The 72,089-nt window shown below is 39.6% G+C and overlaps 1 protein-coding gene across 1 annotated transcript; it reads left to right on the forward strand.

Moving 5' to 3' along the window:
* The first annotated feature begins 32,014 nt into the window (after nt 1-32,014).
* LOC145410941 (uncharacterized) lies at nt 32,015-57,699 on the forward strand. The gene is made up of 5 exons (XM_080280995.1): nt 32,015-32,088; nt 35,175-35,345; nt 43,807-44,453; nt 54,939-55,084; nt 57,553-57,699. Exons 1-5 carry the CDS (start codon nt 32,070-32,072, stop codon nt 57,671-57,673), a joined length of 1,104 nt encoding a protein of 367 aa, XP_080137121.1. The 5' UTR covers nt 32,015-32,069; the 3' UTR covers nt 57,674-57,699.
* Nucleotides 57,700-72,089: the final 14,390 nt, after the last annotated feature.

The following is a 72,089-nucleotide window of genomic DNA, read 5'->3' on the forward strand; positions in this document are numbered from 1 at the left end:
AAGAACGGTTCTGTATCTAATTCCTCTTTTGGGGTTAGTCTAGTGGTTTCTAACTAGGATGCTTACGCCCTCTGGAGGTGAAACGTATCATTTCTGGGGATGCGAAACATGCCACTCTGAAAAAAAAAAAAAAATGTTAGTTTAAAATTTTTAGTTATCGGCTGTATATAAAAAAGCTATTAACTTACTCTGCATTACTGGGCTATTGTGCTGCTGTCTTGGTTGCTGTTGTATGAATTTCTTATTAAAATAGAATTCACGAAGTATCTAAAAACTGATTTCTGACAAGGGGTGGGAGAGCACATTCTGAGAAACGATGCAAACATTAAAGATGGCTAAGTGTGCCGGCGGGCTAGTCTCATATAAGTGCTAGGTGGGGGCCAACACACTGACACACACACACACAAGCAAGCAAACAAACAAACATACACAACTATCCATCTATCCATCTATCTGTATCTACATATCAGTCAATCAATCAGTCAGTCACTCAGTCAGTCACTCAGTCAGTCACTCTCTCTCTCTCTCTCTCTCTCTCTCTCTCTCTCTCTCTCTCTCTATATATATATATATATATATATATATATATATATATATATATATATATATATATATATATATATATATATATTTATTATATCATCGTTGTTTTGGTGTCGAACATTTTTTTTACCTCCTACCTTTAGCTTTGCATAATGAGAAATAGCTATGTAAGAAGAGGTGTCATAGTGTGCTCTCTCTCAAGACGCTTACATTATTAAACCGAGGAACTGAATGGGTTAGGAAGGCTATATATGATACTGATGCAAAATAGAGAACCAAATAAATAACATACAAGTGAATGTTACGGTGCAAAATAAATCGCCAAGGAAGAGTTGTTATGAAGCCTCCAATGTCACATAGAATACGACCTAGAGTATTTTATTTATCGGTGAAAGATTAGATTGTAAGGGCATGGTCTATCTCCCGAGGTAATAAGAGAGAGACCATTTTATTTTAACTGCCACCAAATGACTTAATTCAGCTGATCATTAATGGCAGGAGTTAATAAGTGGATAAGTTTATTTTTTACCCATTCAGACCGTTGACGCCTTCTCTTCGGTCCGATGTTCTTTTTTCTTTTTTTCTTTCTTTTTTCTTTTTTTTCTTTCTTTTTTTTTTTTTTTTTTTTTTGCTGCATTTAGACGATTTTATTTAGATATGGAGCGAAATAAGGTCTTGAAGGGGTTAATGGTGTGTTGCTAAGTCAGTAACTATAAATGGTTTCGCCAAAGTCAACAAAATAAGAGAGAGAGAGAGAGAGACGTCATCGGACACAGATGTTTCACTTCTTGCTGCCACCAAACACTGTTATTACTTTTTTATTTTCCTTCCTTTATTTATTTATTTACTGAGGCTTTGGAGAGATTTTTGAGTGACTAGAGGAGTTAGATAAGCCCTTCATTAACCCTCCTCACAACAAGAAGTCTCCCTTGAGTGAAATTAAAGAGTGTGGAGGCAGCAAGACTAAAGCGAAGTAAACGTCCTTATCTACTAAATGCAGAGGGCGTATTTTCACTTAAGCTAAGGTCTATATGATCCCCCATCAATCTATACTCTTTTTACTCTAACTTGAGCTAGATTTTTACCATTTTGTGGCTTATTTCATGTAGCTCAGTGGCAAAAAAAAAAACAATACTACGACTCCACCTTTCCACGGCACCTCCTCTTGACTAATACCATATTTCTGTTTTACAACCCAGGATTCAAGATGAAGAATGGGAATTTTAAGCCAGGTTAGAGGAAAAGGAATCTAGTAAATCTGTAGATTCTTTCTTTTTTTTTTCATCCTGCCAGTATACAGTATGTCGTTCAAGGTGGAGATTTCGACTTATTGCAACTATTTCCCGAAGCTCAGTAACAGAATGAGATGATACTACGGTTCCGCATCCTTTCCATAGCACTTCTTCTTGACTAGCATCATATTCTATAGTGATAATCTACAGCTAGGGCTCGGAAATAAAAATGGAGGAATGGAAAACTTTCGAATATTGAAAGTGAACAAAGTATAGACAATGTTCTTCAGGTCAGGGGAGAACTTTGGTAGAGAAGGGGTTAGGAACAGTCTCCGTTACTACCTTAATGTCTTGTGTGTGTGTGTGTGTGTGTGTGTGTGTGTGTGTGTGTGTGTGTGTTATTCAGCCTGGGAGAGATCTATGGGAGAGAAGAGGTTTGAAACAGTTACTACGAAATCCATTTGGTATGATGACTTCATTCTTATTTACTCTTCCTGCAGGTGCTGAAGGGGGACGCCTTCATGTGGTGGCACTGATGTAACCGGTCGCCTCAACTGCATGGTAATACAAACGTCTTCCATCTGCTTCCCTATCGCTCAAAAGGAGGAGTATGGACTACAGGAGGTGCGACAACATAGGTCAGCAGTCCACTGGGTTCAGAAAGTAGATGAACCTGGAGCTATAGCAATAACAACTACAACAACAGCTCCTGGTACTACTACTACTACTACTATTACTACTACTACTACTACTACTGCTGCTGCTGCTGCTGCTGCTGCTGCCATTACTCCTCTTCCTGCAACCGTTCAACTTTATTCAGGTAAAGAGTGATGTAATTTAGAACCAAGACACCCGCCTCCTGCCCCTTCTTCCCACAAGTCCCCCCCTCACCCCAACACCCACAACTGCAGGTGTTGATGTGGCCTCTCTTCACGTGTGTGTGTGTGTGTGTGTGTGTGTGTGTGTGTGTGTGTGTGTGTGTGTGTGTGTGTGTGTGTGTGTGTGTGTGTGTGTGTGTGTGTGTGTATGAGACCAAGTCACTGTGCGAAGTCTGGTGATGGGAAGAATAATATTAAAAGAACCAGTTAATGTTAAACGCCATATTGTATATATATATATATATATATATATATATATATATATATATATATATATATATATATATATATATATATATATATATATATATATATATATTATGCAGAGAGACAGACAGACAGACAGACATACAGACAGCCAGGTAACGGACTATCATTCTCTTCATCTAGTTGCTGAGTACCTATAAAGCTGACGTCATAAGGGAAGTATAGAAGTCACCAGGGATTAATGTTACAGCCGGATATTGTTGGTCGTTGCTCAACTGCTTCATTTCATTTACCTAGCAATACGAGAAGTCGTGACGTCATACCCGGAACCTCTGAGGATTTACTAATATTTGTTTATTTTGAGGAACGAAAAAGCATGCCGTGAATTCATAAGTGGCTAAAAAATGTATAAGAGAAATGGACAGTCTTGATCCCGGGCAGTATGGCGTGTTTATGTAGTGACGTCATGACCAGAGAGGTGGGCCCACTCCCTGCGTACCACCATCATCACCACCACCACCACTCCCTCAACCTTCACCACGAGAGACCAGAAGCTGAATAAAACCTTCCGCTGGTAGAATGAGTATAGAAGGCTGGGTGAAGTGAAGCAGTTTGTGGAGACTACTTCTAACGGAGATCATGTCTACTGGAGATTGTTTCGAAGAGAGGTCTTCCCTGTACTAAATAAAAATCGCTTGGTGACAGCATGAATATGAAAGAAAAGACGACATCATCCACACACACACACACACACACACACACACACACACACACACACACACACACACACACACACTATCAAGACATCACTTTAAATACAGTTCTAGGAAGCTCACTAAGACAGCGTAGGTGACACTACTGTTGGGACGTTTTCGCTGGGGACTTTGATGATTGTTCATTTACTATTGTGTTGTTATACTGATGTGTCTGGACCCTACTCTATCTTTTTATGATAGTATGATGGTGATGGTGATGATAATGATGATGATGAGGGGAGGAGGAGGAGGAGGAGGAAGAGGAGGAGAAGTAGGAGTAGGAGCAGGAGGAGGAGGAGGAGGAGGAGGGGCATGATGATGGTGATATAATGATACATGCAGTGACTAGAGATCAAGCCCATTTTCGCTTTGACACCCTTTTGATTTTCCTACATTGTGATTTCCCTTTCCTTGTTTCGGGGAGGAGAAGAAGGAGGAAGAGGAGAAGGGTGAGGGGGAGAAGAAGAAGAGAAAGAAAAGAGAGAGAAAGAGAGCGGGAAAATAAGGAAAAGGAGCAGGTGATAATCACGAAAATGAAGGCGAAAGTGAAGACGGTGACTGACAATGCTGCTGCTGATGATGATTATGATAATAAAGGCGATGAATAAAATAAAGATGATGAAAATGATAATGATGTCGACAATGAATGACGAAGATAATGAAGATAAAGATGACGCTGAAGATAGTGCTGATGAAACCTGCAGCCACTCTTCCTGTGATAGCCTCTTGTGACTCAGTGATGAAGAATGCTTGTCAATAAGTAGGTCATGATACAAAATAAGTATGTCACACCCACACCCACACACACACCCACAGCTTACCCACACACATACTCACGGTTACATCCCCTCCCACATATTCACGTATACACCTCATCTACACCAGTACACATACATTCACACATTCATACCTAATATTACCACGCATACACCCACGACAATATCTTTACATTCACACTTACATACACAAACACATTCATACACCCATACCTACATCCACGCCCATACATTCACACTCACACACTCACCCCGATGTCACTACCACCTAGGCACTACCCACATGTAAACTCCCGACTTAAACTCTTTCATCATACACCCACAACACTCTACACTAGCTCACACTCTAGTTTAGTCACTCCCATACCCACACTGACACTGCATACCTACACCTACACCACACAGCAATACTCAAACCCAAACTACTCCCATACCTACACCCCCACAACACCATACAAACCCACACTACCCCCTCACCTACACCACACAGCAACACTCAGACCCAAACTACACCCATACCTACACCCTCACAACACCAAACAAACCCACACTACACCCACACCTACACCACACAGCAACACTCAGATCCAAACTACACCCATACCTACATCCCCACAACACCAAACAAACCCACACTACACCCACACCTACACCACACAGATTCACACCAACACTTCCTCTGTACCACACCAACCTTCCCCCACACCGACACCGCACCACACAAACCAGAACCTACTCCCACACTACACCTCACAAGGCCAAATTTACACTCACACTACACCATACAATCCCAAACATGCAGCCACACTACATCACACAGACCTACATACACCCACACTATACCACATATATGCTAACGACCAATACCAAACCTGACTGACCCACTCTTTTGCTAAGTCAGTATCATACCCACAAAGACACTGCATAATCTGTATCCCCCACACTACACCATATTAACCCCAAAACCCACATTACAACACCCTAGGCCCACTCTACACCATACTACTCTCACACCAAACACACAGATCCACACTTCACCCCCCCCCACACACACAAACTTTTGATGCACAGTCTGGTTCAGTCTCATACCCACACAGGCTCTACGCACCCACGCCTACACCCACACTTAAACTCACACCTACGCCCTCCAGAATCCATCTGAGTGGAGAGCGGACTGGGCAGAGGTAGAAAATGTATGGTCGCAGTTTCGATCTCGACTGTTACAGAGAAAGGTTGATGGATATTAATTCGATTTCACTGTTTTCACTGTTCTTCCATATGGCATGCCGACACTAACTTTGAATGTTATAATCTAATCCCAAACGTATCATAATACAATGGAGATGCTGCGTATCGGTGCCTAATTGCCAGGTAAAGTGTCATGGCTGCAGAGGACCAGCTTGATGTTGGTGTGTCGTAAGTGGGCTACTGGCCTTCAGGAATGAGTTATCTAGCTTACTTATCTCCAGAGTCAGACGTATGAAAAGCAAAAACGCCCACATACACACACATTATGCCACACTCTTACACTACATTCACACCTACACCCACACTAACCTACACTGCGCCCACACCCACCCACACCACATTGCACTACACTAACTCACTCTTTGGTTCACAGTCAATCTCACAGCCACATAAACACTGCATACCCCACCGTTAGTCACACATATACCCACGCTCTCAACCCGTTCAGACCGAGAAAACACACACACACACACACACACACACACACACACACACACACACACACACACACACACACACACACACACACACACACACTCATTCCTACAATCCACCCTCTTATATCTAAATCTTCCTAACACAGACGATTATTCTTAGTGAAGGAGAGTGCCATAGTAGCAGAAAGGTTAATGGAGGTTAATATTCATTCCCTCCAGTTACACGAGTTTCTCCCAAGATGAATAAAATCGTCTGGAAATAGGTAAAACAACTAAATAATAGGTCATCGGATTCAAAATGTTAATTACCATAGCTACACCCACACCTACACCCACAGCAACTAGCGTTAACCCTCATATACCCACAAAGCCTTTCCCACACCCTCATTGTCCTTTTACACCCTCCAGCACCCACACATAGCCTCCCACGTCCATGCATACCCTCGTATACCTTCTGATAACTACACATATGTCTACTTTCCACACCGATATAGGCTTCCATACACCATCCCACATTATCAACCTTCCTACACTCAGACACAACCCCTCCAATATCTACACACATACACACACACACACACCTTTCCGCACCCACACACACCTCCTACACCCACACATACAAACCCCTCCCACACCCATAAACACACACACACGCCACACCCATAAACACACCCACACACCCCACACTCAAACCCACATCCCCACACCCACACACCCCACACCCACACCCACACCCACCCACACACACACGCACGCACGCACGCACACGCACACACACACACACACACACACACACACACACACACACACACCTACACACCTACACACACACACACACACACACACACACACACACACATATACACCCACACAAACCCCTCCCACAAACTACACCAACTCTCTCACAGACCACACCTTCATAAGCCCCACACACCCTACACTCACACTCTCCAACAACCCCCCACATACACACACTCTCTTCCACACACTCCCACAACCCGCTCTTTCCCACACACATTGATGCATACCCTTCCACACTCTCCCACAAGCAGCTCTTTCCCACACACATTGATGCATACCATTCCACACACTCCCACAATTCATAAACACACACACACACACACACACACACACACACACACACACACACACACACCTCCACCCACACCCACACCATACACATCCTTCCTCTAGTTCTGTACACACTTTCCTTCCAATGTTGAATAAACGGAAACTTCTTTCAGAGGGATTTTCTACTTATAGATCATTAATGGTGTGTGTGTGTGTGTGTGTGTGTGTGTGTGTGTGTGTGTGTGTGTGTGTGTGTGTGTGTGTGTGTGTGTGTGTGTGTGTGTGTGTGTGTGTGTGTGTGTGTGTGTGTGTGTGTGTGTGTGTTTTAGTACCCATACAATCATCAAATCAACACAGGTCCACACTTGTTGAATTAGAAGCCTCCTTAGCACCTCCTCCTGAGCGATTCATTTCCTCATAAAATGTCCGTCAGTTACTTTCCTAGCCCATGGAAGGAAGGTGATGGCCTTTAGGAGAAGGGCTACAGTATCAGCAACAACAAAAACCACAACTACAACTACAACTAGAACTACTGCTACAACAACAACTTATAGCGTGATTTTACCTACCTAATGAAGATTCCTAGCCCCATTCATCTTTAGTTGTTAGCCAGGAATTCTCAGAGTGGAGAGTAAATTTGACTAGTGGTCCTTTCCTTATTGAGGCAACTTTTGTATTTTTTCCAGTTTCATCTTAACTTGGCTCAGATTTTCGTCTTGTGATTTACTGTTAATAGCGCAGCTCAAAGGCAAAAAGAGAAAAAAATCTGTGCCGACATCGTTCTTACAGCTCTTCTTCGTGACCAGCATCATATCTATATCATAATTATTCGATTTCTGTAAGTTTGTTGGTTTGTTACCGTAACACAGCAAAAACGGTGCATGTAGAGCAAATTTTTGTTAGAGCATGGTACCGTTAGAATGCTCTAACTTGAAGAATAACACAGTTTCCCGGCCAACCGGGCCACCGGTTCCCAAGTTATGACTTATTTCTGGCCTTCTGTTTAGAGTGGAGGGGATGGACTCATCCTTGGTCCGGCGTTGAATTTACCAGCATGACAAAAGAGAGATGAGTGACGTGTTTCTTATTACTCTCGAGCCTCTCCTTCCTCCTTCCATATACTTCTAAATTTGTATAGTATAATGGTGTAGAATAATCTATATTATTATGATCTGATTTCTGTATGTTTGTTGTTTTGTTGCTTGACATCGAGCGGAGGCCGCCGAAGGCGGCCTACTAGCGAGTCCTAGAAACAGTGTAATTAGCATTGACGATGTAGACGTATCCACTTTTTGATCAAATTATTATTTTTTTAAAGTATGAATAAGGCGCAAAATGGAGGTGCTGGGAAGCCTCCTACGACCAAGGGGCGTATGTAGTCTGATGCAACAAAGGAAACGTTCCACTGCTGACGTCAATAGCAAGCTTCAGTGCTATTTTGTTTGGCTAGTGAATCAAACGAAATGCTCGGAGCAGGAGTCTAATAGTAGTAGTAGTAGTAATACTAACTGTAATAATAATAATAATAATAATAATAATAATAATAATAATAACAATAATAATAATACGTTCCGATGCTGACGGACGTAAAATATAAAGAAACGGTTCCCACATTATCCTAATCCTACCTGAATTTCTTATTTTCACTTTATTTTCCTATTCCCAGTTGAATTCCTACCACCAATTAATTTTCCTGTCTTATCTTGATTTTCCTATCCTCACTTGGTTCTCCTATACCCACTTGATTTTCCTATCATGTGATTTTGTCATCATATGATTTTCCTATCTCCTCATGAATTTTCTATCCCCATTTGATTTCCTATATCCACTTAAGATTCTAGCCCCACTTAATTTTTCTATCCCCCACTTCAACTTCATACAGCGAAGTAAAAAGAGGCTTTCAAAACTTTCCACCATGATGACTATTAATGGGTATGACAAGGTTAGAAACGGCATCCACTCAACCCTGTCAGTGTTGTAAGCCAAACCCGCTAGTGTTGGCGAGAGAGAGAGAGAGAGAGAGAGAGAGAGAGAGAGAGAGAGAACACAAAAGGGGTTATAGGCTGGTAGCAACCCTTATTCTACGAATTCTTTCCTACACTATATACAATCGTCTAGTTTTAATCCATCCAGTTCTGTCTCGCAGTTTTTAATCTCATTCTTTGTACCTCCAGACGATTAAACTCAGCCCTGGGGAGACCTCTTGAACTAAGAAGACAAAGGAATGCTCTCTCTAACCTCACCAGTTTGAAAAGTCTCGCCAAAAACTAAAGAATAATCGTCTGGAGTCAGCAAGAGTAAACAGCGAAATAAGTTACCAGATTTAACAGCGTCAGATAAAGAGGGTGTGATTAAGACTAAGATTAAGAGGGTGTGAGTTGGGGGAAAGGCAGCGTAATGGCAGGGAACAGAGCTACATGGAGGCTATTGTTTGTGGTCACCCCTTACGGGACTAAGGCGCCTGGCGTCTGGGATAAACAGAGTGATAGATAGATGAATACGTCAACATACAGAATGGGTTAACCCTAGTCGTTTTCATGGGGATAAAATGAAGACAAGTGCTAAAAATATATCGTCATATTGAGTGATCCTTCTTCAAAACAGCGGGGTGAGATTATGCAGGGGAAATTGCATCACACGGCGCCATGACAGGACACACGAACCCCACGTCACAAGAGCGTGTGGTATTGGAGCCTTCGTAGCACTTCTTCCTTAGCGATTTATTTTGCATATTAGGTCTCATCACTATCTTTTTCCTTATACCACACTGATGCCTGTATTCTAGGTGGCAAGGGTGGGTTCGTACCATTTCTTCCTTTGTGATTTATTTTGCATATTATAATTATTGTACATTCTCTAGCGTGTTATTTATATAGTTTTAATACCGACATATTTTGCGCCAGTGAGACACAAGAGGATACCCGGTACCAAAATCTAATGAAGAATAAATCGCTAAGGAAGAGGTGTTACGAAATCTCTAAAAACCCTTATGAAATCCTTGTAACATAATTGAGAAACTGCGACAAAAGTAACCCTTTCAACACGATGGCGTAATTTTCCACTTTATTCCTGCATCTTCAGACGATTTTACTCAGCTTATGTGAAATTGATCGAAATGGAGTTGTGTATAGCCTTTCCTGGCCTAACTCTTGAAGTGTTAGAGGTGTGTGTGTGTGTGTGTGTGTGTGTGTGTGTGTGTGTGTGTGTGTGTGTGTGTGTGCGCTTAAAAGAGGAATAAAAGTAATAAAATACCGAGTCATCATCGTACAGAATGGGTTAACTGTAATCATTTAAGCCGAACACTCCGATTTCGCATTTAACTGATACCGAGGTGAAACATTATGGAAAAACTTCATCTTACGGCGCCATTACTCAAAAAAACACAAGAGGAGCTGCCCGTGTGGAACTATCTCATACCGACACTTCATCTTATCTCGGCCCACTCACCCCTCTCTCGGCACGCGGTTAGGCCCTGTATTCATAAAAGAGCTTAACTATTTTTTTTCAATAAACAAGTCTTCGTGGCTGTGTGTTGTAAGAAATAGTGTGTGTGTGTGTGTGTGTGTGTGTGTGTGTGTGTGTGTGTGTGTGTGTGTGTGTGTGTGTGTGTGTGTTTTACATTTTCTTACTTAAATATTAGCTCTAGTTTGGTTGTGACGTGACGATAAAAGGTTAATCAAGCAGTTCTATACACAGTTCAAGCTCAAGATTGTTCATGAATATAGCTCAAGTAATCCGTATTTTCGTAACAACTCTCCTTATCGACATATTTTGCATATTACACCTTGATGTTTTCAAATAAGGTGTTTTTTTATTTTATGGTTTTATTTTATCTTATTTTAATTTATTATATTTTATCTTATACCGACATGGCTTGCTTCAGTTTCATGCGAGAGTATAAGTATGAACGTGCGCTAAAATAAATTGCTTGAGAAAGAATGTTACGAAACCCCCAAGTTAAATTACCCAGTCCGATGCCTTATTTATTTTCTTCTTGCCATCACCTTACAATTTTTTCACTTTAGGGCAGAACTCTTCTATACTCCCTTTACTCCATCTTGGCCCAGCTTTTCGTCATTTTGCAGCTTATATCACATTGTTAAGAGGCAGAATAAGACAATAGCCTACTGCGTCTCTACATCCTTTCTACACTACTTCTTTGTGACTAGCACCATATTCTAGTGCTCATCTATTGCTACACCTCAGCATTCAAGGTGGAGAGATGGCACTTTTTAGCCAGGTTAGAGTAAAGAGGGTCTAATGAAGATGTTAAACTAGGCTATATCTAAATCCTTCAAAAGTCTCTCCAAATCTAGATAAAATCGCCTGATAGTAGCAATAATGATACAAAACATAATCGGAATGAAGGGGTTAGTGAAAGCATGGCAACACACAGGCATCGTCCGTGCTAATTATCTCGTACCGACACTTATCCTTATCGTGGCACACACCAAGGTAAAGAGAAGAGTATACTGAGAGGTAAGTACAGCACCCCCGAGCCGCGCAGATTCTATGACGTCAAAGTTAATAAGAGAGAGAGAGAGAGAGAGAGAGAGAGAGAGAGAGAGAGAGAGAGAGGTGGGGGTGGTGGAAGAAAACGGGAGCTTGACAAAAAACCATCTGTATGTATGGTATGCTTTCTGTATGTATGGTATGCTTTTGTATTATGAATGTTCACACAGGTCGCTACTCAACACACTCACAACCTATGTATATTCCTCACGTCATCATTATCTGGGACATGTGACCGGAGGAGAATTACGAAAATTTTGTTTCATTGATCTATAATTATAATAGGTAAACTACATAATGATGATATATCAAAAGGGATAGCAAGTAAATATAGCTTGAGCAGGAAGATGATTATGGAAAATATCAAGAGTTGAAAGTTACACAAGAACCAGGAAGCAGAATCGGAGCCCAATCCTGAGGAGACACCTGAAGGCTTTGCAAGAATGTTTTCATTTTTTTCCCTTTGTGATTTCCCTGTATAGGGAGACTTAAGATTCCCACCTCAAGTGCGGCTGTTACTTGTAGCCCTTACTTATATACCTTAACTGTTGGGTGGAGATAGTACACTTGCATCTTTCACAAGCTTACATTCAGCAAAACATACCAATATCATTTTTAGTGTCTTGCAATCAGTTAAGGGGAAAAATATAAGTAATTCACATAGTCTTATTCTTTACAATACTTGTATCCCTTACCTGACATGCTTTCTTAGTTTGGATTTCAATTTTTTACACTTCTGAACCTCTCTATTCAGAATCCTTATTCTAAAATATAATCTGCATCTAACAAAGTAGTGTACAACATCTTCAGGCAAATTAACATGTTTACATATTAATCTGGTTAAGTTTTTCGTGCATTTCCTTCCAGATCTAAGTGATTTCTTCCCATGATAACATTCAAATATTTTTTCCATTATTATCTGTATTGCCATAGCCACCCCTAAAAAAGGAAAACGGAGTACCTATCCACAGGCAGGTGTGTGTGTGAATGGCGTGTGTTCAGCAGGATGAGCTGCAGTCTGTATTAACTATGACGTCATGCGCAGACCGAGACGCATTTTAGCTCCCCCTCACCCCCCCATGAAACTACCTTTCATTCTCTTTACCTTGGCACACACAGCCTTCCCTCAATACGCCTTGTCCGTAACACTTCTTCCTTAGCGATTTATTTTCCGTAAAATAAATTTTAACATTCTCTTGTATGTTATTTTTGTCGGTGTAAAAAAAAAAATCCATACTCTGCATCACTGACACACATGAGGCTGCCAGGGTGTAAAGTTCTTAATAAACTGCCAGGAAATAGATGTTAGGAAATCTCTGAAACCAGTTACATTACGACCCCTCTCCCTCTAAATACCACTGCGCGTTATGGCTGCTTTTTTTTTTTTTATCGTTAATTTAGGCAGCTGAATGGTGATAAGGAAATTCTTGCAGTTAACAGTTAAGAAGACTTAGCAAGGGCGACCACCATCCATTCACTCGGTTAAGAGGCTAGTTCTCCCTTCAACTGACTCTAGAGTTAGACTGAAGGACAAAATGAATGGTTGCCTGTAGTCCAAGAAACCATTTACAGGCTCGAGTGGTAACTTCATAACCAACAGTTGACCCCTGATGATATGAGTTAAGGCGCTTCAGCCGGATGTAACCCGTGAAAGTTTATAGAGAGAAAGGTTAGAATAAACTGCTTATAAAAAGGCACTACGGGATAGCATCTGATCACTCTTGCCTTACATGTCTAACTGCGTAGCCTAACCTCGAACCCCCTACGCTCCTGATAGGGTAGTAATGGACTAGAAGAAGGACAGAGAAAAATTTAAATGGTGTGCCTTCCCTTGACTGTGTTTACCTATACTTTTTTCACTCTAACTTGGCCCAGATTTTCGTCTTTTAGTTGCTTTTTTCACGTAGCTCATTGGCAGAAAACACAGTGCTGCTGCTCTACATTCTTTCCATAACACTTCTTCGTAACTAGCCTCATATTCAAGGGTTACTCTATTGTTACAGCTCGGCATTCGAGACGGGAAGGTGGCATTGTTAGACCAAGTTAGAGTGAAAGGGGCATAACCAGGGAATGATGATGATGTACCAAGCAAAAAGTGGGGTGCACGATGATGATGATGTCAACATAACAAGCAAATGGTGAGGCAGAAAGTGAGGATGCAACCTACACGCTCGATGATGACTGCGTGTTCCAGCGTGTATAGGAGTCGAGAGAGAGAGAGAGAGAGAGAGAGAGAGAGAGAGAGAGAGAGAGAGTTATGAAATTCAGGAACTACCTGCCTGTGTGTGAGCTCGCATGTAACCCCTTCCGTTCGATGACGTACTTCATATTTATATTGTAGGTAACGACAGACACTTTAAATCAATATGGGTGAGATTTTTCCCAACCTAAAGGTGTTAGATATAGCAATCTTCATAAACCCCTTCAGTACGAGAGGTCCAGTGTAGAAAAATAAACGAGAGAGAGAGAGAGAGAGAGAGAGAGGAGGGGGGGAGACTTGCCCTTCTCTCTGGCTGCTCTAGTCAGCGAGGTTTCCACGGAGTTTTCATGATTTTTATCCCATCTGTCTCCACCTGCCAGCACGTGTATGAAGAGGGAGAATACACACACACACACACACACACACACACAGGTACACACATGCATTATGGCATAGTCTACAGCATCAGACCATGGCGGCATGTGGAGGTGCATAGTACGCTAGAGGATTAATGGGCCTCAGAGAACAGACTGTGTAGCGTATGCCCAGAGTCGGACACATTAAAAAGAAATATCAACAAATGCTCATAAACTTATCGCGTCAACTATAGGGGTAAAGTAAAAAGACAGCATCATAAAGATAAACACACTGAAGAATAACGATAAAGCAAACAGACTGAAGTATAGTAATATAGCAAACAGACTGATAAAGCAAACAGATTGATAAAGCATACAGATTGATAACGTAAACAGATTCCCGTATAGTAATAAAGCAAACAGGCCACATCCCGAGCCCATCAGATGTGCACTCAGGAAGCTTTTGCTGAGTTTGTTATCGCGTGGTAATGATAACAAGTCTCTCTGACCTTTGACCCTTTCAGTACCATGACATGTTTATTATTTCATTTCTGCTATCTCCAGGCGACTTTTTTTTTTTTCTTGATATATCAGTGCTCGGGCAAGGATTTTCTTGTCTGGGTATGTGAGGTGAATGTTTGTGTGGGTATGTGAGGTGAATGAGTGTGGGTATGTGAGGTGAATGTGTGTGTGTGTGTGTGTGTGTGTGTGTGTGTGTGTGTGTGTGTGTGTGTGTGTGTGTGTGTGTGTGTGTGTGTGTGTGTGTGTGTGTGTGTGTGTGTGTTTTGCTACCCCCACACTGTTTTAATCAACTTTACATTCTCTTTGTGTAAGTGATCCAACCAGTAATTCCTCTGAAAAATTTGTAAACTGAGTAATGACTTTAGTACAGGGACGCCTTCTATCTATTTTGTTCTTGTTACCGCCAGTCTTTTATTCAGCCTAGCATTATTATTATTATTATTATTATTATTCTAACGTGTAGGCAAACGGGAGGGATTTTCCTTGACTGGTTGGGTTAAGGGATGGTGTGTTCACATGCTAAAAATACTTATGCATTCGAACTGATTAGCTTCCTCAGTATGACGTCTTTTTTTTTTTTTTTATAAATCTGTTCTCGGTCAGACTTATACAGCTCAGTGATTCTCTCTCTCTCTCTCTCTCTCTCTCTCTCTCTCTCTCTCTCTCTTAACATGTAAGCGATCGGACGAGAAATTCCTTGTTTTCTACTTAATGTGAAGGTGTGCATTCATCTGTTACATATATACGAATTAATTTACCACTTAGGCAGAAAAAAAATCTTTGAAAATTTGTTCTTGCTACCACTAGACTCTTATTCAGGGCAGCATTTTTTTTTTTTTTTTTTCTTATGTAGGCGGTCTGGCGGGAGGGAAATTCCATGACTGGTTGTGACGTGGTGGTGTGTTCATCTCTATAATCCATTCCTTGTGATCAATCATTTGTGTTCATCAGTTTATATATTTTATCTATCTATCTATATGTCTATCTGTCTATCTATCTATATTTTCATTTGTCTACTGTATCTGTTCTTGCTACCCCAGTATAATTCTTTTTATAGCCTATGGGAGATCTCAGGTAGGAAATAGCATACTTCTTCTTGCGAGGCCCATCCTAACCTATGCAAAATCGCCATATAGTAGCCAGAATGAAATAATAATAACAACAACAACAACAATAATAATAATAATAATAATAATGATAACAATGATATTAACTATAGACGCCGTAATGCAAGATACAACCCTTCACTACGAGAGGTTTGTCTTATGCTGAGTAAAATCGTCTACCAGTAGTGATAAAAAGTAAGATATGGATTTATTGCGACTTAGGCCCACTTTCTCGTCAATTAAGGAAGCCCCCTAATACCTTCTCCTAAGAGATTTATTTTATTTACTACATCTTACTGCCCTTTTCTGTTACAAATATCCTTCCAGTTTCGCCATACTCTGCATAAATAACGTACAGAAAGGATATTAACCACCCACATCCAAAAATAAATCGCTAAGGAAGAGGTGCTAGGATGCTTCCTAAATTGACGAGAATACGAGAATAAATCGTGCCACATCAGTGCAACGAATCTCTCGTACGGTGATTTGTCATTGAGAGAGAGAGAGAGAGAGAGAGAGAGAGAGAGAGAGAGGGGATTTCCTTCAGGTGGGTGAGTCATAGGAGCCGTAGTGTTAATACTGTTGTCAATAACTCTGTAATGGTGGATATGACTATAGTATTCTCTTTCAGCTAGCTCCAGACTTTATTGTTATTATTATTATTATTATTATTATTATTATTATTTTATTATTATATTATTATTGTTGTTGTTATTATTAATATTATCATCATTATTAGGTTCAGGTGTTGTCGGAGGTATTGCCTTTGCAACGGCACCTCCTTTTTCTTCACTCTTCTCTGAGCTGTCTTTCTTCTTTTTTTATCCTCTTCTGTCTTCTAGTCCACATCTGATGAAGTACTTCCTTTTTCTCTTTCATTCTCCTTTTGTCAAAATAAAAATTTTTCAATTATTTGAGTTTCATTTTCCTGATATGGCTGTTGTAGTTCTGTGACTTTCTGACTTTCAGTTTGTAGTCCTGGACATATTAATATGAAATATTTAATATCTTCTATCTCAGCACCACATAATTACACTCTGTTTGCCCGTCTGCCTGTCTATTTCTGTCTTTCAGTTGTAGTGTGTTTTTTCTTGCTTTAAATAATGTCACTGATGATGGGTAGTTGTCATAGATTGTTTCTTCCTTTATATCTCCCTTCCTTTCCCTGTACGTATACAAACTCGTCTTACTTGTCATGTCGTCTTTCCATTTTTCTGTATCCAGTTTTCTTGTCCTTTCCATAATCTGCTTCTTTGTTACTCTGTCAGTGCTGGTTATATTAAGTTCTTCCATATATTTCCTAGCTGTTTTTATCCATTCATGGTTTCCTTTTTCCTGTAAGTCTCTCAGAATTGTTTTTAGCAGGTCATTTTTTCCATCTTTAATGTGCTTCATGTAATTCAGTTTTTCTTTCATTATTCTTGTCCTCATCATTGAGGCTCCCACTTCCCCTCTCATTGCACATACTGGAGTATATTTTGGAGCTCCTAAGATCTGCCGGAACACTCTATTTTCTATTTTCTGTAATTTGTCTATGTCACTTTCTGTATAAGTTATATTACTGCTTCCAAACAGTACTGACGGCAGTACAATGCTCTTCTAAAAAGTTTTCCCAATTATCATTTTATTGCAACTTCTTAGAATCACTGAATATGTTGTGCATGCCATTCTCTCTGCTTTTTCTAAACTTAGCTGCTTTTGCATTTTATACGTATTTCTTTTATTTTCTATTCTCATTCCCAGATATTTTATGTTGTTCACTACTTTTATTCCCTCCACGTTTTCTGGTTGTTCTGTCATGTTCCATATTATTACATTACTTTTGTCCTTATTAATTTTCAGTCCATACTTTTCACTTGCTTCTTTTAATATTCTTATATTGATTTTTGCCTCTTCTATACTTTCTGCCACCAACAGTCCGTCATCGGCGTAATACAGTACATTTTCTCTTATCGCTTCATTCTTAAATCCTGTTCCCCTCTCTTCATCCATCCATCATCAAATTCTACGTTTCCCCATGAGAAGCGTAGGAGCCCGGGGCTAGACAAGTTGGTCCTGACATTTAAGATGAGAGTGACCAGCCTCACTCATCCCTGAGTGGCATTATGTGAACAAGATACCCCAGCCATCTCTTGAATATAAACCTTCACTGGCTCAATCCGATTGGAGGGCCGTAATTACTCACTAAACCACCAGTCGCCAAAATTTGGTTATATGGTTACCACCTAGCATAGTAAATGATTTCCTGGTGTACAGGAAACCATATGGCTTGTCACTCAGTGTAGAGGCACCCACGGGCAGAATAAAGAGGAGAGAATGAAGGAAAGAAAGACAGGAGTGTAAAGTCACCCATATGGAGAAGGATTATTATTATTATTATTATTATTATTATTATTATTTATTTATTTATTACTTTTTAGGTAAGAATGCGTCACGGGAGCCGGATAGTGTGAATGAAATCTTGTTAACAATTGTCAGTTTCTCTAAAACTATATCATACCGCCTGTCAGTAGCAGGAACAAAATATAAGTCACGTCCTCAAAATAAATCGCTACTGAAAAGGTGCCAACGGAATCTCTCAGACCAAAAAAGACTACGGGTCATATTCTAACTGATTTTGGTGACCGTAACACTTCTTCCTTAGTGATTTATTTAGCGCATTACACCTTAGTATCTTCGTATGTTGCTGAAGCTTGTGTTGATATAAAAAAGAATATGAAAAATAAAAGAGAATGCTAGGGTATAATAAGCAGGATAAATCGCTATGGAAGAGGCGCAACGCAGCTTACCGTTTCAAAGATGGCGTCGCGCTGCTGGTGATGATGGAGAATGCTGGGTAGGAGAGATGAGAAGGAGAGACATGGAGGTAAAAAATGGAGGGAAAGGGGGTGTGGAGAGAGAGAGAGAGGGGGGGAGGGAGGGAGAGAGAGAGGGAGAGAGAGCTGTGTTGAATAATGGAGGAAAAGTGAGTGGGAGGAGAGGGTAAGAGGAGCAGTGACTGGACAAGGGTGGCAGGAAATGACTCACCATCATCATCATCATCATCATCATCATCACACCACCACCACCATCATCACCATCACCATTATCATCATCATCTTCATCACACCACCTCCACCACCACACCACCTCCACCATCACCACCACCTCCACCACCATCATCATCATCACCACCACTATTATTATCATCATCCTCACCATCATCATCGTCAGCTCTTCCCATTGTTTTAAATTATTTTGGTAAACAATCCAGAAACAGGAAAATAATAAAATAACACGAGGGAACTATCATTACAATACCTAGCTTTATTCTCTCTCTCTCTCTCTCTCTCTCTCTCTCTCTCTCATTTTTACTCAGAATCTTGAGAAGTGTGGTTAGTCGCTTGAGAGATTTCGTATTCTCTTCCCTACCGATTTATTTTGCACACTGCTTCTCATTACTCTCATTTTTATTAATGACGCAAATCACATCGATATTAAAACTACATAAATAACATTCGAGAAAGAAAGTAACTGTGAAATATGCATATTAAATCGCAAGGGAAGCAATGATAAGAAGCCTCCCATTCCACTTAGAATATGGCTCCCTAAATCCTATTCTCGTACTGAAGGGGTAGACAGTCTCTTGTATAGTTCTTTTACCTTAAGTTAGTCCAAATTTTCTCACTTTTGATGCTCATTTCACGGAACTCAGTGACAAATAATAATAATAATAAAAATAATAATAATAATAATAATAATAATAATAATAATAAATGAATAGATAAATAAATAAATAAATAAATAAAACAACGGCTCTACATCTATTCCACAGCACTTCTTCGTGATTACCACCATATTCTAATGTTACTCTATTGTTACAGCTCGACATTCAAGATAGAGAGATATCAATTTTAGATGAAGTCTGAGTAAATTCCGCATCACTCCTTCGATACCTCAATGGCTTCGTAATTTCATTCTTGCTACTGTCAGACGATTAATGACCATGAATTCAGTCCTTATTACTTTATTTTCTTTGTTACTAGACGATTTTATTCAGCTGGTCTCACGCTTAAGGGGTTTATCTAGGCTGTATCTAACCCCTCCAGTTCGACAATTTAATGTTGATCTGATTAAATCGTCAGGAGATGACATGTAAAAAAAATCATTCCTGTCCTCAGCTAGTTTTTAAAAAACAGAAGACCGTATTAAAGCGGCATTGGTGGCAGCAGCAGTAGTAGTAGTAGTAGTAGCAGTAATAGTAATAGTAGTAGTAGTAGTAGTAGTAGTAGTAGTTGTTGTTGTTGTTGTAACACTAATAATAACAGCAGCAGCAGCAGCAGCATCAACAACAATAATAATAATAACAACGGCAAATATAATGATGGCAGGTCCACACATCAGGCGACAAAGCATTGTAAAAAAAAAAATACTAAACATAAATAAATGAATAAGTAAATAAATAACTCAAAATGATAGGGACAGATCACTATATTTTCGTTCAGTGGCAGTCATATCTCTCTGCTTTTTACCTGACCAATTGTGAAACTCTAACAAAATTCTGAGAGAGATATTTTTCCTAGCTACTGGATGTAATGTCGACAGTTTTCCTAGTTTGTGTGTTCCTTTTCTGGCCCCTCGATCCTACCCACCCGTTTACTAGTGGGGAATAATAATAATAATAATAGTAGTAGTAGTAGTAGTAGTTGTTGTTGTTGTTGTTGTTGTTTTTGTGGCAGCAGCAGCAGCAGCAGTAGTAGTAGCAGTAGTGGTGGTGGTGATGGTAGTAGTGGTAATAGTACCGTATTAGAAACAGTAGTAATAATAATAATAATCATCATCATCATCGTCATAACCATCATCTAATCCTGTGTTGCCCCATGAGGAGTGTGGAAGCCCGGAGCTAGGCAAGTTGGTCCTGACATTTAAGATGAGAGTGACCAGCTTCATTCATCCTTGAGTGGTATTATGTGAGCAATAAACCCCAACCAACCCTTGGATATAAACCTGCACAGGCTCAATCCGATTGGAAAACCTTAACTAAACCACCAGGCGCCATAATTTGGTTATATGGTTACCACTAAGCGTAGTAAATGGTTTCCTGGTGTACAGGAAACCATTTGGCTTGTCACTCAGTGTAGAGTCACCCATAGGCAGAAGGAAGAGGAGAGAATGAAGGAAACAAAGACATAAGAGGGAATGCAGAGTCATCAGTAGGCCTAAGGAAGAGGAAAGAATGAAGGAAAAAAGGGCAAGAGGACGGAAGGAAACAAGGCAGGAAGAGAGGAAAGGGCAGTCATCCGAGAGCAGCACTACATTGAGTGAGTGGATAGTGAGCGCCCCACCTACCACTTAGTAATAATAATAATAATAATAATAATAATAATAACAATAACAATAATAAATATAACGATGGACGATAAAATGGGACAAGGTCAGAGTATTTACTTGATGGCTCATGCACACACACGCTTGCTCTCTCTCTCTCTCTCTCTCTCTCCTTACACGTGACCTTTTACATATCTTGCTGGCACATGTTGAAAGCCCGTGAAGAAGGGGTAGTGCGCTTTTTGTTATTGTAATTGCTAGATTGTGAAAGTTCATTAATGTTGCTTTCACAATCTCGTTGGCACGGATTTCCCAGAACTTCTTTCTCATCTTTTTATTTCTCAATAAAACTTTATGTACCGAGTCTGTTGCGAGGTGTTGGATCCTTTATTACAGAACTTCCTAAATGATGAAGAAATTTTTGTTAGTGCTGACTATCGGACTCTTGCTGACTTAGATTTCGTAGCACTTCTTCAGCGTTTTATTTTGCAAGTAACGCCTTATTAGCTTGTTTGTAGTCTGTGGAGAGGTATGCTGTCTTCTTTGCCACTAAACTTCCTAGATGATGAAGTATGGTATTGTTGCTTGTCATATTCTCACTGACAACATTGATTTCGTAACATCTCTTTCTCGGCCATGCAACTACAGATTTCCAAAATTTTAGTGGAATCATTATTAAGTCGTATATTCAGACAAATGTAACTACAGTAATACTTTTCACATCTGACTCGTAATTATAAATATAAATTGGGGACTATGTTGTTTCACTATGCCTTACAGTACTGCGGTAAATAGCAAAATGAACATTAAAAAAGAAATCTTGAAGTTTATTTAAGTCATATTGATAACTAGAGACAGCAGGGTCTGTCATGATATCAAGGATCAGAAAATGGTACATTCACTTAATTAAATTAATATTTAAAAAATACCCATAGCCTCTTACATCTTACTGCGATTGATCATGTACTGTATTAGTCTATCTATTTATCTATCTATCTATAGCCCGACGCCCTAATCCCGCAAAGGGTGGCCGCAGACAAAACGCTTCCAAGTCGCTCTGTCACCCACCATTTGACTACCCTCCCCCCAACTCACCCCCCCCCTCCCTCATAAACCTCTCAACTCCATCCCTCCACCTCATCCTCGGTCTACCTCTCCCTCTCCCTCCCTCCACCTCACCTACATACACCCTCTTAGTCAGTCTTTCATTCTCCATTCTCTTCACATGTCCAAACCACCTCAGTGTATTTCTCCTAATCTTCTCAACCACATCCACATCCACCCCACAGCGTTCCTTCACTTCTTCATCCGTCAACCTGTCCCTCCACGTCACTCCACATGCTCCTCTCAAGTAACTCATTTCCACTGCTCTCACTCTTGACTTGTTCCCCTCTTGCAAGGTCCATGCCTCGCTTCCATACGTCAGGGTAGGGATCACAATACTGTCATGCAGTGACTTCTTAACTTCCATACTCATCTCTGTATTAGACACACTGTTATTCATGCCAGACAGCGACAATCGTGCAAGTATAATTTTGTTCAACCGAGTACATCTTGTCAGCTTGGGAAAGTTAATTTCTTTTTGTATTTTCCAACATTTCGTGACTTTTACAGCGCTTATTTTTGTTTATTTATTTATTTTTTTTTGCTCATGTTTTTAAAATTGATTCTTGCTCAGCCACTCATCCACTGGCCCAAATTTAGCGCATGCGTGATACATTTCAAACTATACAGAATTTATGGAAGCTGACCAACAAGCATGGAGAGCGTTAATATGTCCGCCGCTCAAAGGAGGAGGTGTTGTCGGTACTGTTTATTTTTGTGTATGTCGCGATTTTCAGAATCTTTTGAGGAACAGAGTGTCACCCAAGGACTCTTCAACATATCTTGCTCATCCTTTGATATGTACAGATCCTGGAAGCAATTATTTCTTTAATAAATGACTAGAAACCATCGTTCATTCAAGCTTTCGTAGGTCTAAGCGATCTTTTTTAAGTCCATTAATTTCCCTTTCAGTTCCGTACCGAAATGTATTTAATTTTCATTTTTAGCTATTTAACTTCACTTATTCCTCCCCCCCCTCCATTTATTTATTTATTTTATTTGCTACACCTGTATAGTTGCTAAATATCTTTGTCAGTTAATGGTTGTGTTTTAATTTTCGCCAATGTTGTGCTGCGGTAGATGCACAACACCCAAGGTAGGTTTGCTTTCATCTGACGGAACTGGGCCCCTCCCATAGTTTGAATACTAAATCGTGATTGTTTGAAATTCTATGAACCTTGGCTATGAGATAGTAGTGTCTCCTTGGTTACTAGTCACGTTAATCTCCCATCTGACAACAATAACCATCAGCTGAGCTAAAAGGAGTTAAGGATCTTCATCAGTTGAAAACCATATCAAACCCTTTCATTTTACTCTCATATACTCCAGTTTTATCATACCTAATATCACATTCTGTAGCGTTCATTGATTTTCCTATGTTTATAAAGTAATCTCAAACCAGTTTTCCATGTTTAAGCCTAAATATTATGTATTTCATTGACAACAAACCTTAACCCGTTTAATCCAAGCCTGTTTATCATATTCTAGTATTATAAAACCTGTTATCATTTTATAGTAGTGTTGATAATCTTTTTACAATTTACTCAAGCACTGTCATGTTTATAATCCCATATTCTAGTATGTCATGTTTAGGGTGTCGGGCTATAGATAAATAGATAGGTAGATAGAATTATTATACTGTGTTTTCCTAACCTGACCAGATTTTCGTCCTTCAGCATCTTATTTCACGAAGCTCAGCAAAAGATAATGGCAGTAGTCCCATGGCTCTACATCCCTCTCATAAAACTTAATCGTGACTAGCATCATATTCAATGTTAATCACATGCTACAACTCAACTTTAAAGATGGAGAGATGGAAATTTTAGGCCAAGTTCGAGTAAGACGACTACAGTACTGCCAAGCTTGTTTTCATTTAATCGAAGCTTGTTATAATTTAGTCAGGTAATTGCAAGTCTGTTATTGTTTATTGCAGTAATATCAAACCCATTATCATTTATTCCACTGTTGCCAAGCTCTCTCTCTCTCTCTCTCTCTCTCTCTCTCTCTCTCTCTCTCTCTCTCTCTCTCTCTCTCTCTCTCTTGTTTGTTTTGCCAGTGTTCATTTTCTTCAGCGTAGAGGAAACCTTGCAGTGAACGGCTGAATGGAAGTTGGATATATCTAATACAAAAAATCTTAAGTTTTTCCAAAGCTGAATACAATTGTCTGGCCATACAGAGAATATAGTAAATAAGATCGTGTGCAAATTGAAATTCTAAGTTAACACAAACATTGGTTTTCACGTTATAGAGGTCAGAATTATATTTCTTATTTTCAGAAGAATTATGTCTGGGTAGTTTTAAAACTTAATCCAGATATATTAAAACGTACAGCAGTGCCGGTTCTAGACTGCGTCACTTGGAGGGGCAGCGACACATATTGATGGGGCACAAAGGCGTAGCTAGGGGGCATATCATATGCTGATAATTTATATTTGGGTGACAATCGAAAAATTTGGTGGGGCATTGCCCCCCCGTGCCCCCCTCTAAAACTGGCCCTGACGTACAGTATAGATAGCTTTTTCTCTGTTTTATTAACCTTTCTCCTAATGTTAATTACATATACGTTCCGCTAAATGAAGCTTACCTCTTCCTCTCCCCATTGAATTTCGATATGGGTCTGCCGATATCACACACACACAAACACACACACACACACACACACACACACACACACACACACACACACACACACACACACACATCATAGATGCGACCTTTAACACATTGTCTTGCTGGCACATGGTAGCAGCATGTCACTGAACTTCCACATAGCTTTCAGACATGACAGTTTCTCTTATTATGGCTACTGACACAATTTTATGTATCTGCGGAGGGAGGGGGATGGTCTGAATGGGGTGTAGCTTTACCTGTTGTATACACAGTAATGACAAATTTCTTCTTAAATTAGGAAAGAAACATTGCAAATCTGTTAATCATGTAAAATAAACAGGAAAAGAAGCCACCCTTTAGTCAGAGTAATTTTTTAGCTAATTCTTGCTACTTTCAGACAGTTCTATTCAACTTTAAATGATCTCTCGCAATTTAGGGGGTTAATGAAGGTTATAACTAATCCCTCCAGCTCGAGAAGTCTCCACAAAGCTGAATGATTTAGGTAACAAGTATAAAATAAATAACACGTTATCGTATAGAAAGGCTGAACATTCAGTAGAGTCCTAGAACCAATTATGCAGGAAATAATAGTGATAATGGTTGAAAAAATAAAAGGATTGTTTTAAGTTTTTCAGATTCGACAGAAGCATACACTACTTATTCATCAACCTGTATAATCTGACCTGCTTTAAGAAGATTGCTTATTCAGTTCCTTTACTTTAAAATGCGATGAGCCTCATCATTGAAATTTTCTTCTCATTAGTTCAAGGCTTTTTAAATCAGCAGAGAAACTTTACTTAATAATAATGATAATAATAATAATAATAATAATAATAATAATAATAATAATAATAATAATCTCTTTACACCTTCCACAACGGTAGTAGAACTTAGATATATGTGTCTGGTTTCCTCCAGACAACTTCTTTCAACAGGGAAACCCTACCGGTATAGATTCACGGAATTTTTAGTAGTTCTACGTTCATAGGCACTGGTGTATTGACAAAAAATGCACGAGTTTTAAGTATTCTCTTTTACGTTTGAAAGCTAGTAAAAATCAATCCCCTCTAAGCTGCACAGTAAATTCACACACACACACACACACACACACACACACACATATATATATATATATATATATATATATATATATATATATGGAGCCTCTGTAGTCAAGTGGTAGAGTGTGCGTTTCGTACACGGGTGTACCAGGGATCGCGCCCCGCCAGGGTATTAAACTTTGGGAGTGTTCACCCGGCCACGTACTGCATTGACGGACACAAGGGGTGCTGTGGTTGAACCAGTGTCGCATACTATAAAGTATGCTTGCACCCACTCGGCTTGCGAGGACCGATTACATTTGGTTCACAGACTACTCACACATCCAAAGCCACTGCAACACTACAATTACACTTACAAGCACCTCTCACTCTACATACAGTACAATCTCTACTAGACAGCCTAAGCCACTTGGTAGAGATAAATTGGCTGTATCGTTCCGACTTCGGTCGGGATAGGCCGGTCCTGCAGTGGATACTCAAACGGCTGATGATGATGATATATATATTATATGAAACTTTGATAAAAATAACCACGCCCAGTACAGCCTAACATGACCCATCCTAATCTAACCTCACTTGACCTACCCTGCCCATGTGGGTTAGGGTTGCTTAGTGTACGTTAATTTAGTTTTCGCATTTTAATTATACCGTATTGTTATAATGACTATAATGCTTTGTGCTTGCTTATGCAAAATGTCCACAATGAGTTGGAGTAGGTTTCAGTCACTGAACATACGAGGCACATAACACATCTGATAACAGAGAACTGATCGCGCACCTAAATGCTACAGCTTATAAATCAACACAGACTTATACCAAACTAGCTGATACATGCTTGCACTGCAATTCCACAACAACGGAAAACTTATCAGTTTAACCTCACTGGCATCGTCGAATTTACGTAGGCTATTCATTCTGCTAAAAGAGAGCGTGCGTAGCGATGAGTTATTAAATATTGCACTTCACACAGATTATGAAAGGAATAATCATGCTCCTCCTACCTCGTTTATCATGGCTGTGTGTGTGTGGTGCCGGGGAGAATGAGGCCGTGTCAAGCCTGCACTTCATACCGCCAGCCAGATATAGTGTGGAATTTCCGATCCCACCAAGACCCGGCACCAAGGCGAGGGGACAGCTGCCAGCAACTAACTCGTATATCTTTGCTTAGCATTAAGGCATTTATCTTACAAACTGAAATGTGGCGAGTTTTTATTTTGAATGTGAAATCACACCGTGCTGAAGTGATGGGCCGTAGTTTCATTGGCTTTGGAGATTTCCTAACGTCCCTTCTTCAGCGCTTTATTATACATCTTGATATCTCCCTGATTGCTGCTGATGCAAATTATGTCGGTACCAAAACGTATGAAAATACGACGGTGGTTTATGTGCAACAAATCTCGAAGAAAGATGTGCTATGACGTTAGTATCCTTATGTATGTTACGGACGCAAACTATCTATCTATCTATCAACTCATTCATATATATATATATATATATATATATATATATATATATATATATATATATATATATATATAGATATAGGCTATATTCATACTACATACATACATACATAAGCATATGAAGGTGTTCTATGAACAATAATTCACTGGGAAGGAGCGACGAAATCTCGTATGCCAACGTCCCATTGTGTTGAACATCCTGCTCCCCAGTTCCCCCAAACGGTGACTCACGCGACAATAGGAACACACTGCGTCCTGTCGAGTTTCACGCCCACTCCTCCACACCCTGGGTCCGCACTCATAGGCATCCTTACGATTAGTTTCATTTCGTAGCTCAGATTATGATGTGTAGGAAGAATACGAGAAACGGAAAGTTTCTACACATTCCATTTTTTCCGGCCCTTCCTGTAAAAAGAAAAAAAGCAGAATGGAAAAGACATGGGAAAAATTCTACACTCATTGTCTTCAATGCAATTGTAAATCACAGATACGAGAGGTTGCTGATCGTAAATTTCATTGTGAATCGCCTCCATGCATTACCAACATGTATAATGACGCAGTATTGTTCTTTTCTCCCTAAGGCGATTGGTGGCATGGAAGACCCAGCGTGGGAAAGAATGAGGAATATTCATTGCTTGCCCCGACTGTGGAATGACGTCTTTCGTATTATAAGACTTCCTAGTTTCACGCGATTATTATTCAGAGGTTAAAATGTTCTGTGTATAGAAATCATTCAAATGTTATAGAAGAGCACGCGCTTTCATACATCATTTATACTACACCACTTTCGTTTCTTTTCGTGTGTGTGTGTGTGTGTGTGTGTGTGTGTGTGTGTGTGTGTTGGGCATACGAGGTATTTGTCAGTGGTAATTCAGAGCAAAGACAAATCATGTTGTGTCGCGCTGTCGTTCAATAATAAGCCGTCAAATCCACTGTTTATATTCCACCACGTCCGTCGCAAGCAAACCCGCTTTTACCAGGAAATTTTGTTATTAATATTCATTTGTTATTTAAACGTCTCCTTAGTACGACAGTCATAGAAACCTAAGCAACTTAATTAATAAACGACTGAGTGGTAAACGTCAACTGTAAAGGCTACACATTCACCCACTCCCACTGGTTCATGACTCAATCTCGACCAAGGAAAATCTATTTTTGGTCTCCTTTGTGTTATACGGGGCAAGCTGGCGAGGTCGCTTCAAATAGCATACATACTCTTCTAACTAAAATAGCAGAAACATTTCCTGTTCACAGTTTTTTTTTTTTTTTTTTTTTTTTTTAACGCTCGCCAGGGAGGAGATGAGTGTCGTGTGCAGGAATGTTGGTAATCAGAAAAAGAAGTAAGTGCGTAGAAATGAGGCTGAATATCTGGGAAGTGTTAAACCTTTCATTCTTATTACTGTTTATAATCCAACTTACCATCATTAGACGATTTTATTCACATTTGGATGACTTTTCGAACTGGAGGGACTGCACAGAGGGTTCATTACCCAGTAACTATTAAGATGCTTTCATAGACTGAATTAAGTCTATGGAAGCATCTTAATGACGTATTCGGACTGAAATGGTTAAGCACGCAACTAAGATTTACATTAAAATTTTAGATGAGCACTTAGAATCTGTACACTACCATTTTAACAGGTAGAGAGAGAGAGAGAGAGAGAGAGAGAGAGAGAGAGAGATTACACTTTAAGGAGTTGTTAAACACAGAGAATGAAAGTAACGCTAGTATAAGTGGCCGGGGAATGGCTGGTAGGCCTAGAAGGGGGGAGATGAGAATAAAGGAAACGATCAGTAGGATGGAAGTGGTGGAAGCACTAAAGAAAGTCCCAGGAAATGATGGAGTGTGTGGTAAAATGATGAAGCACGGGGGAGAAATGGCAGTAGAATGGATATGGGAGATGTGCAGATTGGAATGGGAGGAAGGCAGAGTCCCGGAGGATTTCCTGTACAAAGGAAAAAGGGGAAAAAATGTGTGGTAATCATAGGGGCATTTGTCTTCTTAATGTAATAGGGAAAGTATATGGTAGGATGCTTATTGACAGAGTGAGGGAAATAACAGAAGAATCTGTTGGAGCAGAGCAGGGAGGTCTCAGGAAGGGAAAAGGCTGTGTAGAACAGATATTCATCCTAAGGTGTTTAGTGGACAAGTTTCTAGAGATGGGATATAAGCTGTATGCAGCCTTTATGGATCTAGTGAAAGCATATGACAGAGTGGAGAGACAAGGAATGTGGAAAATATTAAGAATATATGGAGTAAATGGGAAGCTGCTGAATGCTGTGAAGAGTATGTATGAGGACGCCAGGGCTCCAGTGGGTGTAGATGGTGAACTGAGTGAATTTTTCTATCTGAATGTTGGACTGAAACATGGCTGTTCAGTTTGTATATGGATGGAGTTATAAAAGAGTTACAAGGTAAGGCAGTTAATGTTCTTGCAGCACCAATGACAGAGGGCAGCGTTTGGAAGCTTCCTGTTGAATGTAGGACAGAGTAAAGTTGTGGTCTTTGAGAGCAATGAAGTCACTGTGTGGCTGGATAATACAGAAACGGAAATGTGAGTACATTTAAGTACTTGGGTAGTGCGATGAGTAAGGATGGAAGTTTAGAGAATGAAGTGCTTGGAAGGGTACAACAAGGAAGAAAGGTTGCTGGTTCTTTGAAAGTAGTGCTAAAATATAGGGAAGTGGGCATAGAAGTAAAAAAGTCACTGCATGACAGTATTGTCACTCTAACGTATGGGAGCGAAGATTGGACCTGGTTGGAATGATACAAGTCAAGAGTGAGAGCAGTGGAAATGAGTTATCTGAAAGAATCATGTGAAGTTACAGCGAGAGGCAGACTGACAAATGAAGAAGCGATGAAGCGTTGAGGTGTGGACGTGGATTTGATAGAAAATCTTAGGAGAAATACATTGAGGTGGTTTGGCCTTGTGGAGAGGATGGAGTGAGAAGCTAACTAGGAAAGTGAATGTGAATGTGGCGGAGGGATGGAGAGGGAGGGCTAGACCGAGAATGAGATGAAGGGATGAAGTAGAGTGGTATATGAGAAAGGGGGGGTGTAAGTTGGGGGGAGGGCAGCGAAATGGCAGGGGACAGGATGACATGGGGACAATTTGTATGTGGTCACTCTATACGGGATTAAGGCATCTGGCTATAGATAGGTAGATACACAGTCTTAGATTATACACTGGGAGAATGGAAGAGATATGTTAGAGCACTAGATTCGTATGGTGCTGCACTTTCGCATGGCCGAAATCTGGTGTGGTGACATATCACGTGAAAATCCTGTATAAAGCATATGGACATCCTAGTTCTGCTTGGGATCAGTCAGCCATGCAACCCATAACATTTAACATACCCAGTGACTGGGTAAACAGGGTTGGTGAATGAGTCTGTGAATGTAAGTGGGAAACAGAATCTAAACGTAAATGTAGATAAGGGTAAAGTTATGGTCTTAGAGAGAAATGAAATTACAACATTCACACCGAAGTTGGAGATGAGGAAACGGAGAATTCAAGTCCATTCAAGTAATTGAGGAGTGTGATGAGTAGGGATGGAATTTTAAACGATAACGTGCTTGAAAGAGTAAAGCAAGATAGAAAGGGGGCTGGTTCATTGAAAGCAGCGATAAGGAATAGGGAAGTAAACAAGGAAGTTTTGCTGCATGATAATACTGTGAGCTCCACTCTAACCTATTGGTGTGAAGCTTGGACCCTGTTGGAAGGACATAAGTCAAGTGTGAGGGCAGAGGATATGAGTTATCTGAGAGCTTGTAGAGTTACACGGTGAGGCAGACAGACAAATGAAGAACCAAAGAAGTGTTGCGATGTTGCTTTGGATGTGACTGGAAGTGATAAGCGGAATACTATAGAACGGTTTGGCCATATGTGGACCGAATGGAGAATAAGAGACTGACTAAAAGAGTGTGTGTGACTGAGGTGGAGGGGGAGTTGAGGTGAGAGAAACCAAGGGTGACTTGGAGGCTTGGAATGGAGATATATATACAAGTATGAGAGGGGTGTGTGAGTTGGAGAAAGGGCAACCAAATCGCTAAAGACAAAGCGACGTGGAGGCGATTTATTTGTGGTCACCGCTTACGGAATTAGGGCGTCTGGCAATAGGTCGACAGGAAGGTAGACAGTAGGCAAGTGACATACGAACCACATTGTCCAGTTTGTTAGGTTACAGCTCCTTGGTGGAGCCTGACTGGCAACACTCTTGACTGGGTAAAGTAATTATGCATATTAATTGTAAATGAATACGAATTCATATCAAAGGGAATTGTCTACGATAAATAAAAGTGCATGCTGTATTAAAGGTATTACGATATTCATTTTCCACCACGCTCTCAATTTCGTATTTGGCGCCAAGAGACTCAGGCGACTGACCTGCCATCTGTAAACATTTAGCACAACAATAACATTATTAACAATTTATTTTCGACCTTTGGAAGTAACGATAATGAGCTAACATTAAAGAGGAATGCAGGTGACACTCATGAATAATTATGACCATACGGCGAATCATGACATGAACCGCAGAAAGTGTGAGTTCTGAAATTGGAGGCGTTCAAGTAGACGCCTTTCATACAGAAAAATTGCCTCCAGCCAAAATCGGCACACAAGACGAGGGTGAACTGAGTAATCATTTGAAGGGTTCCTTGATTCCATAGACGGTCAATATGCCGAAGAAGAAGTCAGGTGAGTTTAGCATGTCCTAGTGAAGTACAGTTAATGGGAATTAAAACGTGAAAGAAAGATCACCCGGACCAACAAAGGCAACTGAATAAAACGTTCCTTAAGTTGCAAACTACTGTTTGTATGTTCTTAGCTTTAGGATTATGAAGGAATGAGGTACAGGAATTGGTTTTTGGCTAGTGATAGATATGCAGAGCGAGTAAACCAACCAGCGTTTCCATTGTTGGTCTGTACATGGTGGTATTGAATAAAACTGAGTTTTCAGTCAGCTCATTTACTGATTTGATGCTGTACTTTATTTAATGAGGACACAAGAAGAGATGGCAGATTTTTACTTTCATACACCTATAGAATTTCTGGTGCCAACTGAACTTTTCCAGTGTTTTTCAATGTGTTTTAAATTACCAGTACAGTATCGTTGACCAGCATTAGTATCAGAAGTGTCATTTTTGCATTGTTGTCTATAACATTTAAAAAAAAAAAGGTCAGTTTTCAGTAATTCACATGTCGATCCAGGAATTCTGACACAATGACGTTACAGACCTCGTTATTTTGAGTCTATTCCATTATACATTTGTTTTCAGAAATATTTGACGAGAAAATCCAATATTTAATTACAATACCTCAGATGTCCACCAACGTCTCCCAGTAGCCAGCCATATTTAATGTTATTAACGCGCATTTTTTTTTACATTTGAAAGCTGGCTTTCAAATGCAAGTGAGGGTAGGTTGTAGTAGGTTATGTTTTGTGAAATCATTAAGTTTCCCATTGTGTTGACACGAGATACACTGACATCTCCAGTCAGGGCAATGGTTGGTATACAACGCGGCTAGTCGGTGAGATTGTCAGTAAACATTGCTACGGGTGACCTGGCCGCTTCCTTAACTACCTAATAATAGGTACTGTATATTTTGGTGTGGGTTGACGTTATCTCCAAAACAAGTGATTTCCAACAAAAATGAAGCTCATATTCATTCAGTTCACTCTAAAACAGACCAGAAAATATTTTTTTTTTTTTAAATCGAGTGATGTGAGTTACCGAAAATTGACAAAGAAAAAAAAAAAATGTCTCCCCACAGGGTTTAGTAGTCATGACAAAACATACATGTATGCATGTCCAGTGATCATCTACAGCAGATAGATCTTTACCAGTATCGTATGTTGTACTTTTTTCTCATTCTCCAAACCTTTTAGAGGAAGTAAGAAAACTGATAATTGTCAAGGAGACATGGGACCATGTTATTCTTCCGTCTTTTTCAGTTTTTTTTCTTTACCAAAGCCCTTCATGTGATTCTGAGAGTATTTTCTGAGTGTGTTTTTAAGTTTAGATGTTTTTTTTTTCTCAGTGGTAAGTATCACCAGCATTTAAAATGTGGTCTTTGTTTACAGTCCCAAAAAGTGCTGAGGAAAGACAGACACCAATGTAGAACACCATTTGGGGCACAAAATTGCCCTTGTCTTTGCTGATATATCCAGACTTAACCCAGATAATCCTAACAGCCCAATGTAATTTATTCAAACCTAACCTCATCTAATTTATCCTAACGTAACATATTTTACGCTAATCTAACCAAACTTTTTGTAACCTAACCTAACCTATCCCATAGCATATAGAAATGTATTTTCTTGGCTGGCTACCATCAACCCAAGGAGGAACAGATGTGACAAAATACCGAATTGGTGATCATTTACCAAATCGGCACTTTTAATAGGAAAATATTATAAATTTTATCACCATATAGGTTCATACACTCCAGATTATCTGAAGTCCAGCTAGAATTTTGTGTCTAATTTAACCGTTAATAAAAAATCAGGATTCAGAGCAAAAACATTCTAAAGTTAGTGGAAGTGTTATGCCTTTAGCCTGACAACTCGCTTTGACAGACAAGAAGTTTGTATAAATATTGATTTAATATACAAATACATTTAATTCTAGTGTAAATCAGTAATGATGGAAAACAGAATTCTGTCAAAGCGTGTTAGAGGACTAAAGAGGAGATACCCACAAACTTTAGCAGGTTTTCACTCCGAATCCTGATTCTTTATTAATAGTTAAATTAAGTACAATTTTTTGACCAGATTTCAGATAATTAGGTGTGTATGGACCTACATGGTCATAAAAATTATTAAATTTTCCCATTAAAAGCGATGATTCGGTGTCAATTCAGCAAATGACCACCGATTCGGTATTTCATCACACTGGGGAGGTATTATTGGGAGAGTAAACTGTGGCTGCAAGCTTTGTAACTAGCCACACAATCATCACTTTTAGGCAGGAATCATTCAGCCACAAGTACGATCATTCTGTGATTCTCCTTCTGTGTGACTTCACAAAGTAAATGTCCAAACTGACTCTCTCGCATTGTCATAAATCTTACTATCATATACTTCTCAAATTTAATTTTTTCCAGCAGCAGTTGTTGGGAAGTAAAAGTCCAAGCTGACACTCTCACATTATCATAAATCTTACTGTCATATACTTCTCAAATTTAAGTTTTTCCAACAGCAATTGTTGGGAAGTAATTAGCTGATATTGGCACTGGATTTAGCTTCCAGCCCATAGAAAACATCAGCTGTACCTTGGCCAACCCCATACAGAGATTCCACAGGAGGAAACATTGCATCATTTCTAGGTTACATTAGAAGGAGAAAGGCATCTTCATCTTTTCACTGTGTAAGAGTAGGACACCTAGAGTTTTCCAGTTTATTTAGTTTTCAAGGAGAAGGATTAATATAGCTACATGTACCATACTATAGCTGTATGGAGTATTTTTAATATTCAGTACGTATTTCTGTCAAAATTCTGGAAGTGACACGGGTTAGCTTTTCCTAATTCTCCTGCACCATGGACATCCCATCTGTCAGTCTTGGGGCAAAGGGCAGCTAAAGTTGCTCCTTTTAAGGTGCATGAATAACTGACACTTGGGGCAAAATGAGTTATTGGGAACACAAAATCATGCTTTATAAGGTAGCTGTTGTTCCTTAGTATGATGTGGTGAAATGTGTCAATATGCAGTTTATCATGATGTACTGTTTTACTGAACTAGGTATGGTGCATTAAAATGAAAAGTATTACTACATCTTTCAGCTGTTACCAACAACAGTAGCCTGACAGCAGACTTCAAGCCAGGGACAGGAGGGTCTCCAGACTCACCTAATAACCCCAAGAAAAAGAGGCGCACCTCTAACCCCCCTTCTGCTCCCCAGGGACCCCCGTCCACCCCACCTAGCCATGAGTTGGTCCCCCCACCTCTTTCAGGTGATAGTTTGTTTACTCTTAATTAGCAGAAGCAGGTGCAATGTACAGTTTCTGCACTAGCTCATTTTTATTGTAGGTAGCACATTTATACATACAGTAAGTTTCCTCTTAACTGAAGTACCAATAAAATGTCTGCAGCCAGTTCTGATACCAAAGAATTTTTTGAACAGTTAAACTAATATTACCTGTAATAAGTATTTGGCTAGTTAAATCAGAGCTCCACCACAATCAGAGATCAGTGGTCTGGTTTCGTCTTTTTTATCCTATCCAGTCCTGTTCCAAAACTTGACCCATCTATTAATCAAAATACTGACTTCACTCCATCCTCTGCTGCTCATTTTTGTCATTTAGCAGGTGCCTGACATAATCTAGTACTGTATGGTACATTAATACAGTATTATATTCTGCACCTTTGGGTGATTGCCATCATGGAATTCTTCTCTTTATTGTTGAGGCTCAGCACTTCAAAAACTGCCTCAAATTATTCATATATATATATATATATATATATATATATATATATATATATATATATAAAGGTGGAGTATTAATTTTTGTGTTCAGCTCCTAACATACAAGTACCTTAATTTATTTATTTATTTATTTATTTATTTTTTGACAAGTACAAGTACCTTTTTTTTTTTTTTTTTTTTTGGGGGGGGGCATTACCTTTATAACATATATCCTTATGTATTTTATGCCAGGTACATACATGCAAGACTTCTCTTATTTGTTAGTGTTTGAAGATTGATTAAAAGAAATCCAAATGTTGATGTATTTGTTTTGTATGAACCATAATTGCCTTACTTTTGTACATTAAAGTTTAAATACAGTACACAAAAGGACTTGCCCAAAGAAATTACTTACAAATTACAGATGCAGAGCCTTCCTTTTACCCGAGCATTATCCTTGGTCTAACCTACAGTAGTATAATGTATTGTGCTTTATGGCTACTCAGCAGCTAAATGATGTTGCACAATGTGCATTGCCTTTCTGTGTATCTATGGTGTCTGCTGCCAGATGCCTTGATCTGAAAGGGGTGACCACAAACAAATTGCCTCTATATTGCCCTATCCTTTGCTGTTAGGCTGCCCATTCTCAGTGACCACAAATGAATCACCTCCACATTGCCCTTTCCTTGGCTGTTAGGCTGCCCATTCTCCAAAGCACACACCTCACCTAGCTATATAACTTTCCACCACATACTGCCATCATATCCTTGGCCTCCTCCTCCCCTCTTCCCCTTCATCTCACTGACAAGCACTTTCATAGTTAGTCTCTCATTCTTCATCCTCTCGGTTTGGCCAAACCATGTCTGATAGAACGCCTATATCAACACAACAGTGCTCCTCCACTTCCTCATGTATCTGCCTGTCTTTCCATGTAACTTCACATGCTCCTCTCAAATACCATTCAGTAACTCATTTCCATGCTTCTCACTTGTGTCCCTCCAACAAAGTCCTAGCTTCACCATCTTAATTTCCTCATGTTCTGACCTTTTATAATCTTGTCTGTGTAATGAAGTCTGTGTCTGCAGACATCAGTGCAGAAAGTAAATATGAGTGTATACCTGTACTGTATTTTCACTTTGATTTTTAAGCACCAAAACTGAACTGCAGCTTCAACTGAGCTACTGTATTTCAGTGTATGATACAATGGCCTGAGAACATTTTAACTTAGTTGTACTCAGTGTCCATTTTGGTCATGGGAAGTCTGTTAACAGAGAACCTACTGTACATTAATGTACTTGTAGTGTGAGAGTTCAGTTTGCATACCTGGTACTTATATTTTAAGTTTTTATAGATGTTCTTGGACTTGAACCATTTGTAATGAGCTAGCTGATGCTGTTAAGGGTTAAGGGTACTACATTATTTCACATGTATTCTAAGTATTGTTTTTTCATTTGAATTCCTTTGTTTTCATCATATCCATTTGTGCCGTACTTCCATATTTTAACCCACCGCGTGCAAGTGCCGTCTTAAAACTGTCTGACATAATTCTGCGGCCGGTGCCAATGCCGTTTTAAAACGGTTTAAAATAAAAAACTTTTACTCTGACCGCATTTTTCAAGATTCGCAGGTAAAAATTGGCAGGCATGTAAGGTAACTGTTCCTCTACCATCCCCCAGGCTGTCAAGGCCATACACTCACTCGCTTCCCCCTCACGCTCGCTCTGCCTCACTCTGCCTGTGTGCCTCACCCAGTGCTGTACATAGTGAAGGCATTTTGTAAATATTTTCATGTAAGTGTAAGTTGTAAATATTTTCTTGTAAGTGTAAGGACTATATAGTGAAGTCAAGTTGTAAATACCTTCTTGTAAGTGCCAGGACTGTACGTAATGAAGTCAGGTTGTACCTATCTTCAAGTAAGTGTAAGATAATGCATTCACAGTGAGAAAGACACGCAAATTGTGATAGATGCTGAAGTAGTAAGTAATCAGAAAAATGTACTGAAGATTGCTATACCTTCCCAGCATAAATACCTGAGTATACCTTACATGGAAAACGGCTTTCTCTCGTGTACGTGGTGAGCGTGAGAGACTGGCTATACCTGTACACAAGTATGCAGGACTCAATAAAACTCATTTCCCAGCCTCGGTGTGCATTTTGATGGCAAAATTCGTTGTTTTCACATCAAAATCTATCATTTTAGCCAAAAAAAATAAAAAGGTCGAAAAATGGCCGGCATTGGGGTGACCCGTAGGGCAAAAAATAGCCGACACACAGCGGGTTAAGTAAAAAGACTGATATTCCAAAATAATGAGAGGATGTTACAGTACCCATAGAAAATACCATTTGGCTATATCCTTATCTCTGTTAAGAAACAGAATGATAGATGAGTGGACTTTTGGCAGTGTCCAGGTCAAGGAAAGAGGTGCCATCCCTCAACAGTTATTGTTGTCATGGATGCTAGGTAGTTTTGCCTTTACTGTAAAAGAAATATTTGCAGTGAAAATGATGCAGAGTTTCACTAACACTGGCTTGTATGCATACCCAGCGTATGATGAAGTATTCCAGGTTATTCTTTTTGTCATTCTTCTGTATGCAGTAAAGAAAACATTTGTAAAGTAATATAAAACTGTTGTTACCAGTAATTTGTAACAGAAAAATTGCAGCTTTTTTGCTGTAAATTGAAGAACCTCTTAGAGTATTTACCTTTATACTGATTCTCAATTATAGGACAAATAATAAAACAGATACTACTGATACTAGTTAGCAGGTTCATTTATGCAGAAATGAAGGTTAGTTACTGTATGTATTGATCGGTACTGTACATGAGTCTGGTTTTTATGTTTTGTACATACTGAAAATGAAGGAAAAGTGGCCAGATTCAGACTTGCATACACTTTTAACCATGATTTTTATTTTAAATATAGATGGCAATTCTTGGTTTTATAATATGCACCAATTTGTTTATCTTGTTTACCAGTTAACACCTTCACAGTGTTTTTTCTTTTCTATTTCCCCTTCTGATTATTGCCAGATGATTTTATCTAATTTAAAAAGACCTCTCATTGTGAAGGAGTTAGGGTACTTTCTTAATTTAATCTCTTGACTGAAAGTCTTCTACTTGTTATCATCTGTTGGTTTAATTGGTTTCTCTTTTACCGAGCAGCATTTCATTCAGTTGAACACCCATTCTGTAAGTATCATACATAGTGGGATTATGTGTGGTTAAATATGTGTCTTTTTGTTGAACAGTTCATGCAGGTAGTGGGACTCCGGTCAGATATGTGTTAATAAATGTATGTTCATCTGATTTGTGTGTGGTATTACTGTACTCTGTCCATTGTCTTGTTGTTTGTACAGTATTTGGATCATTATCAGAGAAGAATGTGATCAAGTAAACCATTGAAAGTGGATGTGATAAAGACAACTCTATGTTAAAAAAAAATGAAATTACTGAATTTGGAAAAATTGTCACTCGATGTAGTGCCGCTCTCAGATGCCTGCCCTTTCCTCTCTCCATCTTTCTTTCCTTCTGTCCTTCATTCTTTCCTCGTCCTTCTGCCTACAGGTGACTTTACACTCCCTCTTCTGTCTTTCTTTCCTTCATTCTTTCCTCTTCCTTCTGCCTGTGGGTGACTCTGCACTGAGTGACAAACCAAATGGTTTCCTGTACACCGGGAAACCATTTACTACACTAGGTGGTAACCATATAGCCAAATTTTGGTGCTTGGTGGTTTAGTGGGTAATTACGGAGCTCCAATTTGATTGAACAGGTGAAGGTTTATATCCAAAGGGTGGTTGGGGTTTACTGCTTACATAAAGCAACTCAGGGATGACTGAGGCTGGTCACTCTCATCTTAAATGTCAGGACCAACTTGCCTAGCCCTGGGCTCCTATGCTTCTCATGGGGCAACGTAGGTTTGGACGATGAATGAAAGTGAATGAATGTAGAGTCAGGTATGGTATGTAGTTATGCGCTGAAGTCCAGTACAGTATGTTTTATACTTCGTACTTATGAGGTGGAGGTATGGGAATGTGTGGTGTGAGATTGAGGGAGAGCAGTATGATAGCAGAGGACAGTACAATGTGACGGCTGTTTGTTTGTGGCCACCCCATCCTGGATTATGGTATTTGGTTGTAGAGAGTTAGGCATATTGCTTTGTTTGTGTGGCTTGTCTTTGTTGGTAAATTCATGTCTCAAAATGTGTTTAGTACTAATGATTTCTTGCCAGCCATAGTTCCTTATGTTTTTCATTGTGATTGTGCTAAATTAAATTTGTGTGTGTGTGTGTGTGTGTGTGTGTGTGTGTGTGTGTAGGAACCTCTTGGGAAAAGGGAAAAAATACTGCTACCCATGTACCCCATGTGTGGCATCAATGGCAATTGAATGGTTGAGAGTACATGAGCAAGGGTTTAAGCTATCACTATATTTTGGTGTAGAGGTGGGATGATCTTTCTGCCCAGTACTTAATGCAAGCAGTCTTGTACCTCCAGTTGCAGAGGAGAGGGAGAAATTATGCTAGGGGTGTTGTGTCTCTCATAATGTATGTCCCCAAAGAGATCCAAGAACTTTACTCTAGATCTACCTCACCTTGTATGAACATGGGTTCCTGATTTAGGATGGTACTAGTGATAAAGTCTGGGTTGACTGCTGAGATGTTGAAGGCCTGAAGGTAGGTTTAGTTACTGACTTGATAAATTCATTTTTATATTAGTGCATTTTTCCAGGTAACTGGCTGAGGAGCATGATTGTGAATGTATATAAGGTGAAGGGTGATGCCCTAGAAAGAAGAAATAAGAGAGACATAAAATTTTTAGATCTGATAATGAAGGTAATGGTAAGGGTCCTGGAATGTATCATAAGGGAAAGAGTGAATATTGATGAGATACACTTACGGTGTATGCCAGACAAAGAGACCTCAGATCCAATATTCATTATCTGACAGCTTCAGGAAAAATACATTGAAAGGAAGAGGAAGCTGTACTTTGTTTTAGCTGGTTTAGAGAAGGCCTTTAACAGAGTTTCCAGGGAGATGGTGAAGTGGTCAGTGAGAAAGCTTGGGATTGAGAAGTGACTGGTTTGTGTTGATAGGTAGGTAGGTAGGTGCCACCAATGTCAATAATGTGGATAATTGTAGAGAATCATCACCACCAGTGTCAGGTATCATACAGTAACATAGATTACTGCTGCTGCCAAGTGTAGATAATAGTCATAGCATAGGAGTTGGGATTGTAGTTATATACGAGGCACCTGTCACCCGTATAGATTAATGTCAGCTGCTACCAATGTGGAGAGTTGTTACGCATTGGATAGCATGGAGATTGTGTATTTGTTTGTTTTATCTGTCTAGTCTCGAGGTAGGTCTTTCTCTGTCTTACTCCCCCCTCTCTATCTTATATCATAAGTGAAGGTGAGGTAGACACTTTGGGGTTAAGTGGTTTTGTTGTGACACAGTTATATTGTTCACTTCCTACCCCTACACTCATGTGAAGGACAGAGTGACGTGACCCACTGATTGTCAGAGTGACAGGTATTCTCTCACAGGCCTCCAATCCTCCTACTCTAATGCCTATCTCCCAGTCTCCCTAATCTTCTGCTACTTGTACACCTGATTTCTGGGTATATATTACTGCCTGGTGTCTGGCTGGCTGACGTGTGAGTGTATAGTGTCTAGCACGCGTCTGTCATGTGGTTAACAGGCTCCCACAAGATACATCATGTGTTTGATATTCTTGGTAGTCCAGGCCAGGGGATGTTTGTGTTTGTCTTCCTGATGCACCTGTTTTTTATGTATTGTTCTCATGTTACATATTTTGCTATGATTATTTTAACTCCCAACTGCCGGGTGTTGGTCAGAACTGTCAAGAAATCGGTGGCCAGGCGGTGCCGGGTGTCTGTTGGAACCGCACTGGTTTTTGCGCCACAGTTTGAAGTGGCTGCCACTTTATCTCGTCACCAAAAGCGATGGAGGGACTCCCACTAGCTAAGCCAACCATACCTCAGTCGTCTTTGTGACTGCCAGGTGTAAGACAATCTTTTCTTAACCCTTCTCGTCTGATTCCATTCCATACCCGTATATAGGGTACATACATACATCCATACATTATACAGCAGATGCTCTATTTAACAAACTAAATCAGCTAACCCCCATTCCATTATTGTGAATTTTCTGCAAAATCGAGTTCCATAACCAAGGCTGAATATCTAGGAAAATTTTCGGTATTTTGAGCTGTTTTCTGCTAAATCCTTGATGGCAACTCAAACCTAGTGTCACAAATTTGTGCAATTGTGTATTTATACAAATTCGTGACATTGTACTTTGGTGAGAAAACCACGAACTCTAGTGGAATTCCCACTAGGCATCATTCAGTTCAACTGTCCTTGTATGAACTTCGATCGGGATGATTTTCAGAACATTTGTCACTGTTTCATGAGTGACCATTCTTATGCACGACATTAGTGCTTTCACTGAGTGATTTTATTGCGTGTGTATATCGTTTGCCCTCTCTCCGTTGACCATTGAAGTTAGGCCACGCCTACTTCCGGCGAACACGGCCATCTCTTACCCTCCCTCCCAGCTTGAACTTAGTCAGGTTTGGACCGCCTGGAGAGTAGGATCATTTGTGGCCAGCATAGAGAGCAGCGTCTCTGTTGTACGGCGATTTCCTGGATCTCCACCTAGTCGGTGATCGGGGCAGTGAGCTTAGCAGCGAATAGCAGTGCTTGGTGTTTGACACGCAGTCCCCTGGTCTTTCGTAGCTTCGGCTCCATCCCTCCACTGACCAGTATTTCTGTTCATTTTTCTAGGCTTAAGTTCGATTAGCTTTTGAATGAGCGAGTGAGTGTATTTCCTTTGTTATTTGAATTCATGAGTCCGTCTGTGACCGTGAATTCCCCTTTTGAATTCATTTTGAGTCATGTAACGTAAATTTATTTTATTGTAATCAATAAATTTACAGTTCTTTTCTTTGAGCTTAATGTAATTAGAATCGTGTTTTATTTCTCCACATTAAGCTTACTTTAGTCTGCTGCTCCTAGTTTGCACAAACTCCTTACATTATTCATAACTGGTACTTAGGCCAGTTCTTTTGTATTAAACTTAAATCCGTTGTGCCAGCCAGGAGTGAAGCACCGGCAAGAACCTGTCCATCATTATTAGTATTAGTTATTGATTGTCAGGGATGGAGTCACTTTCTCAAGAGGCTAACAGTACTAACAATCAGCACTCGCGAGTAATTAGTCTCTGCTGTGTACTGTTGAGAAAGTTTATAAATTCTCGTCCGTGGAGAATCGACGAAGTAAGCCAGCATGAAGTAAAACTCACTACTTGATTTTCACAAGTCATTTACTTGCCTCTACTTTCAAGCAATATTTAGCAATTTTTAATTCCGAAATTCCTCTTCTCCCCGTGATACCTAGTAAACTGTGCTAACTCACAGTATTACACACAGCAGTCTGAACCCATGTTTAATACCCCCAGAAATGCAATATTGTGTTCGGAATTTCCTTAACGGAATTATGCTCCATTTAATGTAAATTTTCTGTTAAATAGGGCAGAAATATCAGGATAAAATAATTCCGTTATTTCGGGCTTCTGTTAAATCAGTGTTTGTTAAACCAAGCATCTACTGTATATACAGTATGTGTACTGTATATGTATATGTATAGATATATATATATATCTATACAGTATATATATATATATATATATATATATATATATATATATATATTCATCATTCATTCATTGCCAGACGCCATGTATCCCAAACAGGGTGGCCAAGGGCTTAGAGTTAATTGTTTTACAGGGAGGGGCACTAATCCATATATATATATATATATATATATATATATATACACACACACACACAGTATATACAGTATACTGTACATATTCTTATATATTTGTGGTATTTCTTCTTTTTTTTTCTTTTCTTTTTTTTAATGTGCTTTTATGAACATCCATTTTTTACACAGAGGTACTTTATACTGTACGTGTTTTATCATTTCAGGTTATGGGGACACAATTGTGGCATCCAACCCTTTTGATGACTCTCCCTCCGTGTCGGCACCATCCTCTACCACTATGGGTCCTGGGCCAGGACCAGGTCCAGGTCCTGGCCCAGGACCCATGAATCATGGTCCCATGGGCCATATGAGCATGTCATATATGGCCAATATGAATATGAAAAATATGGGTATGGGAGGACCAATGAGTGGTCCAATGGGGGGACCCATGAATGGCCCAATGGGTCCTGGAGGACCAATGGGCCCAGGGGGTCCAATGAGTGGTCCAATGAGTGGACCAATGGGACCTGGAGGGCCTATGAATGGACCCATGAATGGTCCTATGAGTAGTCCCATGAATGGACCCATGAATGGTCCTATGAATGGTCCGATGAGCAGTCCTATGAATGGACCTATGAATGGTCCACTATCAGGACCAATGAACATGAACAACATGAATGGTATGAACATGAACACCTCAATGTCTGGGCCAGGCATGCCAATGACTACAATGAGCCAGATGACAAGCATGGCTGGCATGAATGGCCCCATGCCACCTATGAATGGACCTGGGATGAACAGTGGGCCAGGAATGAACAATGGTCAGGGCCCAAATATGGGACCTAAGCCAATGCCAGTCAGTTCAGGCAAGGTGAGTAGTTATCTCGTCATGTATAGGTGTATGGTAGCAAAACAACAAAAAAATAAATGTTCCATTTGCTTGTACTATAGTGTGAAATATAAAGCTAGACTACACAAATTTCTCTTGAAGGGATAACAGTATATTATACAGTGTAGTCCATGAAATATCATCATCATCATCATCATCATCCGGACCTCCTTTCCCACCCTAGGGCAGGATGAGGAGTAGAATTTAGTGATTTTAGGTAGGGATATCTGGGGGACGCTTAACCCGACTAGAAACCCCATTGATATGGTTACCACCCAATGTAGTAAATGGTTTCCTTGGTACAGGAAACCATTTGGCTTGTCACTCAGTATAGAGACCATACACTATAATGAGTGAGTGGATGATGGGTGCCCCCACCTACCACCTACACTTTGCATATTTTAACAAACATGGATTCACAGTACCTCAGTAAATCAGTGTGTACATTTTTTTTCCTGTTAGGCAAAACTTTTATTTTTCATCATATTTCATTATCATCACCCAGACCTCCTTTCCCACTCTAGGGCAGGGTGAGGAGTAGCAACATCCAGACAGCCTAAGTTTGCCCAGTTCAATGGGCCACACTCCATTCACTCATCATTCAAGCCCATGGAATCCTGGTTCCATCAGATAGGTCAAAAAATTTTCACTGCATTCTGTAGCTTTACATATACCTATCTGATAGAGTCAGTCCGAATGCTGTCACATTAAGAAAGGGTGCTAAATCCCTGGTTATGTGCTTCTTCACACAAAATTCATCCAGCCAGCTTGATCTCTTGTCAGTCCCTTATCCTCACCAACTTCATACCTCTCTTCCTCACACACTCATCCACCACATCACTTCTCCTTCTTCATGGCCTGCCTCACCTCCTCCATCCTTCATATTTGCTCAGATATACCTTTTTCACCACTCTATTGTCATCCATTCTCTCCACATGACCAAACTATCTCAGTACACTCTCTTCGATTCTGGTGTCCACAGACTTCCTCACTCTGCATCTTTTGCGAATCACAATATTCCATATCTTATCCACTCTCCACATACATTCCACAGCAGTCCCATCTCCGCTGCTTTTACTCCTGACTTTTCATATAACACCATAGTCTCACATCCGTATATTAAAGTTGGCACTAACACCCCTTGATGTAAGCCACATGCAGCTACAACACTCAAGCCTCTGTTTTTTATCAAAACCTTGATAGCACCAGCTACTTTCCTTCCTCATATAACTCTACTTTCCACTTCTTTTGCATATTTTCCTTTCTTTTCTGTCACTGTACCCAGGTATTTGTGCACATTTTTCTTTCTTTTCTACCACTCTACCCAGGTACAGTATTTGAACAATCTCACAAATTCCAGTCTCTCTCCATTCACTGTAACATCACACTTGTAGTCACTTTCTCTCTCAGTAATCATCACTTTACTCTTTTCTGTATTTACTCTCAAGGCACAACATTCACAGGCATCTACAAAACTTTGCACTAGTCTACCAAGCTCTTGTCCAGTATTTGCAAGTATCACTACATCATCAGCATACAACAAATTTGAGATATTCCATCCATCACCATTCATTACCAATGCCATCCCTCTTTCTGTTACTTGTGTTTTTACTTTTCTCATCACCCCATCCATATATACATATAGAACAACCACGGAGACATCACACAACTTTGTCACACGCCCACATTGATTGTGAATCAATCACTTAGATGCCCATTTACCCTTACACATGCCTCACTGCCATCATAAAAACTCTTGACAGCACCTAGCAGCTTACCATGTACACCATATGTGCACAAAACCTTCCACAATCCTTCTCTGTCTGCTTTGTTGTATGCTTTTTCCAGATCCATAAATGCCATAAACACTTTATAGTCTTTCTCACACACCTTCTCTGCCATCTGTCTTACTGCAAATATTTGATCCACACATTCTCTGCCACTCCTAAAGCCCTTCTGTTCATCAGTCACTAGGACTTCTGATCTCTGTCTTATTTTGTGTATAATAATTCTTCCACATACCTTCCCTACCACAGTCAATAAACTTATGCCACAATAATTGTTGCACTCACTTCTGTCTATCTATCTGTCTATTGCCAGATCCCTTAATCCCATAAGGGGTGGCCACAAACAAATCATCTCCCTGTTGCCCTGTCCCAGCTCACACCCCCTCTCTCATATACCTCCACTCCATCCTTACATCTCATCCTTGACCCCCCCCCCTTCCTCTCCTCCCCTCCACATCACTCACATACACTCCTTGTCAGTCTCTCGCTCTCCATTCATTCCACATGGCCAAACCACCTCAGTGTGTTTCTCCTAATGCTTCCTATCACATCCACATCACAACACTCCTTCATTTCCTCATTTGTCAGTGTGTCTTTCCATGTGACTCCACATGCTCCTTTCAAATATCTCATTTCCACTGCTCTCACTCTTGACTTCTGTCCTTCCAACAAGGTCCAAGCTTCACTTTCATACATTAGAGTTGGTATCACACTACTGTCATGCAGTAACTCTTTCACTTCCATGCCCACTTCCCTGTTTCTTATCACTGCTTTCAAAGTACCAACAACCCTTCTTCATTGTACAGTTTCAAGCACTTCATCCTCTAAACATCCATCCTTACTCATCACACTACCCAGGTACTTAAACGCTCTTACATTTTCCATTTCCTCCTCATCCAACCTCACTGTACTTTCAATGGCTTCATTTCTCTCAAAGATCATAATTTTACTTTTCCTTACATTCACCTTTAGATTCTGTTTCTTACACACTCTCCCAGACTCATTCACCAAGCCTTGCAGCTCCCCTTTGTCTTCACTTAACAACACAGTATTATCTGCAAACAACAGTACAGGGAGCTTCCACACACTGCTCACTCACATCAGGGCTGCTTCAACATCCACTGCCCTACCTTGTATCTCTTTTATAACCCCATCCTTATACAGCTTGAACAACCATGGAGACACGACACATCCTTGTTTCATTCCAACCTTCAAATAGAAAAATTCACTCAGTTCACTATCCACACACACTGCAGTCTTAGCATGCTCATACATACTCTTCACAGCATTCAACAACTTCCCATTTACTCCATATATTCATAAAATTTCCACAGTCCTTGTCTAACCACCGTGTCATTTGCTTTCCCCAAACCTATGAAGGCTGCATACAACTTCTTTCCCTTCTCTAGATACTTTTCCACTAAAGACCGAACAGTGAATATATGATCTACAGAACCTCTTCCCTTCCTAAACCCTCCCTCTTCTTCTCCAACTAATTCCTCTGTCATTTCCCGAACTCTGTCAATAAGTATCTTACCATATACTTTTCCTATTACACTAAGAAGACAAATGCCCCTGTGATTGCCACACACTTCTTTTTCCCCTTTTCCTTTGTGCAGGGGAATAATTATACCTGACTTCCAATCCTCTGGGACTTTACCTTCCTCTCAAGCCAATCTGCACATCTTCCACATCCATTCTACTACTATCTGTCCCCCATACTTCAGCATTTCATCACACGCTCCATCAATTCCTGGGGCTTTCCTCATTTTGACTGTCTTCATAGCTTCCACAACTTCCATCTTACTGATTTCTTCCTCTCTTCTCGCATCCTTCCTTCTCCCAGCCATTCCCCAGCCACTTAGACCCGCATTACTTTCATTCTCTATGTTCAACAATTCCTTAAAGTGCTCTCTCCATCTGCTCACTTTTTCTGCCTTCTCCACAAGTAATCTACCATTTTTATCTTTCACTCCCAACTGACTTCTTTAACACCCTGTCTAACTCTCTTTACCCTTTTCCAGAACATTTTCTTACATTCGCTCCACTTTACACTCAGATTCCTTCTAAATTCCTCATCCAGTCTCTTCTTACTCTATAGTACAAATCTTTTCACCTCTCTCTTCCTCTATACATATAATTCTCTCTTTCATCTCTCAGCTTCCCCCAAACCCCTGTTTTTCATCCACTCACTATATGCTTTCTTCTTTTGTGCGACAGCCTGTCTCACCACATGCTGTTCCTTGCACCTCGTTTTGACCTCTCATCACCTCAAGCACCACCTCACATGCTGCACAGCTTTCTTCTTTGAATATCTTGCACACACCTTCCACAACCCTCATCTGCTCCAAATAATATTTACAGTACCCAATTGCTCCTCCACTTGTCTCTTATATTCTGCCTTATTTCCATCTTCTTGTAACCTTTCAACCCTCCTTGTATGAACTACTGTACTTCCTCCTGTCCTTCCCTTCTTCTATTCCTCCATTTCATTTGAACCTTGACTCTCACCATCACCAAGTGGTGGTCAGAAAAACCACTCCCCCAACCTCTATATGCTCTTGCATCCATTACACACCTTCTCATTCTATCATCCACATACACAGAATCAGTCATTGCATTCCGTTTATTCAGTTCACCACCCACCCATCTCATCACTCGCCATGTATACCTGTGGATGATTTTGTGTCTGAAGAGGGTATTGGCTATCACCAACCCCCTCCCTGCACAAATGTCGACAAGAGCACTGCCATTCTCATCCACTTCTGCAGGCACACTCCACTCACCAACTACTCCATCCACCTTCACATTCCCTACTTTTCCAGTCATATCTCACCATTATTTTTGTACAGGGGTACAGTCACTGTCTTTTTCCACTCTGCTGGCACAGATTCACTCATCCATGCCTTCTTACATATCTCAAAAAAACACTTCATTCCACTCTCTCCACTACACGGAATCATCTCTGCATACACCTCATCAACCCTAGCCGCTTCCCTTTTTTTCAGACGCTTCACAGCGTTCTTCACCTCTGCAAGTGTCATGTTTCTTGGCACTGCATTCCTCCTCTGTATACCTCCAAAACCAGTCATGTTAACTGTCGCATTGCTCTCTCCTTTCCCATTCATCAGACTTTCAAAATATTCCCTCTGTCTGGTCCACACTTCATCCCCATGGGTTAATAATCCACCACTTACATCCTTCACACTTTCACATTTCTTTCCACTGTCAGTTCTACATTATTGCACCTCTTTCCAGGATAACTTCCCATTTTCAGAGTAGTTTGCATTCATTTTTCCTCCTAGATCATCATTTACCTCCTCCTTTTTTCCTCTTCACTAGTCTCTTTATGTGCTTCTTGATCTCAGTATATAAATTTCTTATTTCAACTGAACCCATGTCCTGTATCCACTCTAGCCACTTCCTCTTTTCCTCCACTGCTCTCTCAACCTCTGCATCCCACCATGCCATACCATTCTTCTTTGTTGTTATTCTTGCCACACCACACACCGTTTTGGCATTCCTAATTAAGCAATCCCTTTATACATTCTACAAGCTGCCCAGATCCATTTCATTCCAATTCACTGATTTTAACTCCTCCCCTACTTTGGTCATATATTCATCTGCCATTTCTTTGATCCTCAGCTTCTCAACTTTCAGTCTCTCTCCCTGACAGCTCCTCTCTCTCTCTTGGTCCACCTCACTCTTCTCAGCTTGATCTTGCATACCACAAACATATACTCTAACAAACCCCCACATCTTCGTCTCATTGTCGTCATATCAGCAACAGTACCCAGCATCGATTTCTGTACGAGCATATAATCAATCAGGCTCCTTTCAACATTATCTCCATTCCCTCTATACCACGTGTATTTATGTGCATCTTTGTGTTTAAAATCCATCCATCCATCCATCATCCAATCCTATGTTGCCCCATGAGGAGCGCAGGAGCCTAGGGCTAGGCAAGTTGGTCCATACATTTAAGATGAGAGCGACCACCCTTACTCATCCCTGAGTGGCATTACTCGATCAATAAACCCCAGTCATCCCTTGGATGTAAACCTTCACCAGCTGAATCTGATTGGAGCACCGTAATTACCCACTACACCATTAGGTGCCATACTTTGGTTATATGGCTACCACCCAGCATAGTTAAAATAAGAATTACAAATGCACACCCTCCTTTCCTGACACATGTCCTTCAGTCGCTTCCCATTATCATTCTCTCCTGGTACTCCATTATTACCCATTATGTCATTCACAGGACCATTGCCTACTCTACCATTCATATCACCCATTACAATCACTTTTAACTCTTGGGCATTTCTCCTACTACTTCATCCAGCTCATCCCAAAACCTGTCTTTCTCTGTCTCACTCCTGTCCTCACACGGTGCATACACTACAATCACTGCCATTTTCATCTTGTCATATGCGAGCTTGACGTACATACATCTTGGGCTGACACATTTGTAATCTCTCATTCCACTATGCCACACTTCATTCATCAACAAAGCAACTCCTTCCTTGCATCTTCCTTACCCATTAATGCCTGACCTTACACATTTTACACTCTCCCACTCCTCCACTTCACACCCTTTCATCTTAGTTTCACACAGTGCCATCACGGCAAGTCTTGCACTCTTGAACACATTCACCATCTCCACCCTCTTACTCTCATCATTAACACCTCTCACATTCCACATGGCCATGTGAATCTGTCCATTTGGTTGGGTCCCTGGGCAGGTTTTGGGCTCTCCAAGGCTCTCCAAAACATTTGCCATAATTTAGTGATTTTAGATAGGAGTATCTGGGGGACACTTAACCCTGCTAGAAACCTCAGTCATGTGCTTATCACCAAGCATAAATATTTCCTGGGTACAGGAAACCATTTGGCTTGTCACTCATTGTAGAGACCATGAGATGGCACTGCATCGAGTGAGTGGATGATGGGTGCCCCCACCTGCCACATTGTCAAATAATGCAAATAGTTTGCATAGCATCTGTTATGCATGCTTTATTATTATTATTAGGTAGATAGATAGATAGATATGAGGTATACACACACACACACACACACACACACACACACACACACAAAGAGAGAGATAGAGTATAGAGAGACACTCGAATGTAATGTAATATTTATGAGATGTGAAAGTTTGGCGCTAATGGGTACTGATATAACTGACAAGAGGGAGGTTTTGTTCAGCAATTTTTACCTTTCTTATCGTTCAGTCTATTGTAGAATGGGTATAATACTGTATTTTTGAGAGGGACATGTCAAATGTGATACTTGCAAATGTTGCTGTGCTGCTTACTGATAGTGAGTGTGTTCTTTGGTGGATGGTTCAGAGTTTTTGAATGTTTTGTTTTGTCTCATTTTGATTCATTTACGGTAGTTTATAAAGGCTTCAGTATGCTTGCCTGCATCGGCCTTGGTCAACTAATTGTGGCTCTCCATGCTGCTCAATCTCAGGCAGCCTCCCTACTTTGTCCCTTATCCCTGAGGTCACACTCTGTGACCTTGTCCCAGGTCTTTTTCAGTCTTCTGCTCACAATTTTTTTTTTTTTTTTTTTTTTTTTTTTTTTTTTTTTTTTACAGAACAGAGGAAGGAAAAACAAATGAATAAAAAACACTAATCCATAAACCAGATTACTGGTGTCCTCTCTTCATAAAGTATCTGTAACAGTTAAACTTGAACAGCCGTAGGTTGAAGTTTTGAGGGAAACAACTCTGGGGAAGCGAGTTCCAGAGAGATGCAGTTCGGGGAATGAAAGACTTCTGATAGGCACAAGTTCTGTCTTATGGCTGAATGACATTCCAGTCATGAGCACTACCAGATGCCTGTGTAGTACGAGGGAAGGCTTGGAGAGGTGGCACGATGGACGCAACTTCGTCTGAGCATTTGCTATATATATATATATATTTTTAATGCCATGTCCCCTTTTATCAATAAGGGCTAAGGCATTGCCCCTGGGTAGAGGACTTTGGTTATGTAGCATGTAGCACTTTATGACCGGATGCCCTTCATGACGTTTACCAATGACCCCTGGATGGACTCGAACCTCCGACCCTTCCGTCAGAGCGCTCTGACCCACTGAGCCACAGCTGCTATAGCCATAGGGGAGGTAGTTTAGTAGTAATAGCAGGATTATTGATAATTCTAGCAGCTTTGTTCTGAATTTCGTCTATTTGTTTTAATGCAATCTCTTCACGTCCATTCCACAAGAATGAGCAGTATTCAAGCTGAGAGTGCCCATCATTAACACTTCTCACTTTCTGTGCCCAATTGTCATCCTCTGTCTACTCCACATGCCCAAACCATCTCAATCTACCTCTCTTCATCACAGCATCAATGCATTCCAGTCCCATCCCTCCTCTTAACTTCCATCATGTGCATAAAAATCTGACAGCATATGTAAGAGTAAAGGAGTGGTTTTTGTGGGGTAACTCACAGTGTGATGTGCCATTGATGGCCATAGACATGGATTGGTGGAAGATTTTGTGTCTCTTTTCAGGATTAGGGAAGAGAGCTAAATTTGTAAAGGAAATAGAGAGTAAAGTGACCCATGATTGAAAAGAGGATGATGCATCGATGGCCATGATATGAAACAGAGGACTGAGTACAAATGATGAAGAAGACTGTACAGTAGAAGTCCTATTTTTCGGCATCTATGGGACCAGGCTAGTGCCGAAATATCAAAATTGCCGAATTATCAAAAACCCTACCCACTCAGTACCTTATATGTTTCGGTGAACATTGTCATCACTACTCATATCATTACAAATGTGTTTGGAGAGAGTACTGTATACTGTTTGATACTGTACAATAGTGTAATGAATACAGTACTATACATGAATATGAAAAATAAAGAAATTAGTGAACATACTGTATATAAATGTAATGGTACAGTAGGCCTACAAGTTCACATGCACTTATCTAAACTTATAGTAGGTTCCTTATTTACATATGTACAATAGAAGGGGTTGATTGGACTCTGCTACTGCTGGAAGAAGTCCCCAGCAGTAGAGGGGATGAAAAAAATTGGAAAATCTGCCGAATGATCAGAGATTTTCGTAAATGGGACTATTTCTCAAAACTGCCGAAATGGCAGATTTGCCGGGGAATTGGATGCCGAAGAATTGGACTTTTACTGTATAAAGTTGTTTTACAGCATACTGGTAGATAATAGGCTGGTAGATAACGAGGGCCATTATTCATATAACTTTCTTATTATAAGTTGTATTTACATTTGATTACATATTCTTTATCCCCACTCATACAACTGCAAAACACTTCACAGGCAAAGTAAGTTAGTATTAACACTGAGGCAGATATGACACATACTTCTTAATGATGAATTTTAACTGCTAGCAAGGCTTGTTTATCCTAAGAAGTGGTTAAGATCTTTTATGAATATGACCCTAGCTTACTCCCACAGATGACACTACATTAAAAAAAAAAAAAAAAAAAATGTGTATCCTCATGGCACCTGAATCCATATACCTGTCAGGGGCCATCAGGACTGGGAGTTTGTAGTTCTAAGACCTCTGATAATTTCTTACTGTCATATTCATCTGGCATACCAGTGGTGTGATAAGGTTGAGTAGAATATTCAATGAAAGGAAGTGTTAAGCAAGTGCATATGCTGAATTGGAAATTTTTGTCTTAATCTTTGCCTTAGTATGCAAGTAATTAGCTAGTAGTGTTAGGTATCCTGTAGTGTATTGTGTTTTACTTACAACATGAGTTGTGTTACCCTCCCCCCCCCCTTTTTTTTTTAAGACAATTTCCTCATCCTTGTGCATGAATGTATCAGTACATTTGTTCTGTGATTATAGCTTATTCAGAAAGATTTTGTTCATTGATTTATCAGTTTGATGGTATTTCCCACACCCATATTGTGTTGTATGAACATTAATTATGGTTAAGTTCCAGCTTTTTTTTTTTTTTTTTTTTTTTTTTTTTACCTGACTTAGTATGAGTGAATGAAATTCTTGATGTTGCTACTTAGAACAAAAGAGCTGTTAAAACTGAATACCTGTTATGGGATGTGAAATGAATGGTAAGATAGTTCTGTTATTAAATTTGTAGGAGTGCTGTAAATTCATTTCATTTAATGAAGAGTATTTCACATCTCCATTTTTCATGTGCATTTGTTAAAACAGGGCAGAGATGATGTACATATATTTCCCTAACCTTCTTCCTGCAGTTGAGTGTTTTATTAGTGTTATTATCAGATGATTTTATTTAACCAAGAGAAATCCTTGTGGTTAAAGGTTTCGCTATATATCAAAAGTAACTCTCACTCTGCTGTTAGTACCCTTGGGTATTTTATTTTGGTTAACAGTAAGCGATTTTACTTAGTAAAAGAAAATCTTAGGAGTCAGTGGGTTAACCTGTTGAATCCACTGATGTATTTTAAAGCTTATTCTTGCCATTTTGAGATTATTTAATTCTTTTTAGTTTATGAGAGATTTTTCAAACTGGAGGGTTTAGATACATTAGTCATCAACTCCTTCATTATGAGTAGCCTTACCCAAGTTAAATTATATCATATGGAAGTAGCATGAATGAAATTACAGTAAAACATCATCATAATGAAGGGGTTAAAGGGTAGATTGATACCAAAATTTCTCCGCCGGTAGGTCCCTGATTCACGCAAATTAATTTTAGGTTTACCCGCCCGACCAGCCGATGGTCTTCAACCCCCAAAACCCCAATGCTCCGCCCATCTACCCCTGCGGCATCTGTCACAAGGAGGTGCACGACAATGACCAAGCCATTCTTTGTGAGTCTGGCTGCAACTTCTGGTTTCACAGGTTAGCACTTATCATTTCAGTTTCTTTGAGCGAGTGTTAAGTTTTTCCGTCTGATGACAATGTCTTCTAGCTCTCACAGTCTAATGACGTGATTTTCATTTTATTGTTATTACCCTCCGACAGTTGTATGCAGCTTTGGGGGAAACTTTTCAAATTGGAGAGGGTTAGACATACCAGTAGTTTTAACACATCAAAATGCCTATCTACCCCTGTGGCATCCATCTCAACGAGGTGCAAGACAGTGACCAGGCCACCTTTTTTAAGTCTGGCTGGAGTTTTTTATTTCACAGATCAGCACTTATCATTAGAGTTTCTTTAAGTTTTATAGTTTACTTAGGCCACTCTAACATCTTTGTTAGTTTAGCTGCAGTTGCTGATGTCATGGGTGACCACTTACCAGGAGAGTTTCTTCTTTGAGTGTTATAATTTACCCCAGTCACTCTAATTTCTTTCTTGGTTTAGCTGCAACTGCTGATTTCATTCATGGGTCAGCATTTATTATTTGAGTTTCTTCCAGCCTCATCAGTTTAGGATTTTTTTTTTTTTTTTTTTTTTTTTTTTTTTTTTTTTTTTTTTTTAAATCCTACAGTACTTACTGACGCAGCTTAAAGGAGACGTTTCCAACTAGAGGGATTGCATATAGCCTTAAGTATTCCTTTACAGTGAATTAGTCTCTTAAAGTAAATAAAAATTGTCAGTTGGTAACAGAAATAAAATGCAAATCTAAGTAATTATATTGATAGGTTAGTGCCAAGCAAAGTTTCAGTGTTACATTTTTTAATTGTTTTAATGTACTGTACACAGCTGTCTTTTGAACTCATGATACAGTAAGTTCATGTTATAGATCCTTTATGCACATCTATCTGTCTAGCTATCCATCTGTCTATCCAGCTATGTACAGTATATACTGTATACATCTATCTATCTATTGCCAGATGCCTCAATCCCGTTTGGGGTGGCCACAAACAAGTTGCCTCCACGTCGCCCTGTCCTCCGCCATTTCACTGCCCCGCTCCCAACTCACAGCCCCCTCTCTCATATACCTCTCCACCCCATCCCTCCATCTCATCCTCGGCCTCCCCCTCCCTCTTCCTCCCTCCACCTCACTCACATACACTCTCTTCGTCAGTCTCTCACCCTCCATCCTCTCCACATGGCCAAACATATATATATATATGTATGTACTGTATATACTGTATCTGTCTGTCTGTAGATAGATATATATATCGCTGTTAAATCATCACCATCTGATCTTGTGTTTCCCTATGAGGAGCATAGGAGCCTGGGGCCAGGCAAGTTGGTCCTGACATTTAAGATGAGAGTGACCAGCCTCACTCATCCCTGAGTGGCATTACGTGAGCAGTAAACCCCAATTGCCCCTTGGATAGAAACCTGCTCAGGCTCAATGCAATTGAATTGCCATAATAGCCCACTAAACCACCAGGTGCCATAATTTGGTTATATTGTTACCACCCAGCTTAGTGATTGGTTTCCTGGTGTACAGGAAACCATTTGGCTTGTCACAGTGTAGAGTCACCCATAGGCAGAAGGAAGAGAAAAGAATGAAGAAAAGAAAGACAGAAGAGGGAGTGTAAAGTCACCCTCAGGCATAAGGAAGAGGGAAAAATGAAGAAAGTAAAGACAGCATGGGAAGGAAGTAAGGAAGAGAGGAAAGGGCAGTCACCCGAAAGCAGCACTACATCGAGTGAGTGGATGGTGAGCGCCCCCACTGTAAATCCATAGTAAATTACAGAAAAATTGCCTGTCACAGTTCCATCGCTACCTATAAAGCAGACTAGCGAGTTCCTACAAATCTACATTTCAGATATTTTCAGAGTAATATGTCTTCTCATATTGATATTAAAACAGTAATACTTAGACCAATGAGATGAAATATCAAGCCCATCAGCTGTTGGAGTTTTTTCCTGGTCATGGTGAGCATTCTGTGTAGCAAGTTACAGTATTTACTTTTGCCTGAAGGATATTTCATTTTTTTTTTTTTTTTAGCACTTTCGCTGTAAGGTGAAGCACTTGCTGGGTGCTAAGACATCGTTAACCCCTTCACTAATGTTAGAAATGCAGTCAAAAAGTTTTTTTTTTTAAATCTCAAGGGAGGCATCACCCATGAGAACAATAATACCTGTGAGAAGTGATTTGAAGTACTGAACTGTATTTTGCAGGACAGGTGCATCATGCAGCCCAGATTATTGTGTATTATGTGTTGTTATTCATGTTGTGAAAGGTCCTGTCATAGTGAATTGGTTAATAAAGACTACTATGAGACAGTTTTAGTCAGGTTATGAAAGTACTGTACATCTTCTAGTGAATGGGTCACTTAAAGCTAGATCCAACCATTCCAGTCTGAATGGCCACTTCTAAACTCAGTCATGTTGTCTGGAAGTAATAGTTGTAAAATGAAAATCTCATCCTTGGGTTGATGGGATTAAATTTTTTATTTTCTCTTGCAGAGTATGCACAGGCTTGACAGAAGGAGCATATCACTTGTTGACCGGAGAGGTATATGCCGAGTGGGTGTGTGACAAGTGCCTCAACTCTAAAAACATTCCTCTGGTCAAGTTCAAACCATGAGGACGTGTTATGGATATGTAAAGAGATCAGTGGGATGAGCCTTCCTTGTAATGGCAAGAGCAGTCATGTATTCTGTCTCTCTCTCTGGATTCCGCCTTTAAGTCCTTTCATTACAGTGACTTCATATTTTATTCTTTCCACTTACAGATACTTTTCTCTTCAGCTTGGGGGAGATTTTCCAAACTGGAGGGGTCAGATATACTGTAGACTAAATTAACCCCACTCAGTACTAGTAATTCTGCCTAGTTTGAGTAAGATCATCTGGAGATAGATATAATCTAAATGGGGGACTTGTGAAGCTGTCTACTGCTAGAGGCCACCACTGTTAACAGCTTGTCCTCCCTGAGTGCGTGTTAAATTACCATGATTTTTCTCTGTTGATGTGAGAACCTGTGTGGCAAAAATAACATCATACACTGTTGAAGTATTGAAAAAGCTTCGTAATAGAAATATAACAGGGGAGAATTCAATGCTCTTGTTGTTTTATTTCCTCGAAAACGAAACCTGAATTTTGAAAACATGGCACTTATATATTTTTTTCGTTGTTTTTAATGAAGCTGCTACAAAGCTGAGGTAATTCTAGCCTCCTGAAGTATTCGATATATACTCTAGTTTTAGCCAAGCACTTGTTTTGTTTGTGCCAGTCTCTCTTTTGGCAGAAATTTAATGATGATGTACCGTATTAAATTATTGTACATCAGCCATCCGAGCTCAGAGACAGTCCCCATTCCAAGATTTGATTTGACTTATATGAAGGTGGTGTTAGCGCATTTCTTGGAACAGATACGGTCTCTGAGCTCGGATGGCTGATTAGAATAATTTAATACATGATCATTAAATTTACGCCAAAAGAGAGACTAACACAAACAAAATAAGTGCTTGGCTAAAACTATGGTATAAATAGAACATTTCAGGAGGCAAGATTTAACTCAGCTTTGTAGCAGCTTCATTAAAAACGATGAAACAAAATACAGTCACCACTCGTATAATGCAGGAATATTGTACCCTGCAGCTCCCATTTTATGAAATTTCCACATCATAAGACCATATGTTAATATGTTAATGGGTTTCATGGTACCCAGGCCAGTCTCTGGTTCACCTTTTGGGGCAATTTTTAGGGTTTTTATTCCTGGACATTTGCCTACCTAATAAAGGCTTCATTACATGCAAACACTGGAGGATTCCCCACCTTGAATGGAAGAGACTGTGGGCTTGCTAGGGGAAGGTGGAATGGAGTTCTGTGGCCAAAAAAAAAGAGCAAAGATCAACCAGAGCACTTGTGCAGCCAGATCAAGGGGAGAGGGTAGGCTCAACTGGGGCAGGAATGCTCAGTGGACCGAGACGACACCCTGCACAGGCATGTAACAAGCGTAAGTCATTGGCTGATGCAACCCACACTTTGATTATCACTGGCCGCGTTATTTCTGTTCCCACCACGTTATGACTGTTTGAACAATAATTTTGGGCCTCTCGCCGCATTATCTCTATCATCGTAGCATTGTATGGTTTTCAGAATAATGACCAGCTTCCTCCACGTGTGTTATATCAATCATTTTCGCGTTGTAACCATATTTGGGCCTCAAACTTTGCCTCCCGTGTTATGTGAGTTGTGCACTAGGATTGGGCATTGTGTGAGCAGTGACTGTATAAGTGCCAGGTTTTCAAAATTTGGGCTGTGTTTTCGGGTAAGTAAAACAATGAGAGCAATGTATTCTCCTCTGTTATATTTTTGTTACCAAGCTTTTTTAGTACTTCAATGATGTATGATGGTATTTTGCCACACAGGTTCTCACATCAACAGAGAAAAATCACGTTAATTGAACACATGCGTGGGACAGAGAGAGTGTTAACAGTGAGAGATAGCTGGTGGCAGATGATTTCCAGAAGTCCCCCATTAATCTCCTCATTACTACATTTCCTTCCCAGGTTGAATAAAATCATCTTCAGGTAGGAAGAATAAAATGTTAAAAAATACATCCCTGGATTGAAGGGGTTAAGTGTCTTCCTCAACCCTTGCTTGGGCTTGTCCCCACTGATCCCTTCACATATGCCAGTGTTTTAGTTCATGGTTTGTGTTCACTCATGGTCATGGTTCAACCCTTTGGCTGCAGTGAGTTTCTTTGACCTAAATAAAGTCATCCAGCGTACGTGGGAGTTTATACTTGGTCAGAACATTAATGATGATATTAATGATGCTTTATATGCGATGGGTTGCTCATAGACATAAAACCATCTGTTATTAGCTGAAATAAAACACAAAGTGGTCATAGGTACTGTATACTGCAGGCAGAGGGTGATCTGATTATCAATCCTTGGGGCAACGTCATGCACTTTCCCACTTTTAAAGTGTAATTGCTTGCCCTCCATTTGTTGCCATAAGAGTTACTGGTATGTGTAATGCAAATGTATGTACAGACAGTCCACATTATAAGTCAAGGATGTGGTCCAGTATGTCACAACTTTATCCATGCAACGTGTACTCTTAATTTGGAGAAACTGGTGTATCAGCCATATAGATAGCAATGGAACTTTAATAAGGACCCATTCTTTAATTTATTTGGGACTTGATAGCAAAGAATAATGTAAATAATGGGGACTTATAACGAGGACTAATTGTTTTGAATAGAGTGCAAGCAACTGTTAGCTTTTACTGCTAGTAGTTTCAGAATGTTCAGATATCACAAGTACCTATAGATAAATAATTACTTGTATGTCTAAGATTTTATATCTGTAGAACCTCTGTCTCATTAGCTAAATATAGGATAGCCGTAAATTAGGGAGATAGGCATACAGTCTTTATCAAAAGGGTTGGAGTTAACTACATAATTATATATGCCAAAAGTAGTATGCATATTGATATAATATGCCTACAATTATGGGCATGATACAGTTAACCAGTGATTATTTTCTTCTCTACTTGGCAGTATATATAGACATTACCTTGTCCAGATTAAACCAGCAATATTTTTGTAAACAGGCCTGTGCAAAGTGGCTGCTACAGTTCATTCAGTTCATTCATGTTAGTATTTTTCTCCACTCATGAAGTGTATCTGACATGAGACAGTGCAGCATGATTTTGAAGTTGTACCGTACGTCCTTATTTAACACGCTTCCAGTCAACGTGGTTTTCACTGCAACACTGTTAATTTACATAGTAATACTTTTCACACACCAAGCTCTTAATAATCATCATCATCATCTTCATCTTCATCATCATTCTGCCTCATTTGATCACCCACAGTGGGGATGAGGTAGGGTTGATAAAGCAAGGAAAAAGAAACAGTATCAAGGGAGAAGTAATCAATAGCATGCCTTTTGAAAATGGGCCACATACTCATTCACTCACCATTCCAGCCCCGAGAATCCTGTCCACATCACACAAGCATAACCATCCACATGGATATGCATTTCATATTACTTCTCAGAGTAGGGTCAGTCTAACAAGTGCCAAGTTGAAAAAGGAGTACCAAACCCTTATCATCCACTCTTCCATATAAATTGCATCCAAACATCTCAATTCCTTGTCAGTTCCCTAACCTTATCAACATCCATACCCTGCTTTCTCACACACTCATGTATCATATCTACTCTTCTTCTTGACCTACCATGTTGCCTTCTGCCTTCAAACTCACTTGCTTATAAACTTTCACTCAGTTACTCACTAAGTGTTCAGGATGGGCAGTGAAGGGTCAGCACTGATACAACTTACACAAGCATTCCACCTATGTTTCCCCCCCCCCCCCTAAATTACATATGAGCTTTGAATACACAAATATATTCAGTGATAAGATCAAATATATTTATATACTTACACATACTTGAATATTTGAACATGATTGTGTGATATTTGAGAACAGTTTCATGGAAAATAACTCTCAAAGTAATTTTCAATTAACACTGTAGTTTTTAGGAACAAATTTACAGTGTAATGTGAGGAATTACTGTACTGCACTTAACTTCTTTACTTCAATGAAGCATCAGTTTGGTTTATTCTTGTTGCCTCCAAATTGGTTCATTGACTAAAGAATAGTTTTCAACTGAATGGAATACCCTTAAGTAACCTAGAACTGTGAGAGGTCATTCCTAAGTTGTATAAAAAAGTCCAGTGGTTGCTAGGAAGAATGAACAGTACAGTAAACCCTTGATGCTTGCAGGGGTAGGGAACAGAGACCCCCATGAGAATGGAAAATCCGCGAGCATCAAATTAGTTACCCCTCCCACACTGAAAATATGCCTACACGATAAAGAAAATGGTTTCTGATGCTTTAATAATAATGATAAATGATTATGCATGAACATAATGGAAAATACGGTAAATTGTACAATAAAAGGTTTTAAAAATACAGTACCATACAGCACAGCAATGTCAGTATATTCTCATCAGTTCTCATCAGTGTACAATACATTCTCCTCAGTTCACCTTTCTGTAGGAAGATTAATTATTGACTAGGCTTACTGGTCTTCGTTTGTGCATTTCCACTTTTTCGTTGGGTATCTAACTTGCATTTTGGGGCCATGTTGACAGCAGATTGAAGAAAATTAGATGAGAGTGAGGGCACAGTGCACAAACACAAGCAGAATTTGGACAGGAGCTGACTCATGACTAAACAACACTTTGCTGTCTGGTGGCCACCAAGTACATATGCGCGCGCCATCCAAACTCTGCATTTTTTCATTTTATTTCACTTTTCAATATTATTTATCAGCAGAGTGAAAAATCCACGAGCTTCAAGTCCTCAAGCATCAAGGGTTACTGTACTGTTCTTAATCAGAGTGAAGAGGTTGTATATTTTTCTTTCAGCACTGAACCTTCACAGATGGTTGTTCATATGTGCAAGCTGAAATATAAATACAGGTATCCCTTGCTTGACAGTGTGTCATTAACGTCATTTCAGTTTTGTAATGGTCTGAATTTTTTTTACCCTGTTTTGTTTAGTGATACCAACATTTGCTTTAATGATAACTTGGAGTGGCAAAAAACATCATAATTAGCATTTTTTAACATTTAAAGTGAAAATGATTGATCATCATCATCATCATCATCCAGACCTCCTTTCCCACCCTAGGGCAGGGTGAGGGGTAGCAATGTCAAGACAGCCTAAGTTTGCCCAGTTCATTGAACTATGCCTCCATTCACTCATTGTTCAAGTTCACAGAATCTTAGCTCCAACAGATAGGCCAAAAAAATTTCACTGTGTTCTGTAGCTTCACAGATACCTATCTCATAGAGTCAGTCCTAATGCTGTCACATGAAAAGGGGTGCCAGCTCCCTGGTTATGTGCTTCTCTGCACAAAATTTATCCAGCCAGCTCAGTCTCTTGTCAGTCCCTTAGCCTCACCAACCTCCATACCTTTCATTCTCACACACTCATTTACCATATCCCTCCCTCTTAACCTACCTCGCCTCCTTTCCCGTTCATAGTTGCTCAGATATGCCTTTTTCACCACACATTTGTTATCCATTCTCTCCACATGACCAAAAATGATTGATATTTGTATATAATACTGGTGTTGTTGGAGTTACATACAGTATGCTTACACCATGGCCTGGTAAATCACTCCTAGTACTTTCCCTGAAGTGTCTCTCATTTTATTACATTTTAATTGATATTTGTCTTAGTGGGTAATTAGTGCGCTTCAGTCGGATTGAGCCGGTGAAGGTTATATCCAAGGGGTGGTTGGGGTTGATTGCTCATGTAATGCCACTCAGGGATGAGTGAGGCTGGTCACTGTCATCTTAAATGTTGAGACCAACTGCCTAGCCCCGGGCTCCTACGCTTCTCATGGGGCAATGTAGGATTGGATGATGGATGGATGAATGGTTAATTGTGGAATTATGAGGTACAGTATTTTAGTTGGTCATGAACTGTATTTAAGTTGGTTTTGAGGATGAGTTAGGCAAATGTATCTTCCAGAGGGCCTACCTTAGGATCCCTAGCACCAGATTCTCATTGAATCCATGTTATGACATCATAGGCTAATGTTAAATCACTTAACATTGGGCTGTGAAACCCCATTGTTAAGCAATGGATACCTGTAATGGTAATTTATACCAGTATTACCAGGGCTTTACAGTGTATTATTAAAGACGTATTTTATGTTTGTTTGCGTTGCGGAGATGTTTTTGCTAATTCGTTCCTTTGTGTTTTAAAGTTAATATTAATTGGAAATTCAGATAATAGTACCAGCACTGCTAATATAATTTATGACAAAAGTTTTTATGAGCATAATGCTTTAAAAGATTATAATATTCTCATGTTATGTAGTGCAGCAGGCCCTCGGTATATGGTGAACCATTATGTGGTGAATCACTAATACATTGACGAAAAAATTAGTCATCATCATCTGGACCTCCTTTCCCACCGTAGGGCAGGATAAGGAGTAGCTATGTCCAGACCGCCCAAATTTGCCCAGTCCAATGGGGCTCGCTTCCATTCGCTCACCATTCAAGCCCCCGGAACCCTGGCTCTAACTGATACGCCAAAAACATTCAACACGTTCTGTAGCTTCACATAAACGTATCTGATAGACTCAAAAAGTTAGTGCTGTACTTTTTTTGATATGCGGTAGGATTTTCACATTTTGATGATTGTTACCCCAAATGAAGCCTCGCTGTTGATGTATGTTTGCTATTTTCACATATACAGTCACCCTTACACAAGTTTACACTCATTAAAATTGTTTGTTTCAAGGTGGCATTTGCCCTCGTCACAACCGGGTGTGTTAAGAGTCAGTGATGGAACAATAGTGTGATGTTGGAGTTCAAACAGTGATTTCAATGAAGTGAAAGAACTATAAGTTAAGTGTGTCAGAAACTTGTTTTTTTATTTATTTTTGGTGTGAAATAATAACCACTTCAGGTGAGCTGGAAACTTGTTTGTAGACTGTTTTGGGTGGCAGACCCTTTGTCAAAAACACATCCCCATTGAACCCACTTTATAATTAACTTGATATAAATATAAATGATTACACAGTGAGCTTTTTTCAAATGAATCCTCATCATAAAACAAGGGTATGCTGTACACATACAGGTATGATTAATTGTGTGGATTATATCTTAAGCTAATATTTTCTTAAAGATTCTCATTTTGGAGGTTTCATGGCCAAGCTAGTTTGTTGTCCAGAAGTACTATTGTCATCACAAGGGTTGCTGTTGGGTTGAATTTGGTAATGTAGTACTGCGTAACCCCCCCACTAAGAGAGTTTTCTCAAAAGCCAGATTAAATTCTCAGGTGACTGCAAAATCAAATGCAAGACATCATCATAACAGAGGGGTTAATGAGGATTGTTTCTAGCCATTTCAGAACATGAGGTGTTCCTGAAGTTTGTAAAAATAATCACAGCACCAACAGTGAAATATGGAGGACATCTTTGTACTGAAAAGTTAAGAGATTTAGGCAAACACCTTTCAAAAGTATGTGAAATGTTAAATATTCAGAAACATTTGAGAATATGTAACTATGATAGTGAACATCTGAATGTTTTAATAATGATTGACTGTATGATGATAATGTTGTCAAGATCAGCAAAATGAGGAACACTTTATAGTTTACTCTTGAACCCACCTCCGACTCAGAAATTTAAAAAAAAAAAAAAAAAAAAACGTTGAAAACCTCAAAGAGTATTGACAGTTCTTTGAATTGATATCTAGATTATTATTGTAGAAAATGTATTTCATTTTCTCAGTGTCATGAAAATTAGTAAGCTGCTGTGTTAATATTGTTATTTAATTTGTTAGACAAAGGACATGATAAATATATTAATGTAAAACTGGCAGATTTATAGACTAAATTAGTATTGAAGAAGTATACATTCATGATACTAATAACTTAAATGGAGGTTATTCACTCTGGTATTTTTTTCAAAAGACAAGGAGCTTCAAATTCATGGTGAATTTTAGTGTAGGCCTGTGTATGGAGGCATTCAGTGTATAAATAACTTAATAGGTAACTTGAAACATTGTATATTTGTGCAAGTATAGTATTCATTTTAAAAAATAAAATGAAATACAGAATACTTTACAGGTGTTTTGAAGAATACATAAGAAAGGCATATGCCTTATTGCAGGTATAAAACTGTCTGATAATTTGGTAAATGAATGACTGGAGAGAAGTCGACTTGAGAGACAGTGTTACCATTGACAGTTTTTGTGGTGAAAGACACAGCTCAATTTAGGATTGAACTTTGTTTTGCAATAGTAAATTTGTGGAAATACTGTGAGGTATTAACAGTGCTTAAACAATAATTGTTAATGAGGTGCCTAAAAGTGAAATGTAAGGTGGAAACACTTTGTAATATGGGACACCTTTAGTCAGTGAGGGAAATGGAGTGATAGAGAATAAAAGTATGCAGTTATGAAGTAACATGGAGACATTTCTTCCTTATACATCCCTTTGCAGGGGGCTCTACACCAAAAGTGTTTAGGATGGTAATGATGATGTTGTAATTTCTGAACAGTATTTTTTAAAAACCCATAAACTAAGAAATGCTGACTGACAGCAGGTTCATAGCTGATGGGATTCAGCTGTAATTGGTACAGTTATATCTACAGTAGTAGCAATAATGCAAGAGTGGCCAATGTATAAATAGTAGAATACAGTAGAGTTTTCTTTCTATAAGATTAACTCGGAAATTATTTTAGCACATACAGTATTTCCAATAACTGGTAGTCATATAATTATCAGATTTGTAATGAAAGTACTGTATATATTTTCATTGGTTGCAGATTCCATTAATAAAAAGAATGAAGGAATATGATCATCACTTTTTAATGAAAATAGCAATATGTATTTGCATTGGTTACTGAAACACCAGTAGTAAGTCAAAAGGAACGGAAATATACAATGAAGCTGTATGTAAAGTTGCTTCAGTGTACTGTATCAGATTAGGAAAAGTTTTATCATTTTAATTACACTGCATGTTATATATGCAGTACTGTATTAAAATTAGTAGACCCTCCAGTGTTTGCTGTTAGTATTTTATAAAGTTGAAGTAATTTATGATTTTTTTTTTTTTTTTTTTTTTTTTTTTTTAAATATAATGTCCTTTGAGCTGACCTTAGTGATGTTTCCATAGTTTATTGTAAATTCTTCAAGTACTGTATAATACAGTACTGTACTCCTATTAAATTTAATCATAGTTTGTTTTATAATACTTGCTACCTGGAGCAGCTATCAAATATGAAATTTATTGAATCACATTTAACTAACTTGTATAACAGTACAACTTTCTTGTTCTTGTTTATGTTTAGTTAATACTGTGTTACACTAGCTTTTAGTTTGTTATTAGGTGCTAGCATGCTGTTATTTATTGTGTGACTATGGTTGCCTGCAGATAAAAATATTATTTCAGGTACAGAAAGACACATCAGTATCCTTTAATAGTGCAACACTCATTGTGAACTAACCATCACAGTATGCCAGTAGGACTTTGTAGAAATTGCTGATAACAATTTCTACATACTGTACATATTACTGGCACCCATACCTCTCTAAGACAAATAATAGGTGTGCAGGTAGAGACCCAGTAGAGTAATTATTAAAATTTAAAGATCAGTTACGGAAATGAAAACACATATAAGATCAGATACTGTTCTTCACCTTGTGTGTTAATGCTAGGTAAAAATTAGTATTTTTCCCTATCCCTCTACACTGCAGTATATAAATGAAAATAAACATACAGTGTACTAGTTAGCAGCTTACATCTGAAAACCTAAGTTTCCTTATGACATCAAATGAACCAGTTTCAAACACTGAGATGCCTTGTCCAAGAGTAACATTAACCCTTGTTGCAACACAGTATATCATTTTGCATCATGGGACATTTTGGTTCACTTATAACAGAGTACAAGCCTTACAATATAGCTACGTAGGGGGAAAAAAAAAAAAAAAAAGTTAAGTGATGCTATAGGGGCTTTTAGGTTTGGGTGCTAGACACTGCTTTTTGGACAACTCTGGCATGTTATTATAATGCTTTTTAGTAAGGTTGAAGCATTCTGTTTTGGTTCATGATGTATATGAATGCATACATGTTACTGAACTAAAAACTCTGCCCAAGCATTCATGATTCATCTCCGTAATTCATCTTTAAGCATTTCACATGACAGTATATAGTGCAGAATACAGTACATATAATGTATATACATATACCGGTACTTGGAAAAGTACCACAGATATACTTGGTGGGTATTTGGCAATTATTTCCCTGCAGAAATGAAATGAGAGTGTCAGGCTCTTGACCCTATCACAATTCAACATAGACAACAGCAGAGCAGTCCACTTCTATTTTTTCCAGCAGGTGTCTGCATACAGAATCTATCTATCTATTGCCAGATGCCTCAGTCCCATAAGGGGTGGCCACAAACAAACCACCAGTGCGCCTAGACCCGTAATGTTTGAACTGTTATATATGGTACTTTAGGGTTTCTAGTGTGGTTGGTGTGACTGAGAGCCTTTATGTATGTTTTGGTCCAGTACAGTATAGTAGTGTCATGTATTAGAAGGTATGTGGTTTTGTCATGCACATGTAGTTTACATCCAGTTCTTTTTTCCATATGAAATGAAATCCTGGGTTGTTACCTTAGGTGGAGATAAATTCATGTTATAACTAGGACCCAGGTACTGGTAATTATCTTTGATGTCTTTACTCTTCTTACTGTACTCTGAGTAGCATACAGTAGTTAGTCTGTGTTGTGTTAACACCTCTGATAAGGGTGACATTTGCATGTGGAATTTGGGTTAAGTCAGTCTCACAATGGGTAGCAATTTATAAGGCCATTAACACAGGTTCATCAGACATTTTCACGGCAAACAACATCTCATTAGGTACCAGATTAGGTAGCAAACAGTGATTAGCTTAGGAAGGCTCCTCACATCTGTGGCTCATACATTTGCTGTGAGAAAATTATGATGTGGTCTTTGGGAATCAGATCACAGTATTTACAATATATATATATATATCTATCTATATATATATATATATATATATATATATATATATATATATATATATATATATATATATATATATAATGTGTATGTATATAATTTCTTAAGGGAAAATGCTGGTGGCAGGTCATTCTTGAAGAGGGAGAGAGAGAGAATAAAAGAACATATTTTCATAGAGTATTTGTTGAATGAGAAACCAGAGTAATACACTTTAGCACAAAATGTAAAAACGCAAGATGTTAAAACGTGAAAAGCCACTCATTAGTCCCATTCCTGTAAGATCTATTGATATAGTTTAATGTATACTGTATACAGAAATATCAGTTCAGTACTATGATCTTGTGTACTGCAATGCTGCTGTGGAAATACAGAAAGAGGCAATATTATTATACAAAACAGCATAATACAGTGCCATTTCCTATGTAAAGTCATAGTTCAGGAAGGCTGTAGATTGATATAACTGCCCATTTTGTGAACAGAATAAGAGTTAGTTTATAAATTTCATGGTGTCTGATTCTATATATTTAAAAGCTCTCTCTTGTTAAGTACTGTCTGTACTGTATTGTGTAGCTGCCATTCTGGACTCTTAAGATGTGTAGCTTTTCTTAAAGCTAGCTAGTCTCTCCATGTGTCATCACAGTTCATAAGAACTTCTCAAATTTTTATATGTACAGTATATTAAATTTATACTAGTATCTCAGTACTGTAGTTCTTCATTCCAGGTCAGAATGAACTTAAGCTTATAAAGTTGTCATGTGATGGAGAACAAATAAACTGGAAGAGACGGGCAAAGTTTTCACTTGAATGGTATGATTTATGTAAAAAGCTAAATACTGTATATTAATATAATACATATGAAACTGGGTAAGTATGAATATCCTTGAAGGCCATGTGACTCATCTTAAAGGGGATTTAAGAGGGTAGAAGAATCCCAGGAATGAGATTCACCAATAAACAAGGTCATTCCTAGTTACTGTGATTTGTTTTTTCATGAAGGACACAGAAGAGGAGAGTGCTGAAACCCCCCATGTATTATGTTCATCCTCCACGAACAAATTTTTGTCTTACATAAGGAAAATTGTTGCAGATTATATTGTAGGTTTATATCCAAGGGATGGTTGGGGTTTATTGCTCATGTAATGCCGCTCAGGGATGAGTGAGGCTGGTCACTCATCCTAAGTGTCAGAACTGACTTGCCTAGCCCCAGGCTTCTACGCTCCTTATGGGGCAACACAGAATTAGATAATGTGTGTACTGTATGTATGTATTGGCCTTCTGCAGGGAGGAAAAGGAAAGGAAAGTGTAGAACTTTCCTATCTGTTGTTCCTGCAGAAACAAATTTATAAATTACAGTAGAGATATTATCATAGTTTTTTTTTTTTTTTTTTTTTTATATAGTTCTGTGACATTTTATACTCAGTTATTATTACCACCAGGTGATTTTATTCACCTCTTTTTCTATTTCACCTATCCTTCCCGTCATTTTTCCTACTCTTCTTTCCACTATGGGTGGCCCTACTCTGAGTGACAAGCCTAGTGGCGTCCTGTAACCCAAGACACCATTCACAGTGCTGAGTGATAACCTTATCACCAAACAACTGGGTGATGTGGAGCCAGCTGAGGTATCTTTGCTACTGTGTGGAATGACAAATGTGGGAACCATCTAGGAACCAAATCTCTGCACTCTTGCCGGTGCCTTACTGTAGTGAGTTGCTGTCTACTGCAAGGGAACATAGGTTCATATAATGGGATGGCCCTGCAGGGGCAATTGCTTGCCTGCACATGGATCTGCTCAGCCAGACAGACCAGGGTTGCAGACAACAAGTATCTCATTAAGTTATTTTCTGGCTCTATGGACACTACCTCTCCACCTTGGGGTGAAAAAGGAGGTATGAATGATGATTTCTCTCACTCTCTCTCTCTCTCTCTCTCTCTCTCTCTATTTCATCTCAAATGTCAGGAGCAACTTGCCTAGCCCCAGGCTCCTACACTTCTCATGAGGCAACGTAGGATTGGATGATGAATGGATATATATATATATATATATATTAATCTCTGTAATATCCGGACGCCCATTATCCGGACTCCCCAATACCCGGACAATTTGGGCCTGGGCCTTCATAACCCTAAAGTGGCCAAAAAAACGTAATTTTTTTTTTTTAATCTGATTTTTTTTTTTTTTCCCCCCCCACCCATAATTTGAACTTGGCACACGGTGCGGACCAGCTGCGTTTTGCCGCTTAGTTCCACCAACGTCCAGCAGGGCGACGCTGCCACCTCCTCATTTCCTACTCATCCATCGTCTTGAGTGCACACTCATCACCATGGCTTCCCACATGCTCGCTTTTGTGGTGGTGCCTTACCTGCTGCAGGCCCTGCCGTTCCTCGGCTGCCTCTTCCTCGTGTGTGTGATGATGGCCCCGCCTCCCGAGAATAGGAAACAAGTGGCTCTGACTCTGGAGAAGAAGAGGGAGATATTAGACAAGGTGGACGAGGGATGGTTGATGTCACGCATCCTCCATGAATTCAACCTGGCCCACTCTACATTGTTTGATATTAAGAGATCCCAGGACAAGCTTACCCAGCACACGGCTGACTTCGCATTGAAGACCAAACGCAACATGGAGAGGAAGGTTATGTTCACTCCCCAGTTTGCAGAAATCGACCACTCCACGCTGATTTGGTATCGTCAACAATGTGCTGGTCCGTGGTACAGAGCTGAAGGCTGCTGCTGAGAAGTTTGCAAGGTTACACAACATCCCAGACTTCAAAGTATCTGAGGATTGGCTCTTCCCTTTCAAGTTATGGCATGGCCTTATCAACTGTAAGGCCCATGGCGAAGCTCTGGACGCCAACGAGGAGGGAGCAGAGGAGTTTCGGCGGAAGGTGAAGGGCTTGATCGACAGGGAGGGCCTCATTCTCGGTCAAGTCTACAATGCTGACGAAACTGGTCTATTTTATCACTTGATGCCAACGAACACATTAGCTGAGGAGACGGAGAAGCGTATACCTGGCTGCAAGTTTTGCAAGCAACGGATATCTGCTTTGTGTTGTGCCAATGCTAAAGGCATGCACTGGCTCAAGCCCATTATTGTTAGCCATGCAAAGCAGCCTCGGTGTCTTCGTAGGGTGATGGATGTCCTTCCTGTCGTTTGGTACCATTTGGTGAAGGCTTGACTCTCAGCCAAGATCTTCAAAAACTGGTTTCACTGCCACTTCGTCAAGATCATCCATTACCAGACGAACACACTGGGAATTCCGCGCGACCAGGTAGAGGCCCTCCTTCTTTTGGACAATGCACATGCGCATCCGTCTGACAAGGAGTTGGTGGCTGAGAATATAGCCGCATTAGGTGCTTGTTTTTGCCACCTAATACAACTGCTCTTATCCAACCAATGGACCAAGGAGTGATCATGGCAACAAAGAGGCTGTACTGTCGGAAGTTCCTGAATGAGGTGATGGTTGTTCTC

The sequence above is a fragment of the Coenobita brevimanus genome, chromosome 87 (assembly GCF_032717465.1).
Source record: "Coenobita brevimanus isolate Jiangsu-jjx chromosome 87, ASM3271746v2, whole genome shotgun sequence".
NCBI classification, from domain to species: domain Eukaryota; kingdom Metazoa; phylum Arthropoda; class Malacostraca; order Decapoda; family Coenobitidae; genus Coenobita; species Coenobita brevimanus.

Bases quoted from the DNA above. Each gene is read 5' to 3' on its own strand.
- LOC145410941 (XM_080280995.1), top strand. The intron at 44,454-54,938 runs GTGAGTAGTTAT...AATTAATTTTAG, and splicing joins TGCCAGTCAGTTCAGGCAAG to GTTTACCCGCCCGACCAGCC. The intron at 55,085-57,552 runs GTTAGCACTTAT...TTTCTCTTGCAG, and splicing joins TGCAACTTCTGGTTTCACAG to AGTATGCACAGGCTTGACAG.